We start from the raw sequence: 57,030 nt of genomic DNA, 5'->3' as shown, positions 1-57,030 counted from the left end.
GGTCTTGGTATTTCAACATAGTGATCAGTCATGTTGAAGTCAATTCCATCTTGGAGCTTCAGACAAACTAGCTCTCAATGTTCCCCGCCATGCGGGGAGGTTAGTTCCCTTTCCGCATGCGCATAAACGTTTTGGGATGCACCCGCCTTAGCATCATGCGGGACGGTCAACCCATTTAGACAATATAAAGTTATGGAAACATAAAACCAAAACACTCGCGCATGGCGCATATAACATATGCCCACGCTGGTTCTTAACATGGCGCGCTCGCGCAGGTCGCACATAACAAATGCACGCGCTGATTCTAATATGGCGCGCTCGCGCAGGGCGCACATAACAAATGCCCGCGCTGACTCTAACATAGCGCGCTCGCGCAAGGCGCACACAACATAATTACCTAATAATTAGGTTGATTACTTGGTTTAAGGGGTTGGGAAATTACCGGGTGTCAACTGTTGTTGTATGAAAATTCAACCAATAGGAGATGAGTATCCCAGCTTCCCCCGAAATCGATTGCGCACGCGCGCAGCATATCTTCCAATGTCTGGATTGTTCGCCATCGCTTTGCCCATCCGTTTGGGGATGATAAGCCGTACTCATGTCAAGACGAGTACCTAAAGCCCCTTGTAACGATCTCCAAAACCTTGAGGTGAACCGACTATCTCTATCAGAAATGATGGATACTGGGACTCCATGTTTTGAAACTACTTCTCGAATATACAATCGGGCTAACTTTTCCATCTTATCGGTTTCCTTGATCGGCAGGAAGTGCGCTGACTTAGTTAGCCGATTCACAATAACCCAGATCGTGTCATAACCCCCAGTTGTCCTTGGCAGTTTGGTGATGAAGTCCATAGAGATTTGTTCCCACTTCCACATGGGAATTTCTGGCTGCTGAAGTAACCCCGACGGCTTCTGGTATTCAGCCTTCACCTTCGAACACGTCAGGCACTTACTGACATACGTCGCGATGGCGCCTTTAAGATTGGGCCACCAAAACAGCGCTTTAACATCTTGGTACATCTTGTCTGCGCCAGGATGTACGGAATACCGCGTCTTGTGAGCTTCGTTTAATACTTGCTCGCGCAATCCTCCCTTGAGGTACCCATATGCGGTTAGCAAAATATCGAGTGTCGTTTTCCTTGATCTCCAAATTCTTAATCATACCCCCAAGGGATTGGTTTTTAACAAACTCTGGTTTCAAGGCTTCTTGCTGAGCGTCTCGGATGCGAGTAGAGAGATCTGCGCGAATGGTCAACCTTAGAGCCTTGACTCGTAGCGTTTTTATTCGCTCCTTCCTAGTTAGCGTGTCTGCTACCACATTCGCCTTTCCAGGGTGGTACTTAATTTCACAATCATAATCATTCAACAACTCCACCCATCTTCGTTGCCTCATGTTTAAATCCTTTTGATCAAATATATGTTGAAGGCTCTTGTGATCCGTAAAGATTATACACTTTGTACCATAGAGATAATGGCGCCAAATCTTTAGCGCGAAGACAACCGCTCCAAGTTCCAGATCATGCGTTGTGTAGTTCTTTTCATTGGTCTTGAGTTGGCGCGAGGCATACGCTATGACTTTTTCTCGCTGCATAAGGACACATCCGAGTCCCTGATGTGAAGCGTCGCAGTAAACGACGATGTCATCCGTCCCCTCGGGCAGAGACAAAATTGGCGCACTACATAACTTCTGTTTCAACATTTGAAATGCCGCTTCCTGATTTTCGTCCCAAACAAACTTCTTGTCTTTCTGAGTTAGCGCGGTCAGAGGTAGAGCTATCTTGGAGAAGTTCTCAATGAAGCGTCGATAGTAGCCAGCTAGTCCTAGGAATTGCCTCACCTCAGTTGGGGTTTTTGGCGCTTCCCAGTTTTCGATGGCCTTGACTTTGGAAGGATCGACGTGTATTCCTTTCTCGTTTACAACGTGACCGAGAAAGTGAACTTCTCTAAGCCAAAACTCACACTTGGAAAACTTCGCATACAACTTTTCTTTCCTCAACAATTCCAAAATCAATCTCAGGTGTTGCTCATGCTCGGCCTTGGTCCGAGAGTAAATCAGAATATCATCTATAAACACAATCACAAACTTGTCCAAGTATGATTTGCACACGCGGTTCGTCAGATCCATGAATACAGCCGGCGCATTAGTTAGCCCGAAAGGCATCACTAAGAACTCATAATGGCCGTATCTAGTTCGGAAGGCTGTTTTCGGCACATCTTCCTCATGGACCCTAAGTTGGTGGTATCCTGACCGTAGATCTATCTTCGAATAATAACTGGATCCCTGTAACTGGTCAAATAAGTCGTCAATCCTCGGTAAGGGGTACCGATTATTGACTGTCAGCTTGTTCAGCTCCCTATAGTCAATACACATCCGGAAGGAACCATCCTTCTTCTTTACAAACAGTACTGGAGCTCCCCAAGGTGAAAAGCTTGGGCGTATGAAACCCTTATCCAATAGTTCCTGTAACTGATTGGATAGCTCTTGCATCTCAGATGGAGCAAGGCGCTCGAGCTACTGGCGCAGCTCCTGGGACTAAATCAATACGAAATTCGACTTGTCGCGGCGGCGGTAATCCAGGCAAATCTTCAGGAAAAACTTCTGGAAATTCGCGCACTACTGGTAAGTCTTCAATTCTTCGCTCATCTCCTTTCTTCTCTACTACATGCGCCAGGAAGGCGTAGCACCCTTTCCTTAGGCACTTGCGCGCCTTTAGGCACGAAATCAGTTTCGTCGCAACTCCCCTTCTTTCCCCTTGAATTACCAAGGTTTCTCCGTTCAACAGTGGGACCCGAACCTGCTTCTCATGGCAAATAACCTCCGCGTGGTTCTCGACTAACCAATCCATACCTACCACAATGTCAAAACTTCCCAAGTCTATTGGCAACAAGTTAATATTGAACCCGTGACCTCCCATGACTATTACACATTGTTCAGTTCTTTCGTTCGCGCATATCTGCCTACCATTGGCTAGTTCTATAGTATAAGGTGTGTCTAGCCTACTGGTTGCTAAGCCTAGGTAGTCTTTAAACTCAGCGGATATAAAACTTAGGTCAGCGCCAGTATCAAATAAGACAGATGCAAAATGGCCGTTAAGCAAAAACGTACCGGTTACCACATTCGGCTCTTCTTTAGCTTCGCCCGCGCCGATCACAAAAGCTCTCCCGCGAGCTTGGTTTCCCCTTTGCGGGCAATCCCGACTGAAATGCCCTGGCTTTCCGCATGTGTAGCAGTTGTCACTGGCTCCAGCTTCCTAAACACGGCAATTCACCGTCTTGTGCCCTGGCCTGTTACATTTGGCGCACATGACGCTCGCGCATTCACCCTCGTGTGAAACTTGCATTTGTTGCACCATGGGTAAGGCCCGCTGTATCCTTTCCTTGATGGCTCCGCGGCTTGGATCGCGTAAACCCTTGCGCTCTCCTGCTTCTTGAACGGTGGCTGCTTGGAGTCGGACCCTCGGTGGTGAGAGTTCCATTTCCTCTTGGAGTCAGAGGTTCGCTGTTCGTTTCCGCGCGTAGTCAACATACCCGCACGGACCGTATCCCTTGTAAGGGTGATGGCCCGCGCTACCACCTCATCAAAGGTTGGAGGCGCTGCGGCGTTGAGCGGAACCCTAACAACAGGAGGTAACCCAAAGATATACCTCTCGATCTTCTTTTCCTCCGTGTTTGCCATGTCTGGCACCAACTAGCAAAGCTCGTTGAACCGGTTGTTGTAGGCGTCGATATCCGTTCCTACCATGGTGTGGTTCCAGAATTCCTGTTGCAGACTCTGAATTTCTGCGCGAGAGCAGAACTTTCTCATCAACATTTCCTTCAGTTCCTCCCAGGTCTTGTGAAGAGCAACTTCTCGCCCCATAGTCTTCACTTGAAGCTTCCACCAAGACGAAGCTGCTTCTTGGAACATGCAGGTCGCGTAAAGGACCTTCTGGTTCTCACTACATCCGCTAATGGAGAGAACTGTCTCCATCTTGTCAATCCAGTTGTAGAGCCCAATGGCCCCTTCGGTACCCTTGAATGGCCAAGGCTTACAGGCCATGAATGTCTTATAGGAGCATCCTTTGTCCAAGGCTCCTGATTCGGGTTCTGGGGTCTCGTTCTGACGACCCTGACTTGATTCGGCCATGCTGGCCTCATGTGTTGCGATCGCTTGCGCGATTATTTCCGCGAGTTCCTCGGGTGTCATGGTAATTCCCTTGGCTCTGGTTGGAGGCATTCTCGTTCTTAAAAAGAGAAAATATAACAAACTTAGCGCATGTACTCTGAGCACGTAATGTTCTTATTTTTATTCACTAGATACTGTGTGACCCGTGTTCCTAAGTGTGTGTATAGTTTCTTTTGAAAATATTTTCTTTGAAAAATATTTCATGCGATTCCCCAACGGTTATAGTCTAGGTTAAAACTTCTTTTCCTAATTCGCTATAACCAGTGCTCTGATACCAATCTGTCACACCCGGCCCTGAACGGCGGAAACAGCCGGGCGCGCGCGAGTGGGGATTGATAATTAAGCACGGGCCATTACAAACATTCAAAGTAAGATTTTCATTGCGCATGAAATGTTTAATACAAATACATTACATTGTTTAAAAATTACATAAAAACATCCAAGTATAAAACTGTTGAAGATTTCCACGCTATATCCCCTTGCGCGGCGGGAACAACCACGCGCATCGAAGGGATAGAACTAAAATCTTCCAAAAAGCTAGTTTTAGATGTTCAGCGTGAGGTGCTCTAAGTGTGACTCCATGCGCTACCTAGTTATCTCCTGAAAGACACGTAAAACATTTGAATCAGTATAAACTGAGTGAGTTCACAAGTTTTAGTAACTTGATAAATCGTATTGCATCATAGTCTTGATAAAAATCATTCTAAAACATAATTCTGATAGCATCATTGAAACACATGCTTAGTAAAACATAGTTCTGATAACATATTCTGATAAAACCGTTCCGCGGGCTACGCGCGAACATTTCTGGGAACTGTGCTCGTCTGTGTAAGTGGCGCTGCCACTACGAGCGAAATAAGTAATACCGTCCCGCGGGTTACGCGCGGACACTTCTGAAAAACCGTGCTCGTCTGTGTAAGTGGCGCTGCCACTACGAGCGAATAATACCGTCCCGCGGGTTACGCGCGGACGTTGTGCCGGAAAACAAGGCGCTCGTCTGCGTAAGAGGAGCGACCTCTACGAGCGGGCTCAATCCCATAGTACTGCCCCGTGACATGCTAGGCACTCGTCTGTGTAAGAGGTGCGACCCCTACGAGTGGGTGGATCAAACCAGCAGTCCCTACCCTTAGAGTTCCAATGGTAAAGTGATCACTTACTCGTATCGCACTCTCATCGAAAACCATAGATAACCGTTTGCATTGCTCGTAAATATACCATAATGAAACATTATTTAAACACATAATTGCTTGCATTGCTTGTAAGAGTATCATGATAAAGCATAATTTAAGTACGTGTCCCTCGCCCCGAAAACAGTTTAAAAATAGTGAAAACAGTGAAAATAGGGGCTGTGAGACTCACCTGTGGTTCTTGTTAAGGGATTAATCGAGATTCGGGTTTTCTTGGTGTTAGCCTCGGAATTGAAGGTCTAGAATACGATTAAATAACAAGTATATATATTAAGATCAAGAAATAGGAGAATATAAGGGTTGGAAAGTAGATCTCAAGGTTATAATCTCGGCTTACCTAGTAACAGGATCGGAAATGAAAACAACGGATGCTTGGGGGATGATTAGTGCAAGCTTGCAGTTCTTAAGAGAGAAGTTTGAAGTGTGTTTGGGTGATAATTTGGGTTACATATTTATAGGCAAGATTTAGGGAACACAATCCCTTGCTTTAGGGGATTGTAATCTTTTCATATCTAGGTGTAATGATGTTAAAGTATGGAAATTATTATTATTTATTTAAGAGTGGAGGTGATTGGTTCTAGGGAGTGGATAAAAGATTCTGATTTGATTTGGACAGGACATGCAGGTCTGTGGTTGGTGGGAGTAGGGTGGCTGACAGTTGACTTTTCATGTTACAGTGTGCTTTTCCAGGTGCTTTTGTCAGTTGTACAGTAAAAGTGGAAATCTCTGAAACACGCTACTGTTTCCTTTTGGGCGGGAATAATCCTCCTTAAATCTGGAGATTAGGCTAAGTGTTCTGCGTGTATAACTTTGTGCGCATAGCTTTCTGCGTGAAGGACATTTCTTTGCTGCGGGTAGGTGCGTAACCTTCTCGCAGTCAGGGACAATGAGTTTCATTTGTAGATTCTCCAGGTGGTCTTGGTATTTCAACATAGTGATCAGTCATGTTGAAGTCAATTCCATCTTGGAGCTTCAGACAAACTAGCTCTCAATGTTCCCGCCATGCGGGGAGGTTAGTTCCCTTTCCGCATGCGCATAAACGTTTTGGGATGCACCCGCCTTAGCATCATGCGGGACGGTCAACCCATTTAGACAATATAAAGTTATGGAAACATAAAACCAAAACACTCGCGCATGGCGCATATAACATATGCCCACGCTGGTTCTTAACATGGCGCGCTCGCGCAGGTCGCACATAACAAATGCACGCGCTGATTCTAATATGGCGCGCTCGCGCAGGGCGCACATAACAAATGCCCGCGCTGACTCTAACATAGCGCGCTCGCGCAAGGCGCACATAACATAATTACCTAATAATTAGGTTGATTACTTGGTTTAAGGGGTTGGGAAATTACCGGGTGTCACAGTTACGGGATACCCACAAAATTCTAGCTTTGAATAAATTCGGTATAAAGCAGAGGTGTAATCATTTACCCTCTTAAAATCTTGGAACCTAAGACTGTTCCATTCATCTCTAGAAGTAGGAAGTAAAACTTCCTTTAGATGACCGAATCTGCTTTTCAAATCTTCCCATATCATATATGGGTTATCATAATTAAAATACTCATGCTGTAGTAATTCATCAATATGTTTATGGATGAAAATATCAGCTCTTGCTTTATCCTGGTCAGAGCAATCATTGTGTTCTTGGATTGTGTCTAACACATCCATAGATTTTAAATGTCTTTTAACATTTGCTGTCCAAGACATATAATTTTCTTCAGAAATGTTGAGTGCAGGGAATTCGAGTTTTGCTATATTTGACATTTTGTTGCTAAACATAATAGAGCAAATAATAAGATAAATATTAGAATCCATATATATCAATCAACAATGAGATACAATACATTGGTAGAGCTATAAACATATAAAAGAAAAAGAAAATGCCGAAATCTTCAGATGGGAGACTAAAAATTAGAATGAGAAGTAGTATAAGCATTATAGTGACCAACATTAAAACCGGGTGAATCATTTTGAGAATTTTATCTTGGATAAATTTAATAAGAAGAATGTTTGTTGTAAATGAAATGGGGTTAATGATTGGTTATTTATAGTGAAAATGTATAACCTTTTACAACGGTTATATTACCGTTTATAACGGTAACATTACCGTTTGTGTGTGTGTATATATATAATATATAATATTAATTATTTTAAAGTAAGATAATAAATAAGATATTAAATACAGTTTATTTTATAAAATATATATAATTAGTATGCATAATAATAAGAATAGAATTGTTAGTGTAAATAAATCTAACTTCTAAAATAGTTATCAAATTTTAATAACAATGTTTATACACATTATTGCTATTACTCAGTATATTAGTTAGTATATGTATATGCATAGATATATATCTAATGTACATAATTAAAGAAGTGTTTATGATGCTTATGTAGATACCTTTGTGTCTATTACCTTTCTTGGTTAGGATATAAGCGGCTCGTGCTGATAACGTGTTATAATATTAGCCTTAATTACAACAATATTATTGAAGTAATATTTGAACAAAGAAACAAGAGGATAAAAGGAAAAGATGAGAATGTGTACTGGGGATCATATTTCATTTACATTGTAGTATTATTTATACTATGTAAATGTGAAATTGCCGACAAACTCAAATTATTATATCTTTACTTGGAGTGTTCATGTGACCATAATTTAGACAATTGTGAAAAAGGTGTCATACAACTTGCGCAATTCGTCGGTTGATTCATAACAGAATTAATTTTTTCGAGATGTTTAGTCTTAAAGTAATTATTTTAGGTGCAGAGTGAAAGATATATATTTAAAATTTGTAGTTATTTATTTTCTATTTCAATCAATATAGATTGATATACAAACTTTTAGTTTTTTTTCTTACTGAATTTAGTTTATTTCTTTATTATTTATTCATTTTTGTAATAGATGATAATTTATTTGAGTATTTTTTATAGAACAACAGGCTACATAACATATCATGTGACCAGCCCCACACTGAAAAATTTATTGTATTTATAATGATGCTTTACGTTTTTTGTTATGTAATATTTTGTTTGATTATCGTTTTCTTTTATATGATCCGAATTTTTTTTTTCAGTTACTAATAGTTAACAAGTACGACTCAAAAATTTCCTGACCCTTGTAAGAAAATTTTCTGGATCCGTCACTAACTCGTACTAGGGCCAAAGATGTTTGTACAGGTGGAGTTAAAACATGTGAGGTGTCAACCGGCCACTCCTGTTTCACTGAAACCTGACGCCATCCTTCTCGCATGCATTACTCCAGCTCTAGCTTTCATTTCAACCACCCTTATTATCTATATATATATATATATCTCAAATTCTCTCCGGTATATAGATAGACATGGTTCGTCGCCATCTTCTCTACACCTCTACAAACACCGGAGAATATTCTCAAACCACAAAATGATCAACACTTGTTTTGTTTTTTTGGTTTTGTGTAACTTAGATGCTAATCTTGGGTTATGAAGAATGTAAATATTTTATTTTGGTTTGGGAGGTAAATATAATGAATAAATGTTAATACTGAGATTTAAGTTTTCATTATCAATAGAATTAGCCAACTTATGTTTGAATCCCTAAAACATTCGATTTCGTTCCACCGTGTGTAACGTCAAAAATTCTACTACTGTGATGGCACAATGGCTATCAAGTGACATCCGATTGTATGGTTTTTTAGGGGAAGGTCCAAGACAAAATGAGTCCGGTTAAAACAACATAGTCTGGTCGGAATAGGGTTGTTCAAAAAACTCGGGCTCGTGGCTCGCTCGATAAAACCTCAAACAAAATTAGCTAAAAAAACTTGATTTGAAACATCCTGAGGTGAGTTGGATCATTTTTGTAACCGAGCCAAAATCGACCTAGGCTTGGCTCGTTGGCTCGATCTTAACCTTGTTTAACTTCAAAATCGAGCTAGAGTCTTAGTTGAGTTGCCCCGTTTACTTTCGAGCCCGAGCTCGAAACCACCCTGGCTCGACTCGTGAACAGCTCTAGGTCGGAATGAAGCAATGAGACTTTTCAAATTTGGAGAGCGCGGTAATCTAACACATACGCCAATCATCTTATTCATCATTTTTTTCTAAATAAAGCCAAATTTTTTTGCAAAAAGGCCTGTACACATCAGGCGTAAAATGTATGTCCTAGTGAAGATCGAGAGCACGTAACGAGAAAGATATTAACAACAAAGTCACATTCATTGCACGAATTTGCGAAGAGATCAAGTTGAAAGGATTCCTAGGTAAGACTTGAAAAAAATAAGCATCCATTTAACTTCAACTTTTCTCATTTTCCCTTCATTTATTTTTTAAAAGAAAACTACATAACATGATTTTTCCCAACGTTCTTCTAAATCAATTATTTTCGCTCACTAATTAAACAAGACTCAATGACACAACATAAGCGACTTGCGCCTCTTTCAAGAGAGCTCTCACAATGACAATTAATATCTATCGGATTTTATTTACAAAATAAGTTGTATAAAATTATCTCTAATACGCCATTGAGAGTTGAGAAATTAGCCATTGACGCTTATCCGTTAGAAGAAATCCTTAGGTGAGGCGTCCTTCGGTCGAGAATGCGAGCCCAAAGTAAAAAAGTAAAAAGATTTTACTTGTAATGAAGTAGAATAGTAGATGACATGATAGCGAAGTATCGACCCACCAACATTCATATCGACCAAATTCATCAAAACTATTCGACGGCCCACTTCCTCTTTCTAATTTAAACCACCGGCCGTCCACTCTCCGCTTATTACAATAATAATATTCCCGCCGATGATGTTCCGCCATCACACCCGTGGCCGGAGTGGTCCGAACTACTCCACTTCATCTCAACCTCCGGGCAACTCGATCCAGACAGGAGCATCAAGGATCAATTCGTGCCGAACGAGAGCTTGTCAATGGAGTTTGTCGATGCTGCGTGCTCGTTTCTAGGGTTTGCTAGCAACAGACCAGATATCTTAGGGTTTGTAGTTCTCCCTAAATACAAATATATTAATTTTATTTTGTTTCAGATCATTTCTATTCTTATACTGTTTATGTTGTACCAATTATTCATAAGCCCTATTTTTGTATCATTTCTCAATATATTGTTGTTAATGAACCAAAATTCGGATACTCATTTAGATAATTCAGGATATCCAGATTATCCATATATATATATATATATATATATATTTAAATTTATTAAATATAAATATTAATTAGAAATTTCGGATATTTGAATTACATTTTGTTAATATTCTTATCATTTTAAAATATTAAATATTTTTTCCATGATTCGGATATCTGTTTGGATATCCAAAACTCTGGATATCTGAAATTGAATAGCCCTACTTGATACGATTTTTGTTGTGTTCAGGTGGCTTCCTAAGGATGATATACAGGTGCTTGTAAACAATGGGACACCATTTCTTTTCAAAAATGCTATTGAAACTGAGAAAAGAATCAGGTCTTTCTTACAGGTTTGTTTCTGATTTTAATATTAATTTTTTCTTAATTAATAAATCAAATTAATAAATAAGCAAAGTTTTCATTTTTTTTTAATTTTCAGTTGAAATTGTCAATTGAAAAAATACTTTATAAGAGATTGGGAAAAGTATATGATATAGAAACAATGAATGCAAATCGAACAAAACTAGAAAATAGTCCTTGTTATATTGGGAAAAAAAAAGAAGCAATAACGCCTTCTTGATAAGGTGTAAGAATGCTGCATAGGCGCAGTGATTATTTGTGTTTTCTTAATCATAACTAAATTACGAGTGAAACTTTTGAAATATAGGGGGAGGAATCAAGTGAAGCAACAACATTGGACTTGATGAAGTACATATTGAGTTATGCAAGCAATCCTATTTTTTATCCTGAAAGAAACATTAAGGAAGCTACCGAGTTATCTGCCAGAAATTTGTTGAGGAAGATGGCTAATTTTAATGGTAAGGAGGAAGATGATCAAACATCAACAAATCTTGAACAAAATAACACCATCAACAGAGGTGACTGGATATGCCAAAAGTAAGTTTTATCTTGACACATAGATCTGTTTCAGGGGTTACTTTTGTCTTTTAACCCAATTTTGGGTTCATAAAGCTACCAGTTGTTGTTGATTGCTTGGTGTGTTTGGAACAAGTTGTATATGTGTATATATTTAATATTGGACAACAAGTGTTTTTGAGTCAATCCGACACGAACTAAATTTGCTGAAATATGTATCGAGCAGGTGCGATTTCAAGAATGTTGCTGCGAACACAAAATGCCTTGAATGCGAGGAGTTAAGACCACAAAGACAATTGACTGGCAATGAGTGGGATTGCCCCAAGTGAGCTTTCCTCTATATATTCTATTCTACATTTCTATTCTACATTTTCTAGTTGGTAACATTGTTATTGCTAGTTCTACGTCACAAAAATTGATTTGTACACAACAAACGATGATCACTAGGAAAAAAACAAAAACAGTGTGTCATATATTCATATGTAAGGTTACAACTGTCAAATAAAAATTGTTTTACAACTCAATCAAATAAAAATTACATATGTGCCAGTTGCATATAAAGTTAACCAACTTTGGTCCTATATTTACTTAGGGTAACCAACTTTGTTTATTCTATAAGAAAAAAAATTCATTTTCAGAATTCGGTTGTAAGGTATTCTTCACCCTTTGGCAGTAGTTAACCGAAAAGTCTACATGGTCAAATTATCGACACTATTTATCATTTTTTACCTGATCACCTATAAGTATAACCTTAAATCACAGTTTTTCAAAGTTTAGTAGGATTTGATTGGGTACCTTTGTTTGTTAATGGTGTACAAATCATTTTACAAAACATACTCAGGTTTCGTAAGTAAAAAAATAAAGAAAAAATGTTGAAGGTTGATTTTTCACGTTAATAGCTATATATCATGATAATTGAGGCTTTGCTCTGTCTTCTTTTTCCAGATGTAACTTTTTTAATCATGGAAGAAACGTGACATGCATAAAATGCGAATGTAAGAGACCAGGTGAGGCTCCTTTACCCCTTACGCAAGTCAAAAATTCTGGTTACGCACCATTTGTGCCTTTACCAGATGACATGTTTGCAAAAAAAACAGAAAATATAAAAACAAGAAATTTTGAGCCAAAATCTAATGTTTCTGATACCAATTCTGAAAAATCAGTTGCTAAAATTGAAAATCAGATTAAAGATACCGCTGAAGACGAGAAGTCAGAAAAATGGTTCAACAAAGTGGCCGAGTTACATGATGTCACGGATCTAACGAGTGTTATTTCAGACGATGATTTTCCCGAAATTATGCCTATGCGTAAAGGTGAAAACCGGTTTGTGGTTGGTAAAAAGAAAGACCGATCTCAGAATTCCCCGACATATAAACAACAACAAGCAATTGAACAAGAAAAAAAGACCAACTTTGTTCCTTTTGTTCCGTTTCCACCTGGTTATTTGCTAAAAAAGATGATAATCAGCAGTCAGTAAGCACAAATTCAAGTCAAAAGTCACACGGGAATTCGATTGAAACTGCAAATGACACTAATCATGTGCAAGAAACAAGAAATACTCAAATGAACAGAAGTGAAAATATATCTGAAACCTTAAATGTTGATCAGGTCAACCCTGGAAACCCAAATTTGAGAAATGACCCGTTGGATATGTCTGACGAGGCTAAAACGTCTATAAGCACAAATTCAACTAAAATGTCACATGGGAATTTGATGAAAGCTGCAAATGATAATAATATAGTGGAAGAAACAAGAAATACTCAAATTGACAGAAGTGAAAATGGACCGGAGACCTTGAATGGAGACCAGGTCAACCCGAATTTGAGAAACAGGTTTCGAGGACCAAGCCTAGAAGGGTCAGCGGTCAAGGAAACTGACCCGTTGGATATGTCTGAAGAGGCTAAAGCAGAAAGATGGTTTAGACGGGTTGCACAGATTAAAGATATTTCAGAATTAAGTCAAATTCCCGATGAGGATTTCCCGTCGATTATGCCAATGAGAAAAGGGGTCAACCGGTTTGTGGTTAGTAAGAGGAAAACACCGTTAGAGAGGCGGCTAAGCTCTCCTGAGTATAGAAAGGATCTTAGAACCGTGAGATCTGAACCGTCAGAAAAGGATGCTGATGATGATTGTTAAAGTACTTACCCTCTATATTGTAAGTTCATTTTTTTAAGTAATATTTGAAACATTTGTTTGATAATTGGTATGATAATGAAATCAATAATCAATTGATTATTAGTTTTGTAATATCCAGTTTAATTGTCAAGTTCTTCTCTTATCCCAAACCAACACCAAATAAGTCTAAAATTTGTTTTATTGATTATATATGGTTCTTGTTGAAATCTACAAGCAATTGCATATAGTTTCATCCTAATTTTAGAAATACGTAAGAAGCATAACAATAGAACTCAACAAAATGACTAAAGAACAAATACCTCCTTTTAATCACATTGCTGATTCAATTAGACCATCACATAATCAAAAAATATGTTGAGAAATATGAGAACCGTATAATGTATGTGTACACGGTGCTTTGAACATTATATATAACTTAACAATATAAGACGGGTTTGTAACCGTTACACTTTCTCTCTTTTACTACTTTAATTATCTTCTATACACTATGTGCAAGTAGATTACGCGGTTCTCATAATTCTTGACATACTATTGGATCTAAAATTCACGTGACCCTCAATTAATTAACTCCATATGTCTCGCAACTATTGCCTCCTTCACTTTTGCAAGAAGCAACTCTTGTTCCTCGTATGTGAGGCTCCTCAATATCTGTTAAAGAAAATATGACAAGTTATACTAAGCATGCCTTTCTGTTCAGAAAAGAAAATTATATATATATTTTTATAAATAATTAGTATGTCTAATACGAATATTAATACCTTTTTTGTTTGTAAAGTTATTGTTCTTTTTTCCTTTTAAGTAATTACTGTTATAACTTATATGAATACAAATATTATATTATTGTAATAAAAATGTTTTAGAGAAGAAAATAGCATACCTGTTCCAGGAGAATCTCAACAGGATAACATTGTGGGATAACAAAGGACTGATGGTAGATGTATGCAAAAACAGCCATTACCCTCTGCAAATACATTAATTATGCAATATTGTTACAATACCAGTTTAAATCTTAGTAAAAACAATTTATAAGTACATTACCTGACAGTCCATTCTGTCAGTAAAGCCACCATGTCCTGGAATACTGCCACCGAAATCCTTTAAAAAGTTGGACAACATATTAATATTACTCAGCACGCAGTTTCTGTTTTAAATCATAAAAATCAGCACACACCTTAATTTTAAAGGCTCTCTTAAACCCGCTTGCAAAAAACCCTCCAAACGGTGCTATAACTGATGCAAATAAACTGAGGCATAAAGCATGCCATTGCACTGGTAAAACTAGAATTTCTTTCCATGGTAACTGCATGTGCAATGTTTTATTAACATAAGTTCGCTTATTGTTTTCATACAATTGTTAAGATTTATATAAAGTGACGGATCTTAAACCCACCCATCGAGTTATTTCTTCGGGTAACTCAAATATTTCTGGCTTAAAAATAGGACCTGGATCACATTCAAGCCAACCTGTGGATAAATCCTACATAGCAGGTTCAACATAAGAGAATAGTTTGTGATAAAGGTGGCAAAACGGGCAGGTCTGGCAGATATAAGTGTTTAGACCTACCCTTCTCGGGCATGTCAGCCACTGGTAACGACCCAAAACCTTTGCAAGCTACATAAAAGATTAGCTAAACACTTTAGAAATTAGAATAACAGAATGAATTTCACTTTAAAACCAGATAAAATGAAAATAATGAGGTTTGACTTTTAACTTGCAAACAATCTTACAAAAAAATGCTGAAATAACTGTTGTGACTGATGCTCCTATAAAACCCTCCCATGTTTTCTTTGGAGAAAGCTTTATAAGAGGTGTTTTTCCAAAGAAGAAACCAAAGAAAGAAGCAGCTACATCGTTAATCGCGATAAGTGCTGCTGGAAGGAGAAACCTGCATGAAAATTTGAAAAAAGAATATGAAAAACACCTGCATGAACATTTGGGTTTGGTGGTTCACTTGTTTGGTAGCTTTTAAGATTTTAATGCTTTTGGTTAGATTATAAACGTTTAATTAAACTAGGTCATATCTAATCGTACTTTGTATACATATTTCATCTCATTAACTTTAACTTACATCTCATTAACTTTAACTTACTGTAAAAGTAATATTTTTATGATTTTAGAGTTTATCTCGTCAATTTTTTAAGTGTATGCATTAGTTCTGCGTTTATTTGTTGGTTTTACGCATTTTAACTTATAAAATACATTCGGTTGCTATTATTATTGTTATTATTATTATTATTGTTGTTATTATTGTTATTATAATTTGGACAGAAGCTAATACTAAATATTTTTTGTAAAAAATACTTTTATGACAAGTCTGGTACCTATTAAAACTAAAATTTATAAACATAAGCATGCAAACTAGCTGAAATTTGCACAATATTGCATAAATAGGTGAAGTACATCTACCAGATTTCCAGGTTACGAATTTTACTTTCACTAATAAATTACATATCTGGTTTCTAAAGTCAACATGGTCAAAGTTACCTACACGGTACCAGCCAAGTCATCATTTATGACAGGAAAACCAAGTCACATTTCCTTAAATCAAGTTTCTGTAAGTTGGTTACCGTAGTTATTTTCTTGAAAAGGTTCATCAATGTTTATGTTAAAAAAACAAAGTTCATCGCTTATAATACGTTATCTTCTATGCAAATTGAACAATCAGAAACAATATTATAGTCTAAAACTATAAATGAAGAGTAAGAGAATAAATTGTTGAAGTGGGGATTACCAGAATATCCCTTCAAAGATATTGGCAGCAGTGAATGCTGATTTTGTAAATACTACTATCAAAATCATGTGTGTCCATGCATACTGACTGAATTGATACTTGTTTAGTGTAAGAATGAACCACATGAAAACATAAGAATGAACCACATGAACCCTGTGCCAAATAAGAGTTATGGTATGAGCACACAACAAAGTATAATTACCAAATAGCCCATTTCAAAATATAGGTCAAGATGAAAACATAAGAGATTTTAAGATGCACCTGCAATATATAAGAAGTAACATATAACCATTTGATACTTCATAAAACTGGTTGCAAGCTTGTAGAAAACCTTTTCAGGAGTTACAGCATGCCATATCTGTTGACCGAGAATTCGACCATACACATACAGCATTGCAGTGAAAAAGAAGTGCCTGTAAAACAGATAATCAACTTTATAAAAATAACTCATTTCACCATAAGGGTAAACTTGTGATTACAAATCCATCAAGATTATCTGTTTAAAATATGCAGATAAAATTAGTTGTAATGATAATCATAATCATAATTAACACTATTACCAGTTGAGAAGTCTGAATCCCGGAAGACGTCTATCTTCATGAGCTCGTCTAAGCAAATTAAAAAGCTCACTCGTCATTAAGATCTGGATAATGACGATCATACCCCACAGATAAAGATGGCCCAAGTAAACAACCGCTATGAAGCCCAAAAGCATCCAAACAGACGAATATGTTCGGATCCACATTGATTTGTATTTGTTTTGGTCATTGAGAAGCAAATCACTAGCATTTAATTTCACAACGTCTGGAAAAGCTTGCATAATCCCAGAACAAAAATGAAAACAAACTAAAAATATGCAAATTGAAAGGATTAGAGTAATAGAAATTGGAGTCTATATAGTTTCATTCTAAACAAACCTCAGTTGATTTTCTGTGATGCCGAGATCGGACACTTGAAGGTTTGGGGCTTTGAAGATCTCTTTCCATTAATTTAGGATTCATTTTCACTGAAAATCACTTTTGAGGCTTATGTGCACCTACAGAAGCATACAGAAAATTATAAAAAGAGAATGAGCATTTCTTACTGCATAATTGCAATTTAGGGGTGTGCAAAGTCGGTTAACTATGGGTCTCGTTAACCTATGGTTCAGTTAATCGAAATGTGTTTAACCATAACCGATTGTCTGTTAACCGTGGGTTGGTTGTGATTATTTTGGTTATTTTATTTTATCTGTTGCGTTTATAGTTTATGATGCATATTAAACCTAAGTTAATTTTCCACTCCTGTTTATCGATACTTAGAATCAGATGTCAGCTATTGGGGTGATTTGATTCAAATTGGTTGGTGTAATTCGGAAGCATGTATTTGTTTACGGTACAGTAATAAACATTATCTGATGTGTTGATGAACGAATGCAATTCACCGATTAAAAATCATCATTCTCCGCACAATCAATTCCATTCCATCGAATACTAATTCGTGATCCCTCAAAACTAAAAATGTGTGTTCATTCAATGCGAAAGTAGAAAGCTGTTGTGATATTAATTGGTAAGGATTCACGAATTGCGTCTAACGCAGAAGAAATCGAGAGAAATCGTTGTATAATTGTAATTTAAGAAAAAAAAAACACATGCACACACACAAATCCTTAGAGATCTTACACTTGATTTCTAGAAATGATGAATATGTAATATATGTAGTTCACGGGAGGTCGGAAAATTCACCGGCAAAGCATCTTGCAATTGTTAAAGAAATCATCCGTTAGGTAAGAACAGGGTAACGACCATTCAAATTAACCTTAACCGCTTCAATCTGTTTTTTAGTTTTTATTTTTTTAAAGATTTGGTTTACATAACTAGTCCTTGTAGTTTTGTAAATAATAAATCTTTGGGTTTACGTTTAAAAAGTTGTATGTTTGGTTACATGATTTTCATGTTTATATTTATATGGTTTTTTGGATTTTAATAATCCATATTAAATGATATTGGCCGATAATAATCTCAAGTCAGATTATCGTCACCGGCAATCCCAAATTTAATTCAGGTGTTTGAACTTCCAGTTAACAAAAATCAAGTCATTTGGATCATCGTTTCGAATTAAGTTTACATCAATCGACTCGTATATCAAAAACCCTAAAACATTTCACAAAACTACCCTCGAAGTCCAATTTAGCAGATATATAGATGTAAAAATAAAACTCTTGAATACAATATCTGACACTGCTTAATTGAACATGATTCAAAACGATTATCCACCCAATTACAAACTACAAAATTCTACTCTATGCATTCTATACATGTTAATTATATTATCAGTTTTAATATGATATTTTGACAATCTCTAATTTAGTTACCAATATCATTGTAGAGGGAAGCAACACCAACAGCGCGATTTTCTTGTTTTTGCAATCTGTTACCGACCGGCCTGTTCCACTATTTTTAATTTTAAAAAACATGTTCTGCCAAGGAGTATGTATCCTGGAATGAGCTGACATTCTTTAAGGATATTCAGTTTAAAGAATCTGTGTTTACAGAGCCCGGTACATTATATTCCGTACTAAAATTAAATGTGCCGATAATGATTTAGTACAGTTTCACTTTTAGTTTAGCATCAGGAGGTGTATCGTTCAAGCAAGCAAACAATGATAGGATTAATTTGTTTGATGATTGTTGGAAGTAATATATGGCCGGCACATTATTATATATCAACGTTAGAAACAAAATCCATATTATTGATATTAGAATAGGTATGTAAATGTTCAACCTTGACACAAAAGTGAACTTTATTATTTAATCAATTTGATAGGGTAAAATAGGGCCGAAAGGGCGCAAGCTTAAAACATGTGTAACTTGGGCTATGGGAATTATAAGGCACATTAGCAGTTAATGGAAAGGTCTTGACGAGTCGGACCTTGCGGCAAATGGCAGTAGGCGGTTTGGCCCAGCTGTCAGCCCAAAATTCATCATTTAAGTCTCTGATTTCACCCAATGATTTTTCATGCAAGATTCGTGGCATTAAAAACTTTTCAAAAATAAAACAATGCTTTTTCCGGCTATCACCTATTCACCCATAATTTAGGCTGTCATTTACCATTTTCTATGTCATTTTCTATTATTGTTTGTAATTTTAAAAATTTAGGCATGCCTGCCATATTAGAAATCTCAATATAATGGGAACTTGTGCAATGTTTTTCTCATTCAGAATTTATCAAAAAATATTTATCCTTGAGAATACTTTCTTTGTTTTTTTTATTGTTTCCGCATTGCGTTATTTAATGAACTTAAACCTTTATTTTTCCACCCACGTATTTTCGGGGCTCCATTAGATGACTTACTTTAATTGTGAAAACAACGAAACCGGTCAAACTATTGATAAGAAAAAGAACTAAATGCAGAAAATAACAACATAGTTTCACACTTTAAGGATCATGACAAAAAAAAAAACTAACTTCGAAAAACAAATAATGTTTTTCTTTTTACAAATCCTACCAACCTACTTCTACTCAAATGAAATCCTTTTTTTTTTTCTTTAATGGGTTTTCATGGTAAATAAATGTTATCTTGGTTAGTCTAAACGTTGAATATTTTAACTTTGTGTTAAATATCATTATTATTGAAGAAACACTAAGTAACCCCGGGCAGATTATAGGTAATCTGGGGGCCAAGTAATGTTTCCCACGAAGGTTAGGTCCAGCAGAGTAAGTTGTACTTCAGGGAACCTGCAAAACAGACACCGTAAGCTCGTCACTGAGAAGGGGGGGTTCCTCCTTGTGACCACCCTCCGGCGTGAGAATCAGTCTATATTGCTCTTTGAATATAAAAGTATATTATAAGAGCAGTTATCAAGTAAGTTATACGAGATTGTAGATGATCTTACCATTCCAAGATATTGGAGTATTTATAGCCGAAGGTAGGTTTTCTAGAAGGTACAGCCGGCTGAATAGTATTCCTGTTCAACCAACAGTGGATTACGCACAGGCCATACTGGTTGGTGGGTAGGTTACAACCAACAGTAATAAAGTCGGCTGCACTATTCCACCAACTGTAGACCATGCACGTCCCACTGACTGTGGATTGTACGCAGGCCATGCTGGTTGGTGAATAGGTTACGGCCAACAGTAATACTATTCCACCAACTGTAGGCTGCGCCTGCTCCACAGTGAGAGTTGGTGAGTAGGCAGCGGCTAATAGTGACAAACAGTACTAGAGGGTGCTCCTCCTCGCACTGTTGTCGGTGAGCTGTCACCCTGTGATTGGCTCATGGGCTGTTCTGGTCAGATCGTCTGTCCTATCCATACCTTGGTAGGTATGGTACAAAAGATCTTTCAGAATCAGACTGGCTCATTTGGGCGGGATTGTTCCCGCCTTGCTCATGCCTTCACGTGACTGTTGAAGTAGCTAGTCTTGTACGTGTAGCCTTGCTGTCTGCGGGTAGCCTTCCCTGATGGCTTGTATCCGCAACTGCGGGAACAGGCGGGGTACTTCACCATTGGGAGGCTTTCCCTGCGTGTACAGCTTGCGTACTGCGCGTAAGATTATATGAGCATGGTGGGTCCTGCGGGAGCAGATGGCCTTTGCGCAGACAACCCTGTTCAAGGTGAGTCTTGCGGGACCAACTGGTCTCTGCTGGGACCTACCTCTTCAAGTCCCCCCAGTCCAATGTTCTTCTCATGCGTGTTTAATAAAGTGAGGTGAACTTTTGGACTTAAGCAAAGGGTTTTGAAAAGGGTTTTGTAAGGTTTTCCATGGGAAGTCCTTGTCACTTGCAGAAATGCCCGAGTTTCCTGCTTGGTCTTTGGGTATGATGCGGGTAGGTCTGTAACCTCCTCGCAAGTCAGGAGCATTGAGTCCCAGTTGTATGTATTTTCCATGAGGTTTTGGTAGTTTCGAACATAGTGATCAATTATGTTAAGACCACCAATTCCATCTTGGAGCTTCAAACAACGTAGTTCTCGACGCTCCCGCTATGCGGGGATGTTATTTCCGTTTCCGCAAGCATTGCCCAGAAGATCCTTCTTGGTTTCAATTCCCAGCGGAGCGCTAGGTATGTGAAGGGTTTTGCCTTAACACTGTACCTGCGCTCGTCTTACGGTTACTTTACTTCCAAGGTATTCCTGGCGTCAATTCCCTGCGGGTGCTAGGTATGTGCAGGATTTTGCCTTTACACTGTACCCGCACCCGTCTTATAGTTACTTGGTTGCCGAGGAATACTTGGCTTCAATTCCCTGCGGGTGCTAGGTATGTGAAGGGTTTCGCCTTAACACTGTACCCGCATCCGTCTTATGGTTACTTGTTTGCCAAGGTTTTCTTGGCTTCAATTCCCTGCGGGTGCTAGGTGTGTGAAGGGTTTCGCCCTAACACTGTACCCGCATCCGTCTTACGGTTACTTGTTTGCCAAGGTAAGGGGGGATTTTCCCGCTTACTATTTAATATTTTCGAATTTTGAATTTTGAAATTCGAAGAGTTGGTGAAAAGATAAGAACAGTCCAAACCTCTGAAACGTCGTGCGACAGTTTCTTCTGACTGTGTCAGGACGTGCAGGAAGTTATGGTGACGTGACAGAACATGGTCATTCCAGTCGCTTTTTCAGGCGCGTGGGCGTGATTTTTCTGGCGCGTGGCCGCGAAATTACTGGCACACGTCCTTTCAACAGCTGTTGCCAGCCTGTTTTTTGCCACGTGTCATAGTTTCATTGCACCTTTGATTTCTCTCTCCTCCGCATTAAATTCACCGCATTAATTGCGATTACTATATAAAGGGGAAGAGAGTTATCTGTAATTCACACTTTCACCTTTCTTCTTCTTCTCAAGTAATTTCCGGCAAATTTTTCTGTTCAGTAAAGCCTTACTCTGAAATCTTTTTCTTTTTTCCACCATGTCTTCTCATGATACTGATGATCAGAAGACTGCTGGCGAATGCCAGTGTTCTCTTCCTGTCGATCTGTACCAGTATATCGTCAGGAAGTTCATGCTCGAGTCTCTCGAGCCTGAGTTTCCTGAACCCCACCATACTGTGTACGATGCCCCTAGTGGCAAGATCGGGGTTTATGCTGCATTCTTTGTCTACGGAAACCTTAGGTTTCCGTTGACAAAGTTTGTGTACCGTGTCCTGGAGAGGCACGGTGTGCACCTGACAGAGGTGCACCCCATGGCCATTGCCAAGGTCCGGCACTTTGAGTGGGTGTGCCGGATACTGGGCCTTGAGCCCTTTGTTGACCGTCTGATGACCTTCTACACTTGGAGGTGCATCCAGGGGTGGTACACTCTTACAACCCGTATAAAGGGTTTAAAGATTTGTACCACCGAGCGGAGTCTTCGCTCATGGAGAAGAGAGTTCTTCTTCATATCCGCTCGCGCCGTCCCCATCGCCATGAAGTTTAAGAATGGCCAGGCGCTTCCGAACCTTCCCGCCCTTAACTACGAGGAGGCGGAATGGTTTTCGAAGATATCCCGGGTCCAGTCCCCGGTTTTCCGTTTTCCGGAGTCGGCGATGGTGATGCTGGGGATGAGCCGGGTGTGGAAGGCGGCGAATGCGGATAAGGTTCCGATCGTCCTTGAATATGGTTCGAACTCTACCCCTTATGGTATGTCTTGTTTCTTTTTTGCTGACTACGATTTTTTCTAACTTTCTTGTTGATTTCAGAGGGTAACGATCTTCAGTCGCTCCTGAATCCGCGGGAGGAAGATGGTCCTGCGCGGATGGGTACTCGTGCTCTGGACGAGAACGAGTTGCCCATCCTCGAGCAGACTGCGGGTCGGTTCGTGGAGGTTTACCCGCCAGGCCAAGAGATCCTGAGCCACCGACGGCCAGGTAAGCCTATCTTCTACCCTGAACCTCTCAAAGCTGTGCCTGCTGCTGGAGTTCATGACATTTCTTCTTCTGAGGAATCCGCAGAAGGTCCTCCACTGGTGCGGAAGAGAAAGGCTGCCGTCGCGAAGGGCAAGGAGAAGGTGGCCTCTACGGCCGACCCGGTAGTCCTATCTGACTCGGAGTCAGATAATGCAGAGGTGGCGGGGAAGCCCGGTGGTGAAGAGACCACCGCTCCGGAGGCTGCAGGTGTCACCTCCGAGGAGGCAGCGGCAACGACGGTTACCGGTGTCAAGAGGCCGGCTCCATCGGGTTCGCCCCCGCTCGTCCGTGCGTTCAAGCTCAAGAAACCCCGTAAGTACCCCCATAATTCTTGTCTAGATTTGTTGTTTAAAATAAATTTTTCTAACACTTTTGCTTATGTAGGTGTGGATGTTGACGCATTCCAGGGTGGAGTTGGAGCAAGTATTCCCCCGCCAATGACGGTAGGCTCGGTCAGCCTTCCCGAGGCATCGACCCAGGCGTCTACGCCTGCTTCCGCTGGTTCCAGCCTTCCTGAGGCTGTTCCAGCTGAGAAGGTGTCTCCGCCGGCCGTGAGTGCAATTTTTACAGCATCTTTCACGGAGCCGGCGGTTACTGTTGCTGAGGAGGTGGCGCCAACCATGGCTACCACAGCGGCTGCCACTATACCTGCGCCACCGGCACCGACGGCCGGACCTTCAGGTATGCGCCAGGCTTCCCGCCGATCTATGCCACCTTCCCGTCTGCCTGACCTGTTGGATGGATTTCCTTTAGGTTCAGGTGATGGGTTTGGCGGCTATCGGCCTGTTATTGACCCTACAGGTACGTAGGGTTCCTTTTCCTTTACATATTTTTATCATCTTTTCCTAACTGCCTTTGTTTCTTTTGCAGTGTCGGATTCCAATGAAGTGTATGTTCCAAGATGGAACATACGCCGAGGAACAACCCTTCGCACCCCTGTGGAGTGCGTGGACTGGGCTCGCCACGCTGCTCCTCATGGTGCGTTGGGGGAAGCCATGGCTAGCTACCAAGAGGGTAGGCTAACCAATGAGCTTCGGGTTCTCCAGGCCCGAACGCAGCCCCGCGTCGAGCTGCTTTGTCGTGAAAACGACAAGTTAAAAGCAGCTCGCGCCAAAGATATATCTGAAGCGCGGGCTCTTCGGGAGGAGAACCGGCAGTTGGCCGCTGCCGCAGCCGAGAAGGAGAAGGCATTCAAGGCCCTTGAGGTTGAAGTCCAGGCGCGACTCGAGGCCCGCTCCAAGGCTGCCCAAGCTGTGAATGAACAGCTTCGGCTGGCCAAGGAGACTGCGCGAAACTCAACTGAGAGGGCTGCCAAGGCTGAAGCTGTTGCTGAGCCACTTCGCGAAGAGAATGAGCAGCTTAAATGCAAATTAAAGGCTCTTCAGCATGCTCATGACGCCTTGGCAATGGAAGATGCCAAGAAGCTGCAGGAGATCCTTGACCAGAGGGGGGTGCTTGACCGTACTGAAAGGAAACTCAAAAGCGTCGAAGAAGCTGCCGCCAAGGAAGTTCAACTTGCCAACCTTGATAAAAGCGGAGCCGAACGTGCTTGTAAAGAAAGTCAAGCTACCCTCCAATGGTTGCTTCGAGAAGCGTTGCCTCAGGTATCCTCTTTTTCTTTACGCTTTCTGCTCGTAATTAGAAAATGTTCTAACTTTATTCTTTTGTAGGTTGTGCGTCAGGTCCTTTCAGAGACCTCTTATGACGATGCGATGAGCGCGGCCCTCAACGCTTCTCATGAGGATGGGCAGAAGACTGGCTTCCTGCTTGGTCTAGGGTTTGCTGAGAGAGGCTTTCCGCCCTCCAACTTCCCTTTATTCAATGTTAACACTGAAGCTGCTTATGACCAAGCTGTGAACCAGTACGCTGCCTTCCCGCATCCAGTGGTGGAGAAGGTGAATGAAGCTGCTGCTGCTGATGATGGGCTAAACATCCTTAAGGCTTTCCTTGGGCAGCCGCGCTCTGATGGTGCTGGCCCAAGCGGAGGTGGCCCTGAAGCCTGATCCTGAAGATCCCTTCCCGCTGGTAGGATAGACTTAGCTTTGTATAGATTTCTTTTAGGCGGGTAGTTACCCAGCCATTCTTGTAAATGATTGTGAAATATTAATCTCTTTGCGTATAAGATTGTTATTTCCTTCCTTGGGTTCTTTGCTTTATAAACTTATGACTTGCATACTTAGTTTAAATTAGCAATTTCCCAAGTGTTTAGAATAAGAACCTTTGAACGTGGTTGATGATGGGTTAAAGTTTCGCCTCCTCCTTCGTGATTGTGCGGGTAAAACCGTCACTTGCACTTGGTAGGATGGCTAACCTTTACCCTCTATCTGACCTGCGTGTAGGTTTTTCAAAATTTCTAAGGCATTAAGTTAAACCTTTGAACGTGGTTGATAATGGACTAAAGTTTTTGCTCCCTCTTTCGTGATTGTGCGGGTGTAACCGTCACTTGCACTTAGAAGGATGGCTTTAACTTTAGACCTATATCTGACCTGCGTGTAGGTTTTTCTTATCCTTTTTTATGTGTTCATAAGTTAACCTTTTAACGTGGTAGATGGTAAGTTAAGTTTGGCTTCCTTGAATGTGATTGTGCGGGTAAGACCGTCACTTGCACTTACAAGGATGGCTAAACTTTACCTACATCTGACCTGCGTGTAGGTTTTCCTTAGAACTTTTTTAACATTTTGGCGTTGTGTTTATGCGGGTATTGCCGCCTTCCACACGCAACTACTTCTTCCTGTAAGGGAAGTTCATAGGTTACAAGCTATCAATACATCATGAAAGGAGAATCATTTCCATTAGAAGTGGCTCTAGGCCTTTTCTTTACAAGTTGGAATTGATCTACATATAACATTTGCGTAATTGAGCTCCATTCCATGTTCTAGGGATGGGAGTGCCATCGAGCCTTTCGAGCCGGTACGCGCCCTTTCCCAGAACCTCTTTGATAATGTATGGCCCTTCCCAAATCGGGGCCAACTTTCCTGGGCGTTGTTGGTTCGAAGCCTCGTTGTTACGCAGTATGTAGTCTCCTTCCTTGAAGTTGCAGAGTTTTACCCGCGTGTTGTAGTATTTTTGCATTTGTCGTTTGTAGTTTTCTTCACGCACGGCGGCTAAGTCTCTGCGCTCTTCGGCTAGCATAAGGTCTAACCGTCTTTCCGCATCATTGTCTTCTGGTTGGATTAAGACCCTTGGTGAGGGTAAACCGATTTCGACTGGGATCATGGCTTCAGTGCCATAAGTGAGACTGAACGGGGTTTCTCCCGTACTGGTCTTCTTCAGCGTTCTGTTTGCCCAAAGGACGTGTGGAAGTTCGTCCACCCAACCGGATCTATGTTCCAAGAGTCTTTTCTTTATGCCTTCGACGATGCTCTTATTTGCTCTTTCCACCTCCCCGTTACCTTGCGGGTGTGCCACTGAGGTAAAGGTGTGGGTGATTTGAAGTTCTTTCAGCCACTGCTGCAGCTTCTTGTCAGCAAAGTTGGTGCCATTGTCGCTTACCAAATTCTGTGGAAGTCCAAAACGACAAATAATAAATTCCCAAATAAATTTTTTGATATGCTTTGCGGTTGTTTGGGCTAAAGGTTTCGCTTCTATCCATTTGGTGAAGTAGTCAATGGCTACCACTAGGAACTGAACATTCCCAGCTGCTGTTGGAAATGGGCCTGTCACGTCGATGGCCCACTTCTGAAATGGCCACGAGGAAGTGACAGGAACAAGATCATTTTTCGGGCGATGCGTGTTGGGTGCGTAAAGCTGGCAAGATCTGCATTTTCTGATGTATGCCAACGCGTCCATATGCATCCCCGGCCAGAAGTATCCCGCGTTGTTTAGCTTGGCTACCACAGCGCGGGGGCCTGCGTGTACTCCACAGATGCCTTCGTGAACCTCCCTCAGGAGGTAGTCAGCATCTTGGTTGTCCACGCATCTTAACAACGGGCCAAGAAAGTTACGTCTGTAAAGGGTGTCATTGACCAGCTGATAATTTAGTGCTTTACAGCGTAGTTTTCTTGCCTGTGACTTCGACTCTGGTAACGTTCCTGCTTCAAGGTATTTTATTATTGGGGTCATCCATGTTTCTGTACCGGTTTGGATGACACAAATTTCCTTGTGCGGGACTGATGGTGTTTCGAGGAGTTCCACGCGGATGTCCTTTCCCAAGTGGGTGAAGGCCAGTGATGCAAGCTTGCTTAACGCATCCGCAGATTTGTTTTCGCTGCGCTTGACGTGTATCACTTTACAATCATTAAAATCGCGCATGATGGCTTTGGCTTGGGCAAGGTACAGGGCCATTGTGTGGTTCACAGCCGTGTACGTCCCGTTTATTTGGTTTGCCACTAGCATGGAATCAACGTGGGCTTCCAAATTTTTTACACCCATCTTTCGCGCAATCCTCAATCCGGCCAGGAATGCTTCATATTCAGCTTCGTTATTCGTACTTGGGAAATCCAGCCGAATAGCATAAGTATATTCCTGGCCTGCTGGGTTTGTTAATTTTAACCCTGCGCCTGAACCCTCGTTACTAGCTGCTCCATCAGTATAGAGTCGCCAGACCTCATCGATTTCGTGTGCTGGGGAGGGTTGAACCTCCTCCTGGCACTCTTTCTCCCGCACAGCGGGGACTTCGGCAATAAAATCAGCCAGGACCTGGCCTTTAATGGCTGGTCTCGGCTTGTATTGAATCGCATATTCTCCCAATTCAATTGCCCATTTGGCTAGGCGTCCCGATAACTCGGGTTTGCCTAGAACATTTGAGAGTTTGAAGTTGGTGAGAATAGTGATTGGGTGACCCTGGAAATATCGTCTCAACCTGCGTGAAGCGTGTATAAGTGCCAAGACCAGTTTTTCCAGGGTAGAGTACCGGGTTTCCGCGTCTGCCAGCACGCGGCTAACATAATAGATTGGCATCTGGATGCCTTTTCGTTCTACAAGCAGGACTGCCCCGGTTGCTCTATCTGTTGCGGAGAGGTATAGGATTAACTCCTCTCCCGCTTGTGGTGCTGTGAGTGTTGGGAGTTCGATCAGGCGTGATCGAATCTCCTGGAAAGCTGCTTCCGCTTCTGGTGTCCAGCGGAAGTGCGTTTTCTTTAAACAATTTCTTAGTGTTGACACAAAAGGGAACGACCTATCCGCATGGTTTGCCAAAAAGCGGTTAAGCGCGACTAGTCGTCCATTAAGTGTTTGAGCCTGTTTTATGGTGGTAGGTGATTCCATTTTGACAATGGCTTCGACCTTTTCAGGGTTCGCTCTGAAGCCATCTTTAGTAATAATGACCCCTAAGAACTTCCCTTCTTCCACCCCAAATGAACACTTGCTCGGGTTGAGCTTCATGTTTATCTTTCTGAGCGTGTTGAAAGTTTCCTCAATGTCTTTCAACATCGTCTCTGGCTCGGGGCTTTTGATGACCAAATCATCCATATAGACTTCCAAGTTTCTCCCAATTTGGGCGTGAAACTCTTTGTCCATTAGTCGTTGGTACGTGGACCCCGCGTTCTTAAGTCCGAACGGCATCATTTTATAACAAAATGTGCCATCGGGCGTCCGAAAGGCGGTTTTGTCCTGGTCATCCACAGCCATGTGGATTTGATGGTACCCCTTATACGCATCCAAGAAGCATTTAAGGCGAAATGGTGCCACCGAATCCACCTTGAGATCAATTTCTGGCAACGGATAACAATCTTTGGGGCATGCTTTATTCAAATCTTTGAAATCTATGCACATGCGCCATTGTTTGTTATTCTTCGGTACCATTACGGGATTTGCAACCCATGTTTGATATTTGCTAACGCGCACGATGCCCGCATCAAGGAGTTCCTTGACTTGGGTTCTGCACGCGTTGGTTTGCTCGGGCCCCATTACTCTGCGCTTTTGTACGATCGGCGTTACGGCCGGATCGCATTTGAGCTTATGCTCTGCCTTTCCCCGGGGTACACCAGTCATGTCGGCTGGTGTCCACGCGAAGATGTCTGCGTTTCGCTGCAGTAAGCGCTTGAGTAAGGTGCGTGTTGGATCAACAATTGTCGGGCCAATGGTAACGGCCTGATCGGGATATTTCCCGTTGAATGCCCACTGTTCAGGCTCAGTGATGGTTTGTTTGGCCATCTTCGGTTTGGGTTTAGAGGAGACAGATGCGATGCATACCTGGGGAATGCCCGTGATCATCGCTACGCCTTCAGTTGTTGGCCATCCCATCATGCCGTGGACTGAGGATACCACAGCGTTGAATCTTGCCATCCCGTCTCTCCCGAATAGGATGTCATACGTATGATGTGGTTTTTTCATCACAACAAAATCCACATCCTCCGTGCGTGAATAATTCCCATCGGTGAGAGTGACGGGGAAAGATAGGATGCCCAAGGGAGTGTTCATGCTGCCGTCAAACCCTTCCATTGAAGCATAGACCGTCTCCAGGCGTTCCTTGTCTTCATCATCGAGCTTGTCGAAGAACTGCCTGTACATCACTGTCGACGATGCGCCATTGTCAACGAGGGTGCGGGAGGTGATGTAGTGCCCCAGCTGGCTTTTAATGACAATGGGGCCTTCTTTGTTTGGGCCTCCCGGCACTCGCGGGAAGCGCACTTCTGCTTCCTTCCATGCGCATGGTTCGGTCATTGGTCTCTTTCTTCCTCTGACCTTACCATGGACCATGTTGATGCTAATGTCGACGGGCTTCCGTCCGTTACCCCTGTACCTGTTGTCGTTCCTTCCTCCCTTCTTGATAGATGCCACGAGGTGTGCGAGCCTCCCATCCTTGACGAATGTCTCGACGATGTCCCTCAAGGATGTGCACTCCTCAGTGCTATGGCCCTTTGTCCCATGGAAGTCACAAGACTTGCTTTGATCCGCATTGGGTTTCTGTCGGATCACTGGGGCTTTTGGCCATGGCAGTTTTTCCGTGGCAAATATCTCCGTGACGCTCTTGGTGAGTGGCGTCCAACGGTTTTTCCGGTTCGAAGGGTGCGTTTTGTCCCTTCCGCCAACCAGAGGGTGAGAGCTTGAGGGGGTGTCAAAGTTTATCCTTGACTGCCAAATACCTTGCCGCCTCTTTTTGTTTAGCCGGGCGGTTCTCACATTGTTCTCCCTTGTCCTCTGCGTGTAGAGGTTTGTATTGTGGGGGAGATCTCTTCCCAGCTGTTTCTCTGTTTCGGCAAAGCGCTTGGCTGCCGTCATTATGGCATCCCACGTGGATGGCATGCCGTCTTTACCCGTCAGAGTGCGGATGAGTTCTGGGTATTCAGCGCCCTGAATGAAAGCGGCGCGAACGAGGTCTTCACTGATGTTGCCCAGACTCACCTTCTTGGAGTTGAAGCGGGTGATGAAGTCCAGTAAGGATTCATCCTCTTCTCTGACACAGTTGAGGATCGTCCACTGCTCCTCAGTGTGCTTCCTCTGTTGACTAAACTGTTGACTGAACTTGTTCTGGAAGTCTGCCCAGTCATAAATGTGGTGGACCGGTAAACGGTCGAACCATGCTCTGGCTGCTCCTACCAGAGTCATCTGGAACATGTAGCACCACGTGGGTTCCGTCCAGTTACTGACGGTTGCCCCCGCAATGAACCTGTTCAGATGGTCATCTGGGTCGGATAGACCATCGTATGTGCCAACGTTGGACATTTGTTTGGCACTCCTCGGGGCGATTGCTTCTGCAATGTCCCTTGCAAATTTTGACCTTCCTGCGTTTGTAGCAGTAGGTCTAAAGGCCTTGGAGAAGTCGCGAGAGCTTTTTTCCGTGACTGGTTGGAATGCTTCCCCAAAGTTCCTTTTTGGCTGGGGATCCGTTTCCTTACGCTTCCCTTTCGCCCTATGGCGAGGGTTCGCGTCGGTGTCGGAGTCTTCCCCCTCGCCGTCTGAGTACTCGTACTCACTACTCATGTTGAGGTGCTGGCGAGTACTACCGAATTCCTCAGCTTGTTGGACTGAACGCAAGCGTTCGTCCAACTCAGCCTGAAATTCTCTTTGACGTGCCTCGGCCCATGCCTTCACTTGATCAAGTGTTTGGCGAGGGGCTCGAGGTCGTTTTTCCAGCTGGGCATCAGTGAATCCCAGTGGAATATTTACTCCACTTGCCCCTACATGAGTGACTGGGGTAGTGTTCGTAAAATGTATTTCACTTGCCCCAGCTTGGGTGGCTGGGGTAGTGTTTGTAAACATTGTGTTGCCGGTGTTAACCCCAGTGGCTGGGGTTGTGGTTACCGGAATTTCTCTAGTCATCTTGGAAGTTTTGAAAAACTGGAGAAAGATGTAGTTCTAGCTTTATGCACGGATGGCGCCAATGAAGAAACACTAAGTAACCCCGGGCAGATTATAGGTAATCTGGGGGCCAAGTAATGTTTCCCACGAAGGTTAGGTCCAGCAGAGTAAGTTGTACTTCAGGGAACCTGCAAAACAGACACCGTAAGCTCGTCACTGAGAAGGGGGGGTTCCTCCTTGTGACCACCCTCCGGCGTGAGAATCAGTCTATATTGCTCTTTGAATATAAAAGTATATTATAAGAGCAGTTATCAAGTAAGTTATACGAGATTGTAGATGATCTTACCATTCCAAGATATTGGAGTATTTATAGCCGAAGGTAGGTTTTCTAGAAGGTACAGCCGGCTGAATAGTATTCCTGTTCAACCAACAGTGGATTACGCACAGGCCATACTGGTTGGTGGGTAGGTTACAACCAACAGTAATAAAGTCGGCTGCACTATTCCACCAACTGTAGACCATGCACGTCCCACTGACTGTGGATTGTACGCAGGCCATGCTGGTTGGTGAATAGGTTACGGCCAACAGTAATACTATTCCACCAACTGTAGGCTGCGCCTGCTCCACAGTGAGAGTTGGTGAGTAGGCAGCGGCTAATAGTGACAAACAGTACTAGAGGGTGCTCCTCCTCGCACTGTTGTCGGTGAGCTGTCACCCTGTGATTGGCTCATGGGCTGTTCTGGTCAGATCGTCTGTCCTATCCATACCTTGGTAGGTATGGTACAAAAGATCTTTCAGAATCAGACTGGCTCATTTGGGCGGGATTGTTCCCGCCTTGCTCATGCCTTCACGTGACTGTTGAAGTAGCTAGTCTTGTACGTGTAGCCTTGCTGTCTGCGGGTAGCCTTCCCTGATGGCTTGTATCCGCAACTGCGGGAACAGGCGGGGTACTTCACCATTGGGAGGCTTTCCCTGCGTGTACAGCTTGCGTACTGCGCGTAAGATTATATGAGCATGGTGGGTCCTGCGGGAGCAGATGGCCTTTGCGCAGACAACCCTGTTCAAGGTGAGTCTTGCGGGACCAACTGGTCTCTGCTGGGACCTACCTCTTCAATTATCAATTTATCATACCTCAATAATTGTTGCTCATTCGCTTCAAATCATCTTGGAATCTCAGCTTGCACTTTGAATAATCAAATATGATATTCATGTGCCCCATTAGGAATCAAACCTACACAATTTGAGATAAGATCAACCTTAAAAAGACAAGTGCAACACCTAGGCTTAAACCTTGTCTTATTACAGTTGTACAATGACATGATACCTTAGTTTCCCATAATTGGTCAAAAGTCATATAATTAATAGTACCTAGGAAACTCCCTATAGAAAAAAACATCGTTTGACAAACACAACAACTTCACACCAAAATCCAAGATTCCAAGGATCTCCTTAAATTCTCCCTAATCCAAACAAACCTTATAACTATATTGATTTCGGAAAAACACATGGGATCTCACCTCTCATGCTTGAAACCGATATGTTTGTGTCGTAACAATAAGAAGATATAACCCGAGAGAAGACAAGAACAAAGCCCGATGCACAAGGACGATAAAAAAGAACACATTTTGAACAAGGGTAGGTTGACTTTACAAGATTATATTTTAAGTTCACCAAGATCATCACAGTTGCATGTTGCTTCTAGCAAAAGGGTTTATCCTAACCCTCTCTTTGTCAATGATCGCGCCTCTAAGGAAAGGCGTTTGGATGCGCAAATAAAAGACGGTGATGGTGGTGGTGACAAAGAAATGATGATGAAAACCGAGGAAAATTTGTTGTCAAAAGGAGAGAGGACAAAGAAGAAGGTGAGTTTTAGAATGCCTGAAATTGCTGATGTTTTCATATTGGCTGGTTCTCCTACAACTGCTCATGAGTCTGCTGTCCTACAAGTTGATCATGATCATCATTGAAGTTAAAATGATGTAAATTTGTTATTGCATGTTCTTGATTCTGGAAAAAATAAAAATAAAAGAAAACTACAACATCTAAACGTTTTGCTTACGTGTTCTAAGTAAATAAGCGGTTATGCATTATTTTGAAACTAGATAATAAATGCTAGTCGGGCCAAGAGCAGCCACCTCGTTTGTTTGATTCACATGTTACGCGTGTCATGGATTGAACCGTTCAGTTTTTGTTTCTGGTTCAACCAGCCGGTTGGATTGGTGTTTTTCACAAGAAATCTTATGTTTGGACGTTGAATTTGTTGTATATTTCATAGATTCTCTTTGTATTTTTTATATATATTTTTTTAACTAATTGTGCGGTTCTTATCTGACTGGCCGGTACAACTATCAAGTGAACTATATATCATTCTGGCCAACTGATCAACTTGTTTTGTGACTAATTAAATTTCCAGGTTTGTTTGTCTTACTAAAACACATATAAAATGAGTAAACCTTTTTATAAGACTAATAATCTAATTTAAGCAATAAATAGAACAAAGTTTGAGGACTTACCACTCCTATTTTATATAGATTTTAACAAGTTAAACCTAGGGCACTAAATCAATCCAAAAAAGAACTTAATCTCCAATTTAGAGTTAAAACAGTTTTAGTATAAATATGTATACATATTAGTGGTGAAAGATTATGCTAAAAATAAAATTTTAATAGTACAATAGTTAATTACATATTGTTTTTCTTTTTTAATAATAATATAAAAGGGTCACAAGAGTGTACTCGTGGAAGGGTCCTTCGAAAACTTTATAAGAAAGAGTAATAAATAACGCGTGCAAGGGTCATGAGAGTGTGCTCATGGAAAGAGCGCGTCAAGGGAAGGATAATGTAGGGTCTTGTACCACCGTGATATGTGTCTATTTTTGTTAGTAACCTAACTGAGTTAGTTAGTATCTGTTAGTGCAGTTAAGACAGTTAGTAGGTCACCAAACAAGTTAAAGGTTCAACTATAAATAGATGGCATATAAATAGTGATGCCATGTATGTGGTACATATATTGAATGAAATCCAGTTACACGCAAATCCCTCTTTGTTCTCTGATTGTGTTTTACCTTTTGTTGATTAGCAATCCTCAACAACCATTCTCCATTCCTGGTTCTTCAAGATGCTTAATCGTGTGACGGACCACTGATTCTTAATCTCGATCACTAGTTTCAACTGTTACTATCAACTCAAGAATTGCAGATCGCATCACATCGGCCTAAGATCCCATATACCTTGGTGTTATGTAGAGCTAGCAATTTACGACATGACCCTTTAATGTGATACAACTTCACACGAAGTTAACGAGTTACTTATTAAGATAAATGAACCAACATGTTGATATGGACCTAACGTCAAGACTTGGATAGATTATAACAGTTAGTCTTAAATTATGTGCCTTACTCTTTTAGTAAGTGTTCCAAAGAAAAGAATCAAACATCAAGCTCAAGATATAGTGGTTTAGAACACATAGAGCACATACTTTGTTTCCCAGACAAAATGTTTTTAACATAACTAATACTTAACATTGTACTTAAACCAACATAAGCAAACGAACTAGGTCACATCCTAACTCCTACGGATATCATAACAAGAATTACAAGGACTATTGTATTTGTCAAATGTCCTAAAAGTGTACAATGATGTTTATTATTACATTTACAATATAACTTCTACAACTAGTAGTATAATTAATATACAAAAACCACAAATACGCAATCCTAGAGACACTTCACTAGATCCATACTCTTGGCATCCAGATTATAAATACAAAACACAGCATGCATTTACACTGCATTTGTTCATGATAATATCTGGTGAGGTATGTACTCATATGCATGGGCAATATCGCTACAAATAATAATTTTGGAATCGCCATAAACAATTGAAGCATTCTGAAGCCCGTAGCCATGGAAATCAGGTAAAGAATATCCAATTTTGAGGTACAGATTCACAACTGGTACAATGACCGTCTTTATAAGCGTTGACATCACAGACTGCAAAAAATGGGTTGAGGTCAAAACGGTAATTTTGTGAGTCAAAACCCAAAATAGTGTCGGATTGGACCAACCAACCAACATGTTTTGTCCACTTTTTAATTTTAACATTTGTATTACATATAAGCAATGTTTTTCAAGATATTGTATGCATTTCAATACACATTAGGCATCTTTGACCCGTTTAACCCATTCAAACCATCCCATTTTTAGTTTTAACCCGTTTGACTCGCTACCATTGAATAATATGATCATTACCTGAACAAGAACCGTGTGAATGGTACCAATTTTGCTCCATTTTAAAGACATTGTGAGTTTGCTTAAGTTAATACCACCAGAAAGAGTGTTGTTCAATGAGATTCCTGCAAATCCTGAAGCTTCAATATCCTGAAAAAATATGAGTCAAAAAGTCAACTCATTATATAGGTAATTTACCATTTTAACCTTTTGTCATGGTAAGATTGTAACATACCATTGAGATGCATGCAACAGGAATAACTTCACCAGCATCCATAACATTAATGATAACATCAGAATCTACTATAGCAACAATACCCTCGTTTTTAACCTTCATAACTGGAGGCGATAAAATAGTAAAATTTAAGCTCAGTTCATCATTTGGAAATTCTTTATATAACTTTGGAATTATAAATCTCCATCCAGCAGTGTTCATTAGCTTCTGATCTGGTAAGCTATCAACAATCCAATACACCTTATTTGTCTGAAACACAAGATACAAAAGATTACCTACCGTATTTTGAATGCAACAAAAATATAAAGTTAATGTTAAATACTTAGGTAATCGCTCGTTCATAAACTTACATTAAAGTACACCAATGATGCTGAGTTGAGAACATTTTCATGAACCGAAATTGCAACCATATTTTCCGCGCTATTACACGAACTCTTTGATAATAAACTTTTCCCATGACTGCCATAACTTACTTCACTATCAATTTGTGTACACAACCCGTCGATACCTATAATAACCGAATCACTGCTCATAATAGGACCATCGGTAATTGTGGCATTTAAAGTTGCAAAATCCCCAAAAGTTATTTCTTTTGAAAATGATTGAAACTTTGAATCGAGTTTCCTAATCGCATCGGTAACCTTGCTGGTGATGGTATCTTCAACCGCAGATATTATATCGTCTTCAAAAAAATCAACTATGCTGAGATAAAACAAAAACAAATTTTTATTTCTTTTTACCAATGAACATGAATAAAGATTATTAATAATAGAAGGGTCGAAAATATACCCTTGATAAAGCCAAGATGCGCCTCCGTCTAACGTTATGGAGATATAATCGACATAGCATCCACACTCTTGAGGTGAAAGTCTAAGAGTCCCTTGTTGGTTATATAAACCAAGAGTCATCCCAATTTCCATACCTTCAACCTTGGGATATTAATTTTAAGTATTTGTTAGCTTCTCACTAGTATAATGAAATTCACATATCAATTCTACAAGATTAGGGTATTTAATAACAAAAGTATCACACAAACTAATAACACATCTCAATAAACATGAATACCTTAACTAAATTTACATAATAAATAAAGAAAAGTTCCAAATTGATTGTTAAAATAATTAGAGTTGTGTTCGTAGTTCTACGGCACTTGATTTCTGTGATAATCGTGATTCGCTTTCAGACAGAAACATTCAAGAAAAAATATGTAAAAACTGATTTCTTTTGTTCTGTACCAAAAAGATGACTAAGATTCCCGCATTCAGTTTTTAGCAAAAATATGCTTCAAAGCAGCTACTTTGGGTCGGATTTTCATTAGGAGTGCAAAGCAAGGCGAGGTGCTCGCGAGCTACTCTTGGATTGATAAAAAGCTCGAAATGAGCCGAGCTGGAGCCCTGTACAAAAGCTCGTTTAGGCTCGCTTATCCTTAATGAGCCTTGTGTATTTTTCAGTTTGACCTCTTTTGGACTTTGATGTATTAATTTCACACTGCAAAACCGAGCTCAAGCCTTGGCTCATTTAAGATACCACGCGAGCTCGAGCCAAGCTTAGGCTCATTTAAGGTTTATTCAAAATACATAAAAAATAATCAAAAACATATATACATAGATTGATAAATAACAAATGAGCCTAAAACTCACGAGCCGAGCTCAAGGTTTAGAAACGAGAGCTCGTTTAGACCTATAATTTTCTTGCAAACAAATAACTAATGAGTTTCCTAAATACTTAAAACTAACTAACTTGTTTGATGATTGATGCATATTATTATTATTATTATGATCCCAACACTAAATGGTTACTTGGTTGAACAACCGAAGAGGAAACATTGACCTGGTAGATAAGAATATCGGAAAGACGCATAGTAACCTTACCCACCCGTCTGTTGTTGAAGCGGAATCAGAGAGGAGATAGCGGTGTTAATAATAGCACGAGTATTGGGAAGATGATGAAGACAAGTGTTCGATCCATGTTGAATTTGAGTCTTGAGAATAATAATAATAATAATAATATGTTTTGATTTGAAGGAATTGAGCTGGAGTAGGTGGTAATTGAATGAAGATGGTTACTTACGTGAATTCAATTCAATTCAATTCAATTCAATTCAATTCAATGGGTGATCTTCATCTTCACCTTCGATTTCTTACGACTTTACTCCACCTTATTATCTTGTTCTTGACTTGCTGATAAACACGTGTATGTGTATGTAATCTTTGGGAATTGATTCATCATACGACGACTTTATTGTGTTTCAAAGAAATTTACTTTTAATGGTCTCCTGTTAACCTTTTATTTATTTCAAACCGATTTTTTAGGATCGAAAGGATAATACAAGTCAGTTGGTGTAAAACTTAGCTCGAAACGATACCTCGATACCTCAAACGGTTTGATTAGTGCTTCACATCGGATGCTTGAACTTCCAATTAACAAAAATTAAACCATTTGTAGCATCGTTTTAAGCTATGTTTTACATTAATTGACCCGTATTCTCCTTCCGATCAAAAGTCCTAAAAAATCGGTTTGAAATTCGAAAAAGAGTTAACATTGTTAAGTTTTTTTTAATGAGGGGCCACTGAGTGCCAGTTTTTTGAAATTTTGGATTATCAATAATGATAAACTCAGTTGGAATTATTATCGGCCAACAGCTTTTAGTTGGGATTATAAAAATTCAATAAATCTTGTTTAAATGGTTTGGAACTACATTAATACCTGAATAAGTCTTTTTTAGACTGGGGTGGCATCCAGCACCATACTGCTTTTGACGTTTCAAGTCTGACTCACGGAAATATCATTAAAGATGAAACTCATCATTGTGGGAAAACTCGAGACCAAATGATCAAGCCTTAACCATCACCTATGACAATGTCAATCTTTGGGATCAATATTCGTAAAACAAGCATCAACAATACCACCAATAATTAAATGAACAGTTAACAAATAAACATGTTATGTTCATGTCCATTTATAGTGTACACTTATTGTTCATGACATAAATAAATATAATTGAACATAAATGCACATATATAAAGAAACATTATTAACTAAAAGTAAACGTGAATATCAGTATACTGGAACAAAATATTATATATGAATACTGCAAAGTAACGGGTGATATCATAATTTCAATATACTGTATTTTTAGCAAGTATGCACCTCAAGTTTGCCAATCTTTAGTTTAGTGACCTGTGTCTTTTCATAATTAGTTCTCTCTAGTGTATTAAACCGCATTGCATGTCATATACACAAAAGGACATGTATCACAATGGACCATAATCATTAAATGTAATAATCTTTCTCAAACAAGTTCAGAAGCTAGATCACACTAATATCAATCATAAAATACAAGACTTTAAAAGACAGACAACTACCCAAACTTCAACATCCAAATCCAAAGTTACTTGCAAAACCAAACATGGTGGTTTTTGGCGGTTTCCTGGTGTAACTACAACTTGTGTACATACAAAAATAATCGCTACATAACACAATCTAACACTTGTGAGATGAATCCCATGACGGTGTAAATGGTACCAAATGATAATAGCCGCCCAAAACAATAACCAGGATTCAGCGAGTCCACACAAGCCAATGGGAAGATCGGTTCATTAAATTTTCCATGCCACGACCAAACTTATCTTCCTCATAGAAAGTAATCTGGTGGTGGTTTTTTAGCTGGAGCCCCTCTTGATTCCTGCATTTTAATATAACCAAATTAAATTATCCCCAAAAAAATTTAACTCTTAACATCACTGTTAATACATATATTGTCTACACACATACATACCTTCACAATCACAACTATTGTCTACTAGAATTTGGAGTAGGATTGGCAAAATGGGCCTCTAAGATTTATGCGGAATTACGCTTTCATCACTTTAAGTTCTCGAAATTGCACCAATGGTCCCTATTTTTGAAACTTGTAATATTCATAGTACCCTAAAATGGATGTTCTCATTAAAGAAAGCGGTAAAAGACTGTTTTACCCTCATGAGCAAAACATTCATTTTACGGACCATGAGTGTTACAAGTTTCAAAAACCCAGATGATCGTTGAAATTTCAATAACTTGACCGCAATTTTATATAAACCACAGGAATGACTTTATGTGATTTACCATAGATGTTAATATCTTTTTGTTGGATTTCAATAACTTGACTACAATTTCATATAAACCACAGGGATGACTTTATGTAATATACCATAGAAATGGTTAATATCTATTTGTTGGATATCAATAACTTGACCGCAATTTCATATAAACCACAATTTCATATACGATTAAGAAGAATTCGTTGTTGTAATAATAACTTTTTGCGGGCTGAATCATGGGATTTAAATTCTAAAGTTACCCAAATTGCAATTTATAAAGCAGGAATGCTCTTAATAACAAACCTGTGGGGCTGCTTTGAATACTCGAAACTGTTTATTAAGATTCTCATCAAGCTCAAGAATGGCAGCTACATTACCACACCTGAAGCACATATTCAAATAAAAGGAAAAAAAAACTTTATGAGTATAGGTGGTGTTTTATGTTTTTAAGTTTTAACCCATATACTTATGAATGGGGCCAATGAGTTGTCTTATATCACAAACGGGCAAAATAAAAATAAGGCACTTTTTCGTTTGCCCCGTTTTAAGCATTGCACTTCTTTGTAAATCTGAATCAATAGCACATACTTTGTTACGTGTTGTATATAAATATGTAAGATATATACAGAATGTTACGTGTTGTATATAAACTGATTGCAATACGCCTAAACAATACACAAAACCATTTTCTTAAATGGCTCAGGTGTACGAGAAGGTATAAAGACTGAGGTGAGACACAAAGTGAAAAATTGAAGGGTTTGACATGTTAAACTAGTTAAAAGTTGCCAAAAAATCCATTTTTGATGCATACTAACAAATCTGTTTTTATAAATCATTACCAGCATGCTAGTTATTTTATAAAAGACAAGAATGCTTGTAATTCAACCCAGTCAATTTTGACCCGCACCACAGAATGGCCTACTTTAACTTGTCGCCCGGCCCGCCCATATTTCACCTTTATTTAATTTAGGAACATGATTACTAATCAAACAAAAGACAAGAATAATAAACCTGAACTAAAAGTTCACCTGTAACAGTAATTTGGGGCTGACCAGACCGTAACTATTTGGTTGTTGAACATCCATTTAAAACCTTCCATCACCAATTGATGTGCACGGCAAATATAATCAATATTATTAGTATGATTAAAAGAGGTAACAACACTGCCACCAAACAAGAAACCAGCACCACGCGGACTCAAACCCCAGCCATCCACAATGTCCTCTGGATCAGACCACAAAAGATCACACATGGCACCGTCATGTGGTACTTCTTGCTTCCGGTCAATCGTCCGAATCTGAAAATTCATTTTTATTATTAAATAAACGATTTAATTTCATATGCATCCTTCTAAAAGTTAAAATTGTCATATATATCCTAAACTTCATAATCTCAGTTTACCCTTTTAAAGCACTAGTAATAATGTAATATCATATTTACCGATTTCATAGCATATAAATTAAAATTAGTTATAACATTAAACTGAGTAAACAAAGTGAAAAACATGTTATTACCATGATTCATCTAAACAAATAAAGTCTTCTTTGTTTACTCAGTGAAGCAGAGAGTTATTCGTTCACATGTCGAGATAATAACGTTGTTTTCCGCTTTGTTAATTGACTGTTATATGGTATGTACTTTATTCATCATGATTCATGGAACAGGTAAATATGATATATATACTTTTGAAAGGGTAAACATGCAGATATACACATACAAATGCATACATATATATAAGAAACTCTAAATTTAAATTAGAGTAAAAGATTAAAAACAAAATGTTTAAAAGAATACAGAACTAGCTTTTTCAAACCTGATCTAGTGTGTTGATGTTAGGAGAGAGACCACCATGAACTGAAAATATTTTGTTCTCAATGAGAGCAGACAAACTGTAAAAATGTCAAAATTCAGGTGATTCAAGTGATATAAACTATACAAAGTGTGAACCAGAAACTGTGCAATGAATATTTAAGCAAGAAGTGTGATAATTTACAAGTTGCAAAAGCATTCTTCAGTTGATGATCAAAGACAATGGTGAATAATAAAGGAAAGCAATTGAAAGAAGTTATCACACCTTAGGTAATCAAATATGTCGGTACAGTATCTCCAAACATTGACAGAACCATACTTCCTCAAGCACTCATCATAGAATCCATATACCTATCACATAAAATAGCAATAAGCTATCAAAAAATTCAATATGTTAATCCATCAATCATTTACAATAGGATACCTGTGTGATCTGACGGCTCTCATGGTTTCCCCTAATCAATGTTATCCGATCGGGATATCTCACCTGATTATAGCAGTGCTATACAATATTAGAGAACAAATAAAAGAAAAACATACGGTTTTGAAATAATAATTGCTATCCTACAGTATGAATAGATCAGTACTGAAACCTTGTTCCACTACCAATACTAACTAAGCCAAAAAAGATTAGGGTTTTGAAACAAAAGCCAACAAATACCTTTTTTATCTAAATTTTTTTTTAAAAAAATACTAATATTCAAACATAATCTCCAATCACCAACAACCGCCTTAAGAGTTATGTTTAGCATTTTCTCTTTTGTAGATATTAAAATAAAAAAAAGGTATTCTGTTATAAAATATTCTTTGTATGTGATGCCACCAAATTATGTAATATGGCTATTCTAGACATGCACAAATTGAGAACGATATTTTGTAGTTATTGCAGAGAGATAAAAAGCGGGTGATAGAAAAATAAAACTTAAAGAAAGAAATTATTTAGAGCCAGCAACAAATGATAAGATAACTATCAGAATAAAATGCATGAAAAAGATATGTAACTTATAACAAGTATTTTACATTCTATGTAACGATATTTGTTTATTTTGTATCAGCAAATTTTATTAAGATAAAAAGTTTACCTTTAGGGCAAGTAAAAGCAAAAAGGTCTCTACAGAGTAAAACCCCCGGTCCACAAAATCTCCAAGAAATAAGTAGTTAGTCTTTGGGCAATCACCTCCAACTTTAAATAGTTCTTTCATGTCATAAAACTGCCCATGGATGTCGCCACATATCTGTACAACAGAAAAAGAATGCCAGGTATAACAAAATAAAATTACTAAAAGGTACCTTTGTAAAAGAAAATTAATTTTCTTCTATTTATTATGATGAGATTCATGAACACCATCGTGTTGCTCCTAAAAGAAATTTTTGAAAATCCAACGATCTGGAAACTATAGCATATATGGCCACAAATTATAGAGCATGATATGATGGTTTTTTTATATATCTATTTTTTTAGCATTTTATTATTTGAGATTAAAAGACATCCGTGATAGGAGTTTGAAGTCAAGTTTTGTTTTTAGATGGTCATACGGTCATACCTTAAGTACACTTTGAAATAACCCTAAAACTTGTGCCTTCTACCACTGATCATTGGATCCACATCAGCAACTTAAATCTTAGTCACTTCAATGTTTTCATCAACTTCTTTCATTGAGACCTCACTCATTATTAGTTACTTTGTTATATTCTAAGCGTGGTTGTGGTCTGTGCTAGAGAAAGTACATCTATGAACCAAGAAACTTGATTTGTGCTAGTCATAATTTAGTTTCTCCTTTGTCCATTATCCTCAAATACGGTTCAAACTTGTAGCTACAAGTTCACATCAGTATATTTTTCAGTCTTAGCTGCAGAGAATTTTCTGTGGGCCTTATAGGTTTGGCAGAAAACATGCCTTTCCACAATCAAATGCGTAAGTTACCTTCCGTAGTATGGTATCACAAATAATACCAAGAAAACAATAAAGCTAATAGAAACTAAGCAGTTAATGCGGAAAAATACCGGCATCGGTCAAGGACCGATATTTAAGATATCGGTTATCGCGGTGGGATATCGGTAATTTTGATATCATTTCATATATATAGCAATTTAACACTAATAATTCAGTATACTCTCATATCATTAACAAATAAATCTTTTCAACTTGCAAAACACTAGTAGGAAATGATTTAAGACATAAAACACTCACTGAACACTAAAAATTGATAATTAAGACTTAAAACACTGATACCGGGAATATCGGTGAGATATCAGTCAATATCGCCGATATTGTCGGTACCGATATTCTGACCAGTATTTTACCAAGGACCGATAACCAATATATCACTTACATATCGGTGACATCGACTGCATAGAATAGAAAACTAGAAACTTAAATGACCCTGAATCCTGACTATTATCATGATATGTAAATAAACCGAACTAGCCTAAATCCCAAAGTAGTTCACTGCTGATAATAATCATATGTAAATTGTAATGACACTTATAGAACAACATGTCACTAACTGACATGGCTCCATCACCTATTGTCCTATTCACCTCGCACCTAGTCCCAAAAATAACAAAACTCCTATATACTTATTAAAAACCTATAGTCTGCATATAAGCCCTTTATAGTGTTTTGGACTCAAAATTTCCAAGTTCAACTTGAAGTAACATAATAAGCTGATTACCTGCTTCTGGTAATAAGCATAAATTGTTCAAATAAACAATCTCTTAATGAGATACATCCAAAAATATCTCTTGTAAAATAAAATCAATCCATAGTTTCAGCTAATAAAATGACAGAAAACCCTAGAAATCAGCCTAGACAGATACATGAATCAGAATCAGTAGCAACAGCAAATGACACATAAGAGAATCGTAATTAAACTTACAGTGACCGGAGCATCGACTCGTTGAACGTTGCTCTCTTCGACGAGGATCTCCATGGCCTTCAAGCAGAGAGCCTTGACTTCAGACTCCTTGAGTGGCTCGCAGTTCTTCAACTGCTCGATTTGCCGGTCTAGGTCTGACATCCCTCACACCGCCGCCGACGCCGCCGCTGTGGTTTCTCCGATCGTCGCTACGGTGACTAGTGACTTTTGTACGACTCACTCACTATTATTATTATCGGCTGGCTGATGATTTTCTTATAATTAATTAAATTATCAACATTCCACCTATAAAGTTATAATTATTTCGATTTTATCTTTATTATTAATTATGAAATGAAATTAATTTATAGTTTGTTAAATTTCTCGATCTCATCTCTATAACTTAAATAAATGCCACATTTATTCTAATTTATCTTCGTGCAAAATAAATTGGTTATGGCTCAATGGTTGAGCACGAGGTAGGAGGTTCAAACCTTACTATCACCAGATTTTATTTAGAAGATATGAGGGATAACCCTGGCTTTCCAGGGTTCGAGTCCTGATCTCACCTGGTTTTACCGGCTCCTTGTTGTCGTGCCATTTGGCGGGCGTGGGGGTCGGGTTTTATCCGGCGAATCTCTCAATAGGTGGACCGCTAGGGGCTCCGTCTATCCAGACTAGTGGCCGGCTCGGGCTACCTTTAACCAATGGGGGCCGCGTACGAAGTATCCAGCGTTACTTAGTTGGTCGTTCAAAAAAAATTATCTTCGTGTGTTTCTTTATGTTTTTGTTTTCTTTCTTTTAAATGGCTAACTATTCTTTTAAATGGACTACTAGTTAAATTTATCATGCCAGGATACACTAATATTTCGATATGGGGAAAACCCTCACATAAAGTAAACGTCATGATGTCTCTGAAACTAAATGCTGGGGACAGGAATCGAACCTGAGTTACATGGAACACCAAGTCTCTCGCTTACCACTCCACCACTAATTCGTTTTGCTATTTTATATTTTGTAATGATTTGTTTTATTTTTGTATTAGTTTCTTACGTTCATTGTATTTTTTAACGTTTGAGCTCTTTCATTTAAGATGTGTAGGCTTTTTAGATTTTTAACGAAAGTACATAAACGAACACGAACATGTTGCTTTTTCTAACAAACAAACATGAAAACAAATATTTATCTTATGAAAAAGGGTGTTTGATATAGGTGACGAGAATGGTTGATACATGAGGTGGGAGGTTGATGATTGTGAGTGATATTTGAAAGTTAACTGATGAGGGAGATTATAGACGGATGACGGAGAATATGCAAGGAAGATATATTAAAATATGGTTTGATGATTAAAGAGTTTCATAAATCATTGAGATGTTATAACCCGTTTATGGACTATTTTCGGGAGACCCATGACCCACGAAAATAATTGTTTGATTCTCAAAGAGTTTAACAAATAAATGAGATGTTATAACTCATTTAAAGACCATTCGGGTTTTGTGAGACCCATACCCGCAAATTCAGTTCAATTACATGAGAAGTCCCAAATCACAAGTTAAGCAATATGATGGTTTGAGAGAGTGTGGGAGCCAACCTGAAAGAGAAATGTATAATTTTTCTATAAACATTTATATAGATAGATTATATTTAACCTACATCGTCATGTTTTCTATTTATATTTTTCTCATTTACAAGCACTTCATTTTATTTATTTATTTATTTATTTTTACACACTCTAATAGAATATTACTTCTCTATAGTTAGAGTATAGTATTAATTAACATCTAAGTATACAGGTAGAGATGAAGATAGAGAACTGAAATGTAAAATTTAAAAAATTTATATATTTTAGATATAAATATAAATATAGAGAAGCTAATGTGAATGTTTAATGTGAAAAGTAAACCAAGTTTGATATGGTAAATTTGTAACCAAAGTGTCTTTGATATAGTGACATTAACATTTTGGATGAGGCTTATCTTTTAGATAGTGAATGTTCAAGTCTCATAATAATTGAAAAAAAAAAGTTTTAAAAAAGGTTGATAACCCTTTTTTTTACATTAGTTTCCTTTACATAGCTTGTTGGTTGTTAATATGGTTGGTTATACAAACAAGACCCAAACCGAATAGTCAAAAGAAAATTTTAACTTGTGAATCATATTTGTTGTATTTGGTCTCTAGTTTGTCAATTTATCTCATGTAAATTAATTATTATTAGGTTTGCAAAAATGTTCCGGTGAACGGTTTGGTCAACATACCTGATTACAAAATTGTGTTGTATATCCCATCTCATAAAAAAAAATTGTTCATCCATTGTGCGTTAGATTGATAATTTTCCCTTGGGGTGTGAAGTAGTTACTCGTCGAGTTTGTTTTCCAATACGGTTGCCACGTCAAGTTCTGCAACTTTTGAAAATGATTCATCGACAAAACCACATGATGCGAGACTCCAACCCACGAGCTCTCATAAGAAAAGTTAAAGATTGGCGAACCAACCGGTATTTGATGCCTTGTGTTTGTGTGACATCCCACTTCGGTAGGAGAGGAAAACAAAGTATTCTCTATAAGGAGGTGGATTCCTTTCCAATCGTAACTCAATTTAGGTGCTTAATGGTAGTGGATGAGAGAAGAAGAATTACACAGTCAAAGTGGACAATATTATAGTGTGGTGGTAGCTGGGCTTTTACAGTTTGTTTAATGGAGGTGGATTCCTTTCCTCGCTCGGAACCTGGCCGCATTTTTTTTTTTAGGAACAGACCTTATATGCCCCCCTGATCCGGTAGTCCTTGAACGTTGTTTCAACATAGGTTATTAGTTTGGGTAAGTTATTACACTTTAATCTAGTTTGGTTAATTATTTAAGTTTCAGCTCAGTTAGCTTACTTTTTTTTCTCACCCAAACTTGAACATATAACCATCGCACACCATTTAAGAAAATTTAATAGATACGCGAGTACGTGACAAACTATAGAATTCACTTACGTATAAATTGCCGCAATATACGTTGTGATAGCAGTAGGTTAGTAATCTGCGGGTCATTTAAATCGGGTGGGTCGGTATATCCATAGATTACATCTGTGTTATTTGAATCCTATAACATTGGGTGAGAAGTCCAAAGTACTAGAAGTAGTTGAAACCCATTTTTTTATTTTAAGTTTACTACATTTTTATGTTTCTCATTTCTCTAGTTCTACCTTTTGTTTCGTAAGGAGTACTTTAGTATTTAGTTTCCAAGACACGGGCTAGTTGAATTTGTCTGTTCTTTCATATATGTATGTACTCAATTTCAATTAATGAAAGAGTGGTGTGTTTATGATTAAAAAATTGCATGTGTGTTTTTATGTGAGTAAGCTGTTATTTTATCCATTGCTAATTCAAGTGTAGCAAGTTTGAGTGGTATTCTTTGGAACCTAATCACAAGTTTAGGATGTGAATTTTGTATCTTAAACTCGTATTAGATTGCTCCTCAGTTTGACTTGGGTGGTGATTTCATCTTCCCATTCGACCGTTGCTATCCATTTTGATTCAATCCTAAAGTTTCTAGCCGATTTATACTCTGATATACAACATGTTGAGTATATGGAACTCTTAAAACAACCATAAAAACATACTTAGTTAAAATGTTAGGTTATACTAGCACTTTTTAATTTCTATTTCTGTACTGTGTGATCAAACAGCCATAGATTCCAGAGACATAATTACCCAAACCTCAAAAAACCATAATCCATCAGTAGAGAAGTACATCAGTAGAATGTAAGGTGGTTTGGACCTGGTACTAAACCAAAAGAACCCATATGAGACCCCGGTTCAGTTAAAGGTGGACCGGACCATAACCACCAGCACCACGACTTCCCATAGGTGGTTCATGCCGTCCCACTCCACTCATTCTAGCACGCTTCATCTCTGGTCCATAACTCTGATAAGTTCTTTCGTCCCAGTTATGTGTGGTTCGTTTTAACTTGTTACCAACTGGAAGGCCAAATGCAGGCCTGAATTAACTGGGTTGTAGTGGTTCATGAACTTGAGGTATGTGGCCATGTTTCTTGGCTATAGTCATATGTTTATTGGTCCAATCGGGCCGACTCCAAAGGTATAATGGTGGTGCAATGTTGTTCCATTGATCTACTTGCTTCCCATTCACATCGGCGGATCCAGGAAGATAAAATGACTGGAAACAATAATATAATAAATGTTATTACAATTTACGAACATTATCTATAAGAATGAAAAACTAGCTTTACACTTGTTCAAATTGGATGGCTGTTTCAGATCAGAGATTAATAATGGCAAGTCAAGGGAATTCGCTAACCAGGGGTGCAAACAAGCCCAACCGCTCGTGAGCTACTCGAGATCAACTTGCTAAAAGCTCGAATCGAGCCGCGGTTTAAGAACGAGCCTGAAAATAAGCTTGTTTAATAAATGAATCCAAGCCCAAGCTTTACTTATCCAGCTCAAGTTGGCTCTTGAGTTTAAACAAGCTTATTATTCATATAACTGGTATTTAATATATTATATACATATATTTATGGATTACTAGGATATATAACACTATAATAAAAACAAGAAATTCATAATATGGTATATAAAACTATAACTAAATTTACATAAAAAAATAATTATAAATATACACAAATTAGTTAGTAAATAATAAACGAGCCTATCTCGAGCTCCTACAAGTTAAACGACTCGAGCTTGGGCTTGATTCAGCTCGCTTACAGCCCTACCAATGACCACGTTCACCAACATTCTTTGATTTTTATTATAAAATCGAAGATTCTTGGACCCCTAGAAAATATAGACAACCAATAGGATTAAATATATACCTTGCCAGCTAACAAGTCAACATCCTCCCACACCAGATCATATAGAGGCCTCCTCCTTGCACTATCTAACCTGGTAAAATACATGCATATGCAAAAATGAATATATACAACCTCTACATGTATGTATATTACCGGTGAGAATACACCCTTTTTATGAGAACCACAAAGTTTTTACTGTGTTAAGGTGATAAAAGTTCCGCCGTGGGGTGGAGTGTGTGGAGGTATCTACCTTTCTGTTTCGGGGGGAACAATGAGAATAATAAGCTTGGGCTTAAATAGAAGAGCTTTGTCTATAAACTTATTTGCAAGAGAAGCATTTGTCCCAAATGGAGGGTTTAGTCCCATGATCTGCTCAACATATACATCAATAATGTAAAAAAAAATGATAATGATTGCTTATCACATGGAAACAAATATAGCCTTACCAAACGAGACCCAGAAGGCAATTCATTCGGGGAAACTGTCATCCAATCCCTCTTCTCAAAGTTGAAATCCTTCTGCATTCAGGTGGATAAATATTGGAAACCGCAAAGAATTTTATTAAAAATCAAAAACTAAAACTTAAAAGAGTAAAATTGGAGATAAACTAGAAGATAAACCTTAAATCATTTTAATTAGAAAGTTAAATAACTATCGAAAATTATAATATTTGTATCCATATCCAATAACTAATTATCGACAAAAATAGAAATTAAAAAGTGCTAGCATAACCTACCTTCGGTTGCGCAATGTCTTAAATTTTATATAAGCAATTCTTTTTCCCCATTTCATCAAGCCGTTTCTTCACAAGGTAACTAAAGTCATTTGCCCCACAGCAAAAATCAACTACCTACACAAGGATAAAGTAACTTATATATCCAGAAAAACAATAAGCGACTACGGTTGTGTCATATCATATCATTAACTTAACGTTGGTGAAATATATATATATATATATATCTAGAAAATATTATATATTCTTGGCAACTTCTTACCATGTCACCGTCTTCAATATACAATCGAAGCTTATCAACTATCTGCACAGTGCACATTCAAAGATAACACAGATAAGAACTACATTGCCATTAGACAATCCCAAGTGAAAATATAGTGATTATTAATGAGTCTAAATAGAGCAATAGTCGGTCACCTCTTCCAGCTTTTCCACTTTAGTAAAATGGCGACCGAAAGATGTGTATCGCATTCCATGCAGAAATGGTGCAAGGTACACTCTGAGTCTATCCTACATGGCACAAACAGAAAGAAACCATGGAAAGTGTACTCAGAATTCAAAATGTATATATCAAACCAAAAAGCATATTAATAGAGATAAAGCAATATAAAATCACACAAATTACTAAAGAAGAGCGAAAGAGAAGAAGATTATCATGTTTTGAAATCTACCTTCCACCACATTAATTGATCAATGACACTAGCAAGGGTCACAGACAGCCTTTGCATCTTCTATACTGCATCCTTCAGTGCAGCCACATTAACAGCCTGCAGTAATAAAGTAGTTTAGTTAACTATTTTAACTTAGCCTATTTGACCCATTAATCATAAAACATAACCCATAATGACCGGTAGGTATGCAAACGGGTAAGGAAAAGATACCTCCACAGCACCTTCCACCCTGGCTAAAATAATTGCTTTATCCAGTCTTGATGAATTTGCATGTGCAGATGGTACTTTTTCTTGATGGTATTTCTTTACCTCTTCCAGTGTAACGGAAGAAGTAACTTCTTTCACTAAATCCAATATTCTACAATGTAAAAGGTGGGTTTTCAAGTGTTATAACCACAAAAACTGATGGTTAATCCAATTCAACCTGTTTGGCCCATTTTACATGTTTTCTTTAATAAATAATAGGGAGCAAATAAAGAGACAAAAGAATACCTCTGTTTAGACTCGTCATCTAAAGAAGGTAAAATTTCTGTTTGTTGAGACTTGGCTACCACAACTTGCTTGTAGTCATCAACAGAAGTGTTATCTTTCTCCAATTTGTTCGATGATATCTCGTTATAAAAATCAAATAATCTACTCCCTAAGGTTGGTTGACCAGGCCTCTTGACTTTTGGGTTCCACTTAAAAAGTAAGTGGAAGGTTTAAATTTAATTCGGTGTAAATATTGAATTGGGTTCCAAAGTAAAGTCAAACTCACAAAGAAGCGGAGAAGGAATTGTGGTGAAAAGTCCATCAAACTCTATATTGCTATTTGATTTTTTACCCACAGCCATAAACCGTTATCTTGCAGTAGAGATTAGTAAATAAAACAAACATAAAACAATGGCAGAATTTCAGGTTGTAGGAGGAATCAAGAAGTTGAACCAGAGAAACTATAAATAATGGTCGACGTGCATCAAATCGTATCTTCAAGGTCAAGAATTTGTGTTGCGAGATTGGAGAACTCGATCCACAGTCTCGGGTTAGCGATGCTCGTATGAAGTGGATACTCATTCACGGTTTAAGGCCCGAGTGTCGTAGCTTTGTTACCGCTATTCAAGGGTGGGCGACCCAACCGAGTATAACCGAGTTCGAGAATATTCTTGCCGGACAGGAAGCCTTGGCAAAACAATTAACCGGTGTGTTGATTAAAACCGAGAGCGAAGCCTTGTATGTCGGAAGGACGGAGAAGCATTGGTTTAACAAAAATAAGAACCGTTATGGCGAGAAAGGCAAGAGTAAATATTGGGAGAATGAGAAACGTGACTGACCCAAAAAGAGAGAATGTAACCGAAAGGGTCGAGATGACAACTTTGAAGAAGGTTCATCGGACGAAGAGAACCGAGACAAGGAATCAAGGTACAAACCAAAACAGTTTCCGTTTAGGTGCCATAACTGTGGACAAAAAGGGTATATGGCAAAATATTGTCGAGAACCTAGGGAGGAAGGTAATGCAGCTGTTGTTAAAGAAGAAGAACCATGGGATGTGGAGGCTAATATGGCCGAGGTTCAAGGAAAATACGCAGTTGACACCGAATTCAAACCGAACCTGGTAGATGAATGGTTTGAAGAAGACTCCTGTTGGTGGACAATTCAGGAAGCTGTGCCAGAGTCGAATCAGTTGAAGGTAATCATGAAATCATCTATTGTTATTTTGAATCTAGATGACGAGGAAATCATGGTTGAAGAAGAAAATACGGTTGATCAAAACGTAACCGTGACGGTAACCGAACAAGACGAGAAAGAAACCGTGTTGAATGAAGTGCACGAGGAGGCAGTTCCGTCTCATGTTACGGCTTGTCATGGTGGAACAGAAAACGTTGAAGATCAACAAACCAACAAAGTTGATGTTGGAGTTTGCATGAGGTTCATGCAAAGTTCGGGTGATCCGAACGAACGAACGAATGAAGGAGTTAAGTTCGAGAGGGAGCATGCGTCGAATGGGGATGGAAGAATTGCTTTGAGTACCATGATAGTTGGTCATGGAGTTGAGAAAGCAAAAGTTGTTTCCTATCTGAAAACGGGTGATGCAGTTTTAAATAATGGTAATCTCGAAACTAGCTCAATTGATAACAGGAAAAAGAAACTTGAAGGTAGGGTTATGAAGTCGAATCCAAGAATCAAGCTCAAAGAGGTTGAGAGCGTTACAAGGTGTGAAGGATCTTGGAGGAACAATGAAAGTTGGTATTGAGAGGGAGTGTAAAACTTGGAGCAACACCAACTTGAAGGACCCGAATGGTTAATACGAAAAGTATAAGGGTGGTACGGAAGATCTCAAGGGGCGGTTTGGTGGAGATCCAAATTTCAGGACCAAGTTGAATAACTTGGTGTCATAGTTATCTTTTATTTATTATTAAATAAATTAGAAGTCTAGTATTATTATGTTTCCTAGTTTGAGTAGGATTAGAATTGTGGGTGTTATATAAACCCATCATAAGTTTCTTTTGTTTAGAGAGTAGAGAGATTAGAAAGTATTTTGTCCATGTTTCTTATTAATGAAAAGAGTCGCTTAAACGTTTTATGCAATATCGTGTTTGGTGTTCTTGATTCGGTTTAAAAACGGCAGGTTCTTGTTGGATGTCCTTGTGAAGGTCGGAGAGGAAACGACTAAGCAAGGCGTCTGATGGTTACTGATTCGTTCAAATTAACTCCTTAACATATGAAGTGATAGTGGTGATTTTCTGTAGTTAGTACAAAGTAGCCAAGTAACTTACTATTGAAGGCAGAAGGGCCAATGGTGGTGGAGTTGGCGAAGAAGGTGTTGGCCATGATATATTGGCTGAGTGCGGTTTGCGAAGGGGAGGCATTGGCAAAGCGAAGAAAGCACCAAAGTGTTGCAAGTTGTTTGAGAGAACCACTCTTCAAATAAATATAAGAAAGAGACAGAATCCTTGGGCCAATTTTCTCTAAATTACAATGCTTTAAATAGAGAATGAAATCCTAATCTATTTGTATTTATGTTTGGGAAGAACATGGGGTGAGTGTAAGGATCAAAATATGTGGCTTATAATATCAAGCGAGAACTTGAAGAATAATTCGCTTAGGTGAGTGTAAGGATCAAAATATGTGGCCTTAAAGTTTACGTTGAGGATCTATTCTTCAATTCTTCTCCTCCGCATGGATCTTCATTTGGTCATGGGCTGAGTCCCGGGTCTTCACTGGGTTGTGGGACTCTGCAAGGCTTGTAGTCCCGGGTCCAGGATCACATCACTCTTCTTCAAACAAACAGTAATGGATGTGGTCTCTGTCTCTTCTAACACAACTGAACGTAAAGCAGCCAAAACATGCTAGTATTAACACTTCAAACAAACACATAACAAGGGAGAGAAAGAGAACCAAAAACGGCTAAGACCATCGATGGTTATGCCAAAATCGTTTGAGTCCAAAATGTGAATCTGCCATGCTTGCTTCTGCCAATATCAGATGGAAAGACTGAGGGCTTTCTATCAAAATCGCCAAAATGTCGAGGAATGACATTTACTCGTCGGGTATGTCCGAGGGTTTTGTTTGAGTTTACCTTGAATAAGTAGATGGTTTTGATCGATGTTGGATGGCTGAGGCTTTGATAGAGGTTACCTTGAATTTAGTCGACAATGTGATTTTAATCGAGAATTTTGTATTAATATTTATATTAACAATGACATGTAATTACCACATAAGCATTAATAAGTTAAAAAAGAAAATGTGAGCTGACACGTCATAAAGGTAACCTGGAAACATGATAATTGCGCAAAATTGACACAAGTAATACACTTGAGTGAATTTAGAGAGAGAATTAAAGATTGTGTGACTTTTAATAGAAAATAAGAGAAACTTAATTACAATTATGTGAATGTGAAGTTTCCCTCCCTCTATATGCTTATGAATCTCAACCTGACATAATGTCAGTGCAATACAAACTGTGTTTAAAACAACTGTAAAAGGCAAGTTTATACTCCAAACATTACTTACATGGAAGAATAGAGATTTAACAACCCCCGCACCACCCGAAAAAAACTGACCTTGACCTTTTGTACTCTCATCAAATCTACAACTTTAGCCTATTTAATTATCTGTTCACAATTGTATGTAAACAACAAGATTTACAGTGAAGCAATATCTTCAAGATTTGAAGCATATGCGGTATCTGAGGCTGCATCATCAATGGTCATATTGAAATGTTCATTCGCGAAAATGTCTTCGTCACCATTAATAGAAGGCCCTGGTGATAAATCCGGTGTGGCTGGAATAGATGATGTTGCAGATTCGGGTTCTTCGTCAGTCTGTTGAAGGTAAAAATACCTAATGCTAGCTGTCAGCACAAGCATCATTTTCGGGTGCACCTGTCAAAACAATCATCACATAAAGCTTTATAAACCACTATATTAGAAGTTTAGATTATTATTATTGTAATAATAGAATTTTTTAGGCAATTCCAATAATAATTTATGTACGGGCTGGCAATATACCTCCATGATGTCTTCTGGCAACAAGAAGATTGAGCAACCAAGCTTTCGGGCAACACTGATGATGTAAATTGCATTCAACTTCTTCTCTTCATCTATAACCACAATTAACAAATAATAATTAATTTTAGCATCATGAAAAGATGGTGGTTGAGAATCAAAAACATAGTTGATGCACGTTTTAGAAAGTTGGAATAGATTCGAGTGATATTCTTCGATTTGACCCGTTTCCCTTTTAGCTATTTATTTGTTTGACCCATTGACTCATTTGGGATAAACCCGGCCCGAATCAACCCATTATTAGGTAAACGGGTCAACATTGCCACATCTATGATTAGTCATAAATGGGTCATTTCTAAAATTGGTCAAAATGGGCTGGGGCGGTTGGCCTGCAAACGCTTCACCCATTTTTAATATTTTGTGTACAGAACTGATGTACAACCATATTCAAAATATCAATTATTTATGAAATTCAAAAAGAAAAAAATGTTCAAACATCTAACATACTGAGCAGGGCTAAAAAGTAAAAACCATACCAGTTGTACCCTTGGTTACAAGGTTCCAATTGACAACCCGAGGCTCCACTGCAGCGAGAAGCTCAAGGAAGAAAATCCCACTAGAAAGGGTTTTATCCTGCAAAAACCATCATCAAAAAATATTGTAATCAGTTAACAATATTATGGCAATGACAGATAAATAAACGAGTAACCAAAACTTTTTTTTAATAATTGACCTTGTAATTCTCCATTTGTGAAGTTCTGCAGTGGATTTTATTTTTCGATTCGCCCATCTCAAAATATAATCATCAGTTATCTCTTGGGAGCGAGTTCTCAAGTGCTTTAAAAGCTGAATCATATTATATCTCATCAACTGCCATAGGTAAGCTGAAACCAAAGATATATATTATACACGTTAAAAGTGCTTATCTTTCACGTAGAGGTGGCAATATGGATAGTGGTAACGGGGTATGTCAATTTCAGTAGGAGCGAGGCGGGCTGAAACACCTTTTTGTCCACTACTCAAATCTCTATAAAAACTAGTGTGATATTATATGATAACAAAAACAATATTGTTATCATAGATTTAAATGGGATATAAAAAATAATCTTGAAAGTTGGTTGATTTTTGCCACTATTAACCCTATTACTATTTTTTATATGACCCGGTTGAGATAAAACAAAACCTGAATCAAACTATTCATAAGTAAAACGAGTCAAAATTGCCACCTCTACTTTTGTGCAATAATACGAGTGGAAGGTCATGGGTTGTCACCTAGTATGAGCTTCTTGTTTCCTTCTACAATATCAGGACCTTGTATGTTCACAAGGGAGAATCTTAAATATTTTCCAATCCTAATTGCTTGATTACAATTCTCAACTTTTCTAATGGCATCTTGATAGGTGGTTTAGTTGTTTGCTTCCAATTAACCGAGCCTGGAGAAACTTTATCTAGAATTTCTAGAAGAATCCACCTGCATGAACTAATTAAGAGTCACACTCAATTGTTTCTGATTTCAATATGCAACAAAAATCGAACACAATGTTGTAAACATGTAGTTAACAATAACTATTCTTTGATAAATACTTTTCTTTAGTAATCAAAAATTAGTTATTTAGTTGTTTGATCAAATCCCTTAAGAGAATTATGTGCATTAAGTTTTTGTAGCATATGAATCTAAAATGCGTGCACATAAAGGCAAATAACTAGTGTATGTTTGTATAAAAACGTATGCGTACCCATTTCTGACATCTTCAAAAACATTATCAATATATGAAGCAATTCCAAGACTATTAATCCAAAGTCTGAAACATCGTTCTTCCCTGGACAATTCTTCATCAATTTGCATCATCTCAGCATAACAAACCTTGCTATTATCATTAGATAGCCCATT

At 38.8% G+C, this 57,030-nt stretch overlaps 3 protein-coding genes and 3 pseudogenes across 4 annotated transcripts; 1 reads left to right on the top strand and 5 right to left on the bottom strand.

The window, feature by feature from the left end:
- Nucleotides 1–10,081: 10,081 nt before the first annotated feature.
- Nucleotides 10,082–13,560, top strand: LOC143606056 (zinc finger protein VAR3, chloroplastic-like; annotated as a pseudogene). The gene is made up of 5 exons (XR_013148667.1): nucleotides 10,082–10,320; nucleotides 10,717–10,819; nucleotides 11,137–11,366; nucleotides 11,572–11,670; nucleotides 12,291–13,560. The product of XR_013148667.1 is annotated as a zinc finger protein VAR3, chloroplastic-like (transcript).
- A 476-nt stretch (nucleotides 13,561–14,036) lies between these two features.
- LOC143606055 (phosphatidate cytidylyltransferase 1-like) lies at nucleotides 14,037–17,214 on the bottom strand. The gene is made up of 11 exons (XM_077081957.1): nucleotides 17,127–17,214; nucleotides 16,774–17,026; nucleotides 16,474–16,626; nucleotides 16,214–16,342; nucleotides 15,202–15,367; nucleotides 15,046–15,093; nucleotides 14,872–14,958; nucleotides 14,653–14,781; nucleotides 14,520–14,576; nucleotides 14,359–14,442; nucleotides 14,037–14,129 (listed from the first exon to the last, which is right to left on the bottom strand). Exons 1-11 carry the CDS (start codon nucleotides 17,212–17,214, stop codon nucleotides 14,037–14,039), a joined length of 1,287 nt encoding a protein of 428 aa, XP_076938072.1.
- Nucleotides 17,215–34,960: 17,746 nt separating this feature from the next.
- Nucleotides 34,961–36,846, bottom strand: LOC143606057 (putative BPI/LBP family protein At1g04970). The gene is made up of 6 exons (XM_077081958.1): nucleotides 36,736–36,846; nucleotides 36,495–36,664; nucleotides 36,056–36,407; nucleotides 35,706–35,954; nucleotides 35,492–35,620; nucleotides 34,961–35,233 (listed from the first exon to the last, which is right to left on the bottom strand). Exons 2-6 carry the CDS (start codon nucleotides 36,623–36,625, stop codon nucleotides 35,039–35,041), a joined length of 1,056 nt encoding a protein of 351 aa, XP_076938073.1. The 5' UTR covers nucleotides 36,626–36,664; nucleotides 36,736–36,846; the 3' UTR covers nucleotides 34,961–35,038.
- Nucleotides 36,847–39,097: 2,251 nt separating this feature from the next.
- LOC143606053 (serine/threonine-protein phosphatase PP-X isozyme 2) lies at nucleotides 39,098–44,656 on the bottom strand. Its single transcript, XM_077081956.1, has 8 exons — nucleotides 44,476–44,656; nucleotides 42,679–42,831; nucleotides 42,021–42,083; nucleotides 41,862–41,947; nucleotides 41,601–41,676; nucleotides 40,816–41,084; nucleotides 40,091–40,169; nucleotides 39,098–39,390 (listed from the first exon to the last, which is right to left on the bottom strand). Exons 1-8 carry the CDS (start codon nucleotides 44,614–44,616, stop codon nucleotides 39,340–39,342), a joined length of 918 nt encoding a protein of 305 aa, XP_076938071.1. The 5' UTR covers nucleotides 44,617–44,656; the 3' UTR covers nucleotides 39,098–39,339.
- Nucleotides 44,657–48,443: 3,787 nt separating this feature from the next.
- LOC143606054 (protein ENHANCED DOWNY MILDEW 2-like) lies at nucleotides 48,444–51,448 on the bottom strand (annotated as a pseudogene).
- Nucleotides 51,449–54,776: 3,328 nt separating this feature from the next.
- On the bottom strand, nucleotides 54,777–56,988 carry LOC143606058 (fimbrin-5-like; annotated as a pseudogene).
- Between the last annotated feature and the right edge of the window lie 42 nt (nucleotides 56,989–57,030).

This window comes from Bidens hawaiensis, unplaced genomic scaffold (assembly GCF_021521415.1).
Source record: "Bidens hawaiensis isolate Kalapana, Puna unplaced genomic scaffold, B.hawaiensis_p1.1 tig00072855_1, whole genome shotgun sequence".
NCBI lineage: Eukaryota > Viridiplantae > Streptophyta > Magnoliopsida > Asterales > Asteraceae > Bidens > Bidens hawaiensis.
Note: the sequence above shows the minus strand (reverse complement) of the source record. Positions and strands in the feature narration are given on the sequence as shown.

Excerpts from the sequence above, each read along its gene's own strand:
- LOC143606055 (XM_077081957.1), bottom strand. The coding sequence starts at position 17,214 with ATGAATCCTAAATTAATGGAAAGAGATCTTCAAAGCCCCAAACCTTCA. Across the intron at positions 16,343-16,473 it reads TACTTCTTATATATTGCAGG|TTTCATGTGGTTCATTCTTA; the intron begins TGCATCTTAAAA and ends TCATTCTTATGT. Across the intron at positions 15,094-15,201 it reads CAGCATTTTTTTGTAAGATT|CTTGCAAAGGTTTTGGGTCG; the intron begins GTTTGCAAGTTA and ends TCTTTTATGTAG.
- LOC143606057 (XM_077081958.1), bottom strand. The coding sequence starts at position 36,625 with ATGGAAATTGGGATGACTCTTGGTTTATATAACCAACAAGGGACTCTT. Across the intron at positions 35,621-35,705 it reads CTGTTGCATGCATCTCAATG|GATATTGAAGCTTCAGGATT; the intron begins GTATGTTACAAT and ends ATATTTTTTCAG. Across the intron at positions 35,234-35,491 it reads TTCACACGGTTCTTGTTCAG|TCTGTGATGTCAACGCTTAT; the intron begins GTAATGATCATA and ends CATTTTTTGCAG.
- LOC143606053 (XM_077081956.1), bottom strand. The coding sequence starts at position 44,616 with ATGTCAGACCTAGACCGGCAAATCGAGCAGTTGAAGAACTGCGAGCCA. Across the intron at positions 42,832-44,475 it reads GAGTCGATGCTCCGGTCACT|ATATGTGGCGACATCCATGG; the intron begins GTAAGTTTAATT and ends TCTGTTGTACAG. Across the intron at positions 42,084-42,678 it reads TGCTTTTACTTGCCCTAAAG|GTGAGATATCCCGATCGGAT; the intron begins GTAAACTTTTTA and ends TGCTATAATCAG.